The 72089-nt window shown below is 43.7% G+C and overlaps 1 protein-coding gene across 1 annotated transcript; it reads right to left on the minus strand.

Moving 5' to 3' along the window:
* Positions 1–16260: 16260 nt before the first annotated feature.
* Positions 16261–56896, minus strand: ACBD3 (acyl-CoA binding domain containing 3). Its single transcript, XM_026003267.2, has 8 exons — positions 56513–56896; positions 35199–35340; positions 34405–34545; positions 31217–31375; positions 29582–29756; positions 24996–25182; positions 22267–22551; positions 16261–18440 (listed from the first exon to the last, which is right to left on the minus strand). Exons 1-8 carry the CDS (start codon positions 56796–56798, stop codon positions 18229–18231), a joined length of 1587 nt encoding a protein of 528 aa, XP_025859052.2. The 5' UTR covers positions 56799–56896; the 3' UTR covers positions 16261–18228.
* Positions 56897–72089: the final 15193 nt, after the last annotated feature.

The following is a 72089-nucleotide window of genomic DNA, read 5'->3' on the forward strand; positions in this document are numbered from 1 at the left end:
GATGAACTCTGGGCCATGTCCCTGCAGCCCATGGGGAGCAGTGAAGGGTGCAGGGGGTTGGGGGCAGGTGGTTCCCGGTGTGGGCGAGCACAGTAACCAGGTCTACTTTAACAGTGTAGCGTCCACTAGAACCTTCTGGGGATCCACAGGGCTTCTGGCTGAGAAGGGGAGAGGGGACCTGCCTTTTGCAAAGCTCTCTGCCTGCATCACAGAGAAGGGGTCTGGGATGGAGAGGGGGCAGCCGGGTGGTGGGGTGGTGGTGGAAGACACCTGCAGGGTGGGCATCAGTGGGGCTTGGGGCTGGATGAGGAGGGATTGGGGGGAGGACAGATTTGGGGAGATTTCTGGGTCGGGGGCCAGTGGGACTCCACAGAAGAATCTAGGAGGTGCCTGGATGGCGCCAGGTACCGGAGGCATCTCTCGGCACACCGTGAGCCCGAACGGCAGCCCCCTTATGTCTCCACACCACACACCCCTCCCCCCAGCACCAGCAGACTTCCCTCCTCCTCCCTGGTGGCCCCCAGTGGAGAACCCCAGAGTACTTGTGACACGGCTCAGGGCCCCCCACACCAGGTGGAGGTCCCTTGGTGTAACTATGGCCTGGCCAGCTGCTGTCCCACCAGCAACGGCTCCAGAATTCGTCCAGAAGGCCATCTGCACGTGCACACAGCTGTTCCCCAGCTCTGCTCCCACCTCCCCACTCCGGAGGGAGCAGAGAAACCTCCTTGCCGTATGAACCAGGGGATCACGGCACTTCGTGAACACGCTCTCGCCATGCCGTCCAGATGACCATGTGCGTTCTGCATCACTGCATCATTACCGGGCAGTGTTTCCTTTCCTTGTTTACTTGGTCTGTCCCTGCCCAGGTTGTCAGTTGTCAGAGGGCAGGGCCCTTGCTGGCTCGATGCCCCAGTGTCACCAGCATCCACACTGGGAGGGGAGGGCTCAAGGCTATTCAATGAATTGTTACTGAATGCTGTGGAGCCTCTGGTCCAAAGTGCTTCCGAGCCCTAACGTTCTATTTGTGCAGCTTGGGGACATCCCTGTTCCTAAGGACAGCATCTAGTGACAGCGTTGGGCTGAGATGGTCCGGTGTCCCCCTTGGCGACAGACTGGGACACTGCACACTGCGTGCACACAGAGCCACCTCCTCCTGCACAGCCCGGGGTGTTGGCACCAGGGCCGGCCTTTCTCTGCACCAAGGTCTGCCCCATCTCTTGCTCTCGGGGGGGGGGGTGACACCCCCTGTAGGGGAACCACTGGCTCCGTGCTCCTGTTTGAGGCTGGCCTGACGGTAAGGGCAGGAGCGGGTGGCTGCTAGAGGTGGGGAGACAGGGGTCCTAAGCACAGAGCAGGCTTGGGCCGGAGCCCTTTGAGAACACAGTGAAAGCAGAGGTCAAGGCCCACCCATGTGTCCCAATCTGGTTTACAGGTTTCCAGAGGGTCCCTGGAAACAGCCTCTCCACAGGGCCCAAAGACCAACCCAGGGGCCTCCCTCCCTCAGATTCTCCAACCTGCTAACACTGCGCCACTTGCTGATTGCCAAGTGTGTTTTACACACAAACTCCATCTAAGCCTCACAGGAGCTCGCGTTTCCTGGATTACAAAAGAGGAAGCCCATAAACCAGCCTCCCCTGGCGCAAGAGGAAGGCTGCGGCCAGATCCCAGATAGAGAAACCGGAGGCCGGGATGTGGTGGAAGAGTGACCCAGTGCAGCGGCAGGGAGTCAGGACAATCCTGGAAACCAGGAGAGCAAAGATTTTTAAGAAGGAAGTAAATGAACAGGGTCCCGTGTTGTAAAGCAGCCAGGACACGGATGTATCACTAGTGTGAAGCAGGCTGCTGGGGACCTCCGCTGGGGGCAGAAGCCAGCCTCGTGCTGACACAGTGGAGTCCGGGGCCAGGACTCCCTCCGGAGCAGATGGGGCAAGAGCGTGTGGGGGCCCAGGCTCAGAAGGCAAGAACTTTTTTTCCTCTTAAGATGAACCTCAAGCCTGATAACCTGCTGACGGGGAAGGGCAGCCTGGAGGCAGGACCTGTGGACCAGGGTGGGGTGGGTCGGGACAGTGGAAAGCAAGGTCAGTGGAGATGAGGACAGATGAGGAAGTGCAGGGCGCATCTGAGCTTCCTTGGCGATTGGGGCCCAGAATGGATGATGCAAGGGAGTCAGGGTCCTGCAAGGCTGTGAGACAGGCAGCACCACCCGACAGGGAACAGGGTCTTGCCTCCAGCAATGCAAATAGGGTCCAAGCTTGAGGCTTTTGTTTTTCTCCTCAGCCTGCAAACCCTCCCTCCATGAGCCAGTAATCTTGTCCAACTTTGTCAGCTCGGCTTCTGAGAGGCAGTCTTAACGGTGAAACACAAGGTCATGGCCTGTATTTACAGGTGAAACAGTACAGTCCCACTGAAGCACAAGTACCGATGCCCCACAAAATGATTGAGAAAACCAGGGAATTTAGGAAAAGATTTCCATGTACAACAGCTAGGTAGCTCCAAATCTAGTTTGGGTTCTGCTGCAAATTACATGCTTGTAGGAGGTGTTATGCTCAAAGATGGTGGAACTGGATGCAGCAGATTGTCAGCTGAGGTTCTGAGCCCAAGGAAATTCCAAGTCTGCGACTGATGCTAAAGCATGCCCTGACCCTGGCCGTGGATGGTCCCAATGAGCATCACTGGGCGCATGGCTTCCCCCTAGCCCACCCCGTGGATTGTACCAAGTCTGGAGTGTGCTCCAGCCACTCATTCCTTCTTTAAATTTGTTTCCAGAAATTGGGGTGGTTCTTGGCCAGGACAGAGAGCTTTGTAGGAGAGGTATCAGCATGAATGGGGACTGCTCTGGGCAGCAAAGTATTGCTGTCAGGAGGATGACCAGCTGACCCAGGAGCTGGACCGCAGCACCTAGAAGCTCCTCAGCCCCTCTCCTTGGAACGTGGGTTCTGGTGGCCTTGCCCAGAAGCTGCCCGCAGGACAGCCTTGAGATAGTGATGTGGTGTAGGGACCATCATGTAGGAGGGAGGGGGTATGTGACTGGACCCCAGTGAGGCCGCTCTCTGAACCGAGATGTGGTGGGAAGGCATGGCATCCACCACCTTGCAGCCCCCAAGAGGAGCCTTGTCAGTTCCCCGAGCTCATTCAACCAATCTGGAGTGGCCTCTGTCACTCCCTATCTGTGTCTGGGAGCTGATTTCAGATCACCCCCAGATGCTGCCCACGTTGCAAAACAGCACGGAGGATGGAAGAACTGCTGTCACCAACATCTCTGAGGTCAGTCATCTGGTCAGCCATCCTCCCATTTCAGAGGTAAGAAAGCCAATCCAGCCCTGAGAAATTTCCTGTGTCGTCAGCCTCACAGTAGTGGCAGTGTGCACCCCCAGCCCGGGGAGACAGGGAGACAGGCAGCTGATTCAGACACCTGCAACTAGTCCACGAAGCCAGGAAGTATGCCAGAGACTCCGCTACACCATCTCCAGGCCAGAAGAAACACAAATCCTCACTTTTATCTTATGTAATCCCCCAGGACTGGCTGGCTGTTGTGTAATATAAAGATTTCCCCTAAGACTCTGCAGAGGTATTCAACCCCTCAGGCAGAAACAGACTCACAGAATATTAATAAGTGGGACCTAAAGTGTGTGCCACAGGACTCTTAATCCTTTAAGGGGTTTAATGATGTGAAAGAGCTAGAGGAATGTGTGCCAGGAGAGATTTTGTGCCACTCTCCCAGCCAGCTCACCAGGAAAGACTTCGGGGACAGGTCTCTGCCCCCGGAGACAACTCAAGGAGGCTTCAGGCTGCTGCTGGTTGCCTCCCAGAGAGGCTGCTGAGCTCTGAGGAGCCCCACATTCACTGAGGGGACAATACAGGAGAACACCTCGGTCTCCTCACAGACTGCTGGAACTGAGAAAAGCAGAAGCCCCCCCGCCTTTTTTTATTTATTCATGAGACACACAGGCAGAGGGAGAGGCAGGCTCCACGTGGGGAGCCCGATGTGGGACTCGATCCCCAGGACTCCAGCATCACACCCTGAGCCGGAAGGCAGACGCTTAACTGCTGAGCCACCCAGGAGTCCCAAGCAGAAGCCCCTTGAAGAGTAGTCAAATAAAGGTCTTTGAGACAACAAAGGAAATGCTTACTGAGCGCTCACCTCCAAGTATGATCAACCACTAACTGTGGCACAGCTGTTCCCACCAGACCGTGACTCGAGCTAATTCTCGATAGAACCCCGAAGTCCAAGTACAGTGGGTGGAGACAGAGCATCATCTGCTCTCCATCCTCTGCACTTATCGTTTAAAACGTTTAGCAATCCAACTTGTGCTTAGTAAAAAAAAAAAAAGCAACAGCCTTCCAAAAATTAATCCGTCCAACCCAGAGAATGGGAGAAGACATTTGCTAATCATTTATCTGTGAAAGGACTGATATCCAGAATATATAAAGAATTTCTACAACTCTACAAGACAACCCAATTTAAAAAGGTAAGGCGCCTGGGTGGCTCAATTAGTGAAGCATCTGCCTTCAGCTCAGGTCATGATCTCAGGGCCCTGGGATTGAGGCCCATGTCAAGCTCCCTGGTCAGTGGAGGGTCTTGCTTCTCCCTCTCCCTGTCTGCTGCTCCCCCTGCTTGTGCACTGTCAAGTAAATAAATAAAATTTTAAAGTAAATAAATTTAAAAAAATGGGCAAAGGATTTGAATAGACGTTTCCATAAAGAATAAAATCTAAAAGATTTCAATAGCACTTGTCATTAGGGACATGCAAATCAAAACTATCATACCACTTCACACCCACTAGAACGGCTGTTTTACATATATATTCACACAGACGTATATATATTAACAGGTGTTACAGAGAAACTGAAACTATTTTTCTTTTTAAGAGAAAGAGCGAGGGATCCCTGGGTGGCGCAGCGGTTTGGCGCCTGCCTTTGGCCCAGGGCGCGATCCTGGAGACCCGGGATCGAATCCCACATCAGGCTCCCGGTGCATGGAGCCTGCTTCTCCCTCCGCCTGTGTCTCTGCCTCTTTCTCTCTGTGACTATCATAAATAAATAAAAAATTAAAAAAAAAAAAAAAAAAGAGAAAGAGCGAGAAGGGACAGGCAGGGGGTGGGGGAGAGAATCTTAAGCAGTCTCCACACAGACACGGGGCCCAATCTCACAACCAAGGTGTCCCCAAAATGGAACCCTGTGCATTACTAGTAGGAACATAAACTGGTGCAAGCACTGGAGAAATGGTATGGCAATTTACAAAAAATTACATGATCTAGCAATCCCACTTGTAGGTATATGCCCAAAAGATTTGAAAGTAGGGTCTCAAAAGATTTGCACACCTGTGTTCACAGCATCATTATTCACAGTAGCCAAGAAGTGGTAATAACCCAAATATCCAATGGAGGAATGGACACACAAGATGTGGTATGTACACACACAACAGAGTAGCATTCGGCTTTAAACAGGAAGGAGACTGACACCTGCTACAACATGGATGGATCTTGAAGAGATGCCCTGAGCACACCTTAGGGTGCTGAGTGTGGGGGGAAAAGGCAGGTGCTGCTGGAGATAGGGAAGGTGAAATGAGGTAAAATTTTAGCGAGTTCTTAAAACAGGTCGAGTGTGAATCAGTGCATCAATTCAGACAGCAGAGGGGTCCAGGGAAGAGGAGCTCACACTCACCAGCAAGCCTTCTCCCAGGGTGGGCCCCGAGTGCACAGGGCAGGAGGCTGGAGGGCTGTCAGTGGTACAGGGGGCTGCTCTGCGGAAAAGCACGGAGACCCCTCCTGCCTCCCTGACTGAAGGCGGTGCTAAACCGCCGAGCCACCCGGGCCGCCCAAGGCCACAATTTAAAGTACAGACTTCAATACAACTCTACTGGTAATTGATAGAACAAGTAGACATAAAATCAGTTAGGATAGAGAAGACCTTAAAACCACTATCATCTAACTTGATCTGCTTGACATTTACAGAACAGCCCATCTAACAGCAGCAGACTGTGAACAGGGTACATCCACCAACAGAGGCCGTTCTGGGACGTAAAACAAGCCTCAGGGATGCCTGGGTGGCTCAGTGGTTGAGTGTCTGCCTTTGGACCAGGGCATAATCCTGGAGTCCCAGGATCGAGTCCCACATCAGGCTCCCTGCATGAAGCCTGCCTCTCTCTCTCTCTCTCTGTGTCTCTCATGAATAAATAAAATCTAAAAAAAGAAAAAAAAAAAACAAGCCTCAAATTCAAAATGAAACCATATAAAATATGTTCTTGGACCATCAAGAATTAAATTAGAAATCAACAACAGCGGGATCCCTGGGTGGCGCAGCGGTTTGGCGCCTGCCTTTGGCCCAGGGCGCGATCCTGGAGACCCGGGATCGAATCCCACATCGGGCTCCCGGTGCATGGAGCCTGCTTCTCCCTCTGCCTGTGTCTCTGCCTCTCTCTCTCTCTCTCTCTCTGTGACTATCATAAATAAATAAAAAGTAACCCCCTTTCTTTAAAAAAAAAAAAAAAAAAAAAAGAAATCAACAACAGCAAAACACTTGAGTGGGCAGCCTGGGTGGCTCAGCGGTTTAGCGCCGCCTTCAGCCCAGGGCCTGATCCTGAGGACCCAGGATCGAGTCCCTTGTCGGGCTCCCTGCATGGAGCCTGCTTCTCCCTTTGCCTGTGTCTCTGCCTCTTTCTGTGTGTCTTTCATGAATAAATAAAATCTTAAAAAAAAAAAAAGAAAAAGAAAAAAACATTTGGGAAATCCTCAAATACATGAAATAATGAACTTCTAAATAATTCATACAAAGAAGAAACCACACAAGAAATTAGAAAATATTATAAATGAAAGGCAAAAAATACCCCCAAACTTAAGAGGTGAAACTAAAACAGTTTCAAGGGGGAATTTATAGCTTTTAGTTATTAGATTAGAAAAAGAATGCTCTTTAATTAATAACCTAAGTTTCTACCTTAAGAAATTGGGGGGAAGGGAATAATTAAACCCAAAACAAACAAAAAGAATGAAGTAATAAGTAAAATCAATTCAACTTAAAAAATATAGAAATAGGAAAAAAAATCAATGAAATCAACAGGGGAAAAAAAATCAATGAAACCAAACCAACAGCTGATTTTTTAAAAAAAGATTTTATTTGCTTATTCGAGAGAAAGAACATAAGAGGAAGGGGAAGGAGGGGCAGAGGAAGAGGGAGAAGCAAATTCCTTGATGAGCAGCGAGCCTGATGTAGGGCTTGATCCCAGGACCCTGATATCATGACCTGAGCTGAAGGCAGAGGCTTCACTCACTGAGCTACCCAGGTGCCCCAAACAACTGACTGAAAATATCAATAAATTGATACTTCTCTAGTCAATCAGATCAAGAAAGAGAGGGAAGACAAAAATTACCTGTGGGAATGAAAGGAGACAACACTACAGATCCACAGACATTAATAACATGGAATATTATGATGAAATTTATGCAAATAAATGACAGTAAGATAAAATGGAAAAGTTCCTTGAAAGGAACAAACCACAAAGGTCACTCAAGAAGAAACAGACAGAGGTGCCTAGCTGGCTCAGGTTGATCTCGAGGTTGTCAGCTGAAGCCTTATGTTGGACAGGAGCCTAACTTTAAAAAAAAAAAAAGGAAGAAACAGATTCAGAGAGAAAGGGAATTCAGTTAAAAAAATTACAGGCCTAGATAGCTTCTCTGTAGATTTCTACCAATATTTAAATAAGAACTGTTTCAGCAAATAGAAGAGGTTATACTTCATTTTATGAGGCCTTCACTACTGACCCCAAACCAAACCAAGACATTATCAGAAAACAAAACTATATATCAGTATCCTTCATGAACACAAGCATAAAAATCCTCTACAAGTTATTAGCAAATTGAATCCAGGGATATTAACAAGTGGGGCTTATCCCAGAAATGCAAAATTGGTTCAACATCTGAAAAGCCATCACCGTATCAACAGGCCAAGAGAAAAATGTCACATGATCTCATTTCCACAGATGCAGAAAAAGCATTTGGCAATATTCAACATATAGCAAAAACTCTCAGCAACTAAAAGTAGATGGGACTTTCCTCAACCTGATAAAGGAAAACCTACAGCTATCATCATCCTTAATGGTTAAAGACCAAACGTCTTCCCTTTAAGATGGAATGAAGAAAGGATGTCTGCTCTTCCCACTTTTTTTTTTTTAAAGATTTTATTATTCATTCATGAGAGACACACACAGAGAGAGGCAGAGACACAGGCAGAGAGAGAAGCAGGCTCCATGCCGGGAGGCCGACGTGGGCTCGATCCCAGGTCTCCAGGATCAGGCCCTGGGCTGAAGGCTGCACTAAACCACCGGTCCACCAGGGCTGCCTCCCTCACTCTTTAAACATTGTACTGGAGGTCCTACCCAGTATAATAGGCAAGAAAAAGAAATAAAAGGCATATAGACTGGAAAGAAAGAACTATCTTTGTGAAGGACATCTTCTACAGTCTTAAATAATCTATAAAAAAAGTGACTAGAAATAAAAAATTTGGCAAATACACATTCCATATGAATTAAGTCAACTGAACAAATGGAAATTGAAATTATAGAAAACAGTACCATTTATGATATCAAAAAACATTGAATACCTAGAAATAAATCTAACAAATTGTATATAAGATTTGTACAGTGTTTTTTTATTCATGAGAGACAGAGAGAGAGAGAGAGAGAGAGAGAGAGAGAGAGAGGCAGAGACACAGGCAGAGGGAGAAACAGGCTCCATGCAGGGAGCCTGACAAGGGACTTGATCTCAGGACTCCAGGATCATGCCCTGGGTTGAAGGCAGGCACTAAACCGCTGAGCCACCCAGGCTCAAAATTTGTACAGTATAAACTACACACAGCTGACAAAGTTAGACTTAAATAAATGGATATACACCATGCTCATGAACTGGAAGACCCAATATTGTTAAGATGTCAATTCTCCCCAAATTCTCCACATATGTGATTCATCCATCCATTCATTCATTTTAAAAGTAAACTCCACTCCCAACATGGACTTAACTCATCATCTCATGGTCAAGAGTTGCATGCTCCACTGACTGAAGACAGCCAGGCATTCCTAAGATTAACCTAATTTTTGACAAAGGTGCCAAGGTAATTCGAAAGAAAAAAATTGCCTTTTTAATAATGATAGAATAAGTAGACATGCATCTCTACATAGAAAACAACAGACTTTTACTGTCACTTCACATTATATATAGAAATCTACTTAAAACTGATCATAAAGCTCAAATGTAAAACCTAAAGTATAAAATTTCTAGAAAACAAACAACAGAAAACCTCGGTTAGGGCAAGACTTCTCAGGACATAGAAACCGTAAGTCATAAAAGAAAAAATGTTAAAAAAAGAAAAAGAAAAAGAAAAATGTTGGTAACTGAATTTCATTAAGTTAAACTGTCTTCTTGGGGATCCCTGGGTGGCGCAGCGGTTTAGCGCCTGCCTTTGGCCCAGGGCGCGATCCTGGAGACCCGGGATCGAGTCCCACGTCGGGCTCCCGGTGCATGGAGCCTGCTTCTCCCTCTGCCTGTGTCTCTGCCTCTCTCTCTCACTGTGTGCCTATCATAAATCAAAAAAAAAAAAACAAAACAAAACTGTCTTCTTACCAAAAGGCAGTTAGGAAAATGAAAAGACAGGCCAAAAGAAGGGAGAAGATACTTATACTTGCAAAATACACTGCTGGTTAAGGGCTTGAATCCTGAAATGTAAGGAACTCATACCAGTTAATAGTAAGAAAACAATCCAGTCAAAAAAAGGGCAAAAGATTCACATCTTGATATGTACTCCATCAAATAATAGATGAGTGGCAAACAAGCAGGTGAACAGGTGCTTACCATGCACCTCAGTCATCAGGGAGCTGCAAATTACAATGATGAGATACCACCTATTAAATGGCTAAAATTTGAAAAACTGATATATAAAATGCTAGTGAGGATATGAAGCAACTAGAACTTGAAAATGGTGTTAGTGGGAACTTAAAAATGGCACAGCTACTTTGAAAATCAGTTTGGCCATTCATTTAAAAACAGAAAAGCTAAACATATACTTACAACTTCACCAACTCCTAGATATTAAGCCACGAGAAATAAGAACCTTTGTCCACACAGATGCATGAATGTTTACAGCAGCTTTATTCCTAATTACCCCAAACCTGAAAAACCCACATATCAACAGGTGAATGGATAAACAAAGTATCGCACATCCAGGCAATGGGCTACTTCCCAGCAATGAAATGGGACTACTGATACATCACAACACGAGTGGCTCTAAAAAAACACCATGCTAAGTGAAAACGAGCTAAGTGAAAAAGCTCCATGCTATATGATAACATTTATGTGAGGTTTGGGCAAAGGCAAATCTATAGGGTCAGAAATCAGATCAGTGGTTGCCAGGAGGCAGGGACAGGGAACAGACTCTTATGGGACAAGGCAAAAAACTCTTGTGTTGTGACTTCTAACAGCATAATAAAAAGATGCATTTTTACTGTATGTAATTTAAATCTCAATAAACCAATCTGGTATTTTATTTATTTTTTTGCAGGTTTTTTTTTTTAAATTTTTATTTATTTATGATAGTCACACACACAGAGAAAGAGAGGCAGAGACATAGGCAGAGGGAGAAGCAGGCTCCATGCACCGGGAGCCCGATGTGGGATTCGATCCCAGGTCTCCAGGATCGCGCCCTGGGCCAGAGGCAGGTACTAAACTGCTGCGCCACCCAGGGATCCCCCAATCTGGTATTTTAAAAGACAATCTTGGGCACCTGCGTGGCTCAGTGGTTGAGCATCTGCCTTCGTGATCCTGGGGTCCTGGAATCGAGTCCCACATCAGGCTCCCTGCACAGAGCCTACTTCTCCCTCTGCCTGTATCTCTGCCTGTCTCTCATGAATTTAAAAATTAAAAAAACCCTAAAAAAAAAGATAATCTGTAATAGCAATACAAGTATCAGGGGTGCCTGTTGGTTCAGCTGGTTAAATGTCTGACTCTTGGTTTTGGCTCAGGTCATGATCTCAGGGTCATCAGATCTAGCTCCAGTCAGTGTGGAGCCTGCTTGAGATTCTCTCTCTCCCTATCCATCTGCCTCTCCTCCCTTTCTCTCTCTCAAAAAATAAAAAAAATAAAAAAATAAAATAAAATAATCTATCTCCTTCCCTCCCTCCCTCCCTCCCTCAGAGATTTTTTTTTTTTTTTCCTCCCTCAGAGATTTAAAGATTCAAGTACACCGAGGTACATATGCAAAATGATTTAGGTACATGTTCATTTAGGTCAAAATTTTAATGGCAAAAAAATGGAAACAACCTAAACATCCTTCATTAGTGAAATGGTAAAACCCATTGAGAGGACAAAAATAAACTCAAATTTACGTCCTCAGCAAGGATTCCAAAACCATGCAATGGGAAGAACCATCTTCCTCAACAGTGCTGCCACAACCACAAAGCCACATGCCAGAGAATGAGCCTGGACCCCAACCCCATTCTAGACACAAATATTGACCCCAAATGGATTGATGACTTAACTATAAGACCTAAAACTAGAAAACTTATTAGAAACAAACACAAAGGTAAATCTTCATGACTTTGGATTTGGCAGTGGATTCTTACACTTGGCACCCACAGCACAAGCAATAAAAGAAAATTAAGATAAGTTGGGCTTCATATGAAAGATAAGTTTTGGTACATCAAGGGACATTATCAAAAATGTAAGAAGACAGCTTATAGAATGGGGGAAAATATTTGCAAATCACATATCTAATGTTCAATATTCAGAATATATAAAGAACACTTAAAAGTAAATAACAAAAGACAACTCAATTTAAAAATGGATCTGAACACACATTTCTCCAAAGATACAGAAATGGCCAACAAGCACACCAAGAGGTATCTGATATTGTTGCTTATAAAAGAAATACAGGGCAACCCAGGTGGCTCAGCAGTTTAGTGCTGCCTTCAGCCCAGGGTGTGATCCTGGAGACCCAGGATCAAGTCCCACATCGGGCTCCCTGCATGGAGCCTGCTTCTCCCTCTGCCTCTCTCTCTCTCCTCTCTGTGTTTCTCATGAATAAATAAATAAAATCTTAAAAAAAAAAAAAAAAGAAATACAAATCAAAGTCACAAGACCCAACCTCACATCTACAAATGCCATAAAACGAAACAAAACAGTAAACAAGTAGTGGAGGAGTTATGGAGAAACAGGAACCCTCCTCTAATGTTCTATTGGCAGGAAAGTAAAATGGTACAGCCATTATGGAAAACATAGTTCCAAACAGAATTATCATATGACCCATCAATTATCCTAGGTATATACCTGAAACAACTGAAAACAAGTAGTCAAACACATACTGTTTACGAACATTCATAACAGCACTATTCACAACAGTCAAAAGGTAGAAACAACCCAGGGTGCCTGGGTGGCTCAGTTAGTTGAGTGTCTGCCTTTGGCTCACGATCTCAGGGTCCTGGGATCAGGCCCTAAATCAGGCTCCCTGCTCAGCAGGCAATCTACTTCTCCCTCTCTCTGCAACTCCCCCTGCTTGTGCTCTGTCAAGTAAATAAATAAAATCTTTGAGGGGAAAAAAAAAGTAGAAACCACCCAAAAGTCCATCAACTGATGAATAAACAAATTGAGGCATATCCATAGAATGGATTATTATCAGTCATAAAAAGCAATGAAGTACTGATACAGGCTATAATTTGGATGAACCTTGAAAACATTATGCTTAAAGTCAAAGAAAACACAGAATGTCAAATATTGCATGATTCTTTATATATGGAATATCCAGAATATGCAAATCCATAGAGACAAACAACAGATTAGCAGTTACCAAGAAAGAGGAGAGGGAAGATGGGAGTGATTTTTAAAAATAAGTATGGGGGGATCCCTGGGTGGTGCAGCGGTTTGGCGCCTGCCTTTGGCCGAGGGCGCGATCCTGGAGACCCAGGATCGAGTCCCACATCGGGCTCCCGGTGCATGGAGCCTGCTTCTCCCTCTGCCTGTGTCTCTGCCTCTCTCTCTCTCTGTGACTATCATAAAAAAAAATAATAAAAAAATAAAAAAATAAAAATAAGTATGGGTGTTCTAGGGCGATGAAAAGCTTTGAGAGGTGGTGGGTGCACAACATTGTACACACTACATTCCACTGAACTGTATACTTTAAGATTTTATTTTTATTTATTTGAAAGATGGTACAGAGAGGGAGGGAAAGGGAGTGGGAGAAGCAGACTCCCCGCTGAACAGGGAGCCCAACGTGGGGCTCAATCCCAGGACCTTGAGATCATGACCTGAGCTGAATGCAGACACTTAAAATGACTGAGCCACCCAGGTGCCCCCAGTTTTCAAGTAAAGAAAGCTGCAGAGTATATTAGGAGGGGAGAATGTATAAATTAATACTTATTTCCTTATATTTCAATAATATTCAAAAGCATTCTGCAAAATCATATTATCTTTTTTCAGGCAACATACATTGTTATGGAATGATAAACCTCAAAATCAGGGTAACAATTATCGTTGGGAGGATGAAAGAGAATGATAATCGGGAAAGGGTACATATAGGGCTCAAGCTCTCATTCATTTTATTATTTTGACAAGATCTGAAGCATGGGAGGAAAAAAAAAAGAACAAAGGTTCAAAAATAGATAAGAAAGGGCAGCCCAGGTAGCCCAGTGGTTTGGTGCCACCTTCGGCCTGGAGTGTGATCCTGGAGACCCAGGATTGAGTCCCACATTGGGCTCCCTGCATGGAGCCTGCTTCTCTCTCTGCCTGTGTCTCTGCCTCTCTCTCTCTCTCTCTGCTGTCATGAATAAATAAAAGCCTTAAAAAAAAAAAGAAAAAGTATAAAAACACCGGGAGATTTGCCTTGTTAAAAACTATAGTAATTTACAGTATTAGCACATAAATGGTCAAATAAATAGAACAGAGTTTAGAACCAGATATACACAAACACATATGTGTGTGTGTGTGTGTATACACCGCTAAGCCACTCAGGCTGTATACACACACACACACACACACACACACACACACACACGGAAATAAAACGAATGAAACTGACAAGCTAGGTTATAACGTCTATGACCAAATATAGGCATATATAAACAGACCTAAGACCACAAATGAAATTAACATAGTAGCAATAAACTGGCACAAACTACTTATATATAATGCATTAGTATAGAAGCTATATTTCTAATACCAATAAATCAATATAAAATTATCTAATTGAAACATGGGTATAGGACACAAACAGGCAATTTATGAGAGAAAATACAACTGACCAATAGAAATAGATGCTTAATCTTACTAGTTACCAGGGAAACACACAGTAAAAGAAAATTTCATCTTTCACCATCAGATCAACCAAGACATAAGTGTGGTAATATAAAGTGTTGACAGGGCAAAAAGTGTATTCTCCCACACTATGGAGCTGTAGGAGAATCAGTTCAGCCATTCTGGAGGATAATGTGGCAGGGTGTATGAAAATCAAAAATGCACAGAATGTGTGATCCAGTAATTCCACTCTTGAAAAACTCATGCAGATGTGCAGAAAGACATATAAAAGAGTGTTTACTGACATATCACTTATAATAAAAAAATCACAAGTAACCTAAAATATTCAATTAACAGAAAAATGGCCAAAGAACCACTCTATGGGTGACGGGCACTGAGGGGGACACTTGACGGGATGAGCACTGGGTGTTATTCTGTATGTTGGTAAATTGAACACCAATAAAAATTTATTAAAAAAAAAAAAAAAAGAACCACTCTATGGAAGAAATCCAGCAGATTAAAAGAACACAGGAGGCCTATACTTAGTAAAAAGGGAAAACTTTCCATTAACACAGACCAGAATTTTTAAAGTTGCAAAATGCAGAACTTATGAGAAACATGTTTACATCTATTTTGTCACAGAAAAAAAAAAGTTATGTCACTTTCAATTGGAGACATTTAAGTTCAGGATTTTTGGCAAAGGGTAAAAACTGTTTGAACTATATAGATAGGACTTTAAAGGTGAAAAAAATCAGCACTCGTAATCACATTTGTACTTGCTCTTTCCATAGACTCACAAGTCATGAGTTCAGCACTGGGCTGAACAGAGCAATTACGCTCAAGACTTTGTTAAAACTACAAGAAAGGAGTTGACTGCTCCAATTTATACTGTTCCCCCCAGGTTTGACGGCCCAAGTCCAAACGCCAAGGTCAATTCTGGAAAAGTCGACCACTTCGTTTCCTGGTACTACATTAAGTATCCTAATCAAATCACAACTTATTAAAAGTGGCATGTCAACTAATAAAAATGGAGCTAATACCTCTTTCATTACAAAGTCAAGCAAAATAATAAGCACGTGAAATAATAACCATGTAATAAATTCAAAAGGGTATTGAAAGGACAGTAATCAACTTGATCTTAAGAAGCTCTCAAGAAAAAGTGGAAGACTTGTAGGAGAATATATGTAAGATAAAAGTCCAAGTTTGATTTATACACATTTTGAAAAATTAGTGCATAGAAATAAAGTTAAGATTTGCTCTACCCCAAGATCACATGCACACATTGTTAAGTTTCTGACGGAGGTGATGAATTGAGGCTGGGGAAAGAGTGCAAAGATGGTTTTGGTTGTAGATTATGCACTCCAAGCTAATAATCAATTATTAGCAATCACTTATTATTTTGAATAGGTTGCTTCTCCTCTTCCACAAGACAGATGGTCAAGACTCAGTCACATGGCTTCGAAGATGCACACACACATCAACAGTTCTCCTTAAGTACTTTCTGGTCTGGCTTCACAGTACCCCAGCACAGTGATAAAATCCCAGGATGACCAACTCATTCTCTCTCTCCGAATCTCAAACAAGCAAATGAAATTTGATGTCCAGGTCGATACACATTTCAGTGGGGTCATTTTTAGAATAGTTTCTGGCATTCCACATTATACTGACTGGGGCACTCCTCTAATTATTGCTTTCCAAGTGCCAGACCTCAGAAACTATTTTAAAGCAGGTGGTCCCCGTGTATGTCAAGGAATATGCTAAAAATCTGGTTGTATAGGGAAAATAATTTTATAAGTCCCTTTTAAGAAAAAGTAGTGCTTTCCTTTCCACAAAGAAGTCTGAAAACTTTAAAATCTTAACTCACTGGGGTAATTCACAGCAAAAATTAAATAATCAGTCAGAAATAGTCTGCTGTTGGTTTTCAACTTTTTAAAACAGAAAAGGTCATTTGGAATATTTCTTCTCATCCTTCCAAAATGAAGAAATACAAAACTAACACTTCAGAGAGTAACTGTATTAATGAAACATCAACGGGTTACAGATAAACATTTTAATTGATTAAATATATTATTTTCAAGATCTTTTTGAAATCGCACTTGTACTGTACTAATCAACAGCCAAAGGCAATAAAAAAGTTTAAAACCAAAAAAATGTTCTGACATGAGCACATGACAGGAACCACTGCTATGTAAAGTGACATACACTGCTCCCAAGAACAATGATATTTTTAGAAGATAATTCATCTTAACATGTGCAAGGACAAATCTGTAATCAAAGGCTGGAAGAAATATATATTAGTGCCTGCTTTTTAAAAGTTTATTTTACATTTTAAATACAGTATTTTCTCATTAAAAAAAAAAAAAAAAAAAAAAAAAAGCCAAGAAGTGCCTAACCCCATGGTTTCTATACCATATATACATGAGAGCTGATGGAGAGCCTGAAAGTGTTCTGGACAGAACAGTGTGGACATCTTTGAGCTGGAACTAGTGAATCAAAATTAAAAAACACAAATTAAGCACTGCTTAGGAGAAAATAATCCAGTTTCTGAATAACCAAAAGAGAACAGAGTTAGGTATGTACAAAACCAGGTATTAAAAAACAGACAGAAATGCAGCACACAAAAACCAACAGCCCCTTACGTAGTGAACTGTATATAACGCAGCTAATCAACAGAGACCCTCCTACAAGAAGTGATTTATGATTTGAAATTATAAAAATCTAAGTATTTCAGTAACAACATACAGTAACATTACATGTGTATTGCCGTCTTTGTCGCTTTCTAGCTATACCACCCTCCCTCTGAAAACAAGAATCTCTACACTAGTCGATCACTTATACAAATGTGAGGCAATTAATCCATATCTGTTTTCAGTAAGGAAAACAAAGATGTACCTCTTCCCATCTCTAAAGACATAATACAGATTAAAGCTCTAAAACAATTTAAGCATGGGCATATGCATTTCCAATTCTCTCTAGTAAGCAATTCCAAACTGGAATTGTGTAGGGGTTTGTACCTAAGTATTAACACATGAAAAGAAAATGGACTGTCTCTGGCAGTGATTTCCATTTAGTGCAATGTTATTCCCCACACACCGAATTATATTTAAGTGATACTGTATATTTTAATTCAGTAGGTGCCAATTTGAGTTTACAAAACCCATAACTATATGCTTGTGTAGAAAACAGTTTCAATTTGAGATGCTCGATAAAGCCCAACTGAGACAAAAAAGAATTTTGCTTTGTTACTGGTAGTGTACTAGTACCAGAGGAAGAGCAAAGGACCAAGCAGAGGCTTGCTAAGACAGATGTCTCAGGTGTTCTAGGTGTCTTCATAGTTCAACTAACAATCAGCTTTGAACATTCTTAAGATCTTGGAAAATAATTCTCTGTAATACAACTCTGAACTGAACAAGCTGCACTCAAAGCAGAAACAATCTGGGTTGTTCAAAACAAAATCAAATTGAGGCAACTTTATTCTATTATAATCTGTGAGGTCTTGAGTTTTTCAGTTTTTAAAAATGATGACCTTCCTCAAAGTCAGCTGCACCTCAGGTAGACTACTGACATGAGGATTTCCCATCAGAGGTCACTGTAACTACGGGCTCTCGTAAAACACATGGAGCAGGCAGCATGGACTCACCATCAGTCAGGTGGGGTCAACGTGGGGAGGTTTTATTTTGGAGACCTTAAAGATTTAACACGTAGCTCCTGTAACTTCAGCATCCACTAGTGACTCTGGTGGTCAGCACCCAAGGGCTAGAGGGGTCTGAGGAATCCCCTAACCCCAGAGTATTAATGGTAAAGGGTTTCAAGGGAACCCTGAGTCCCCACAAGAGTTCACCAGCCATCAGACCAAAATCAATAGGGTAAACACTGACTGCAATGCTCCACAAAGTCAAAAGAAATTCCAAACTAAACGCTGTCTTCTGCCCCACCCTAGACTCCAGACTCTGTAATATCTTTATCTAGTGTAATAGACTCTGTAGTAGACCGACTTTGACCGCCACAAAGAGTAGGAGTTGTCAAACTTGAGGAGGTAGACTCCTCTCCCTGGGTATTGGTGGCTACCGGCATACACTTCTTCGTGACAGTCCCGCCGGTACACAGGCACAATCTCATCCAGCAGAGGCTTGGTGGCATTCTTTTTGGCTTTCTCTTCATTACTGACGTTTTCTGTGAGACAGACAGGAAACACATCAGTGAACAGATCCAGGAAAAACGCATTTGCATCAAACACTGCAACCCAGTTCTATGAGAAAATTCTCATCAGAAGTTCTCTGGAGCCATTCTACAACTTACACACCTGTGAGCACTTAGTCCCTGGGTCGTTTATTTGTTTATTCCTGTGTCTGACTAGCTGCTATCTGGTGGTGGAAGCAGCCAGCATCTCTCTCTCCCTGGACTGTAACCACCACTACTACTTCTGAGCCCCACTCTTCCCCGTGCACAGCCCCATAATTCCTCATTCCTTGTAGTAACGTGGAACCTTGCTCGCCTGAGCAACACTAAGGAAAATGACACTCTCCTCTTCCTCTTCAACAATAGGAAAATTCTCTCTGTTTTAGGAAAGGGCAATCAAGCTTTGAGGAGTATCATTTTCTATATATCTGATATATAAAGAGTAAAATGAGGAAACCAAAGTAAAGAGGTAGGCATTCAGAGACACTCTGAAAATCCATTACTTTCACTACAGGTCTGTGTTAACTCAAGGATGATCCCAGTGGCAAAAAGCTCTGATTCCAGGTTTGTTCCAGTTAATAGTTTCTGCTGCAATGATATGAAATTAGGAAAAAAATACCTCTGGAAACCTACAGGAGTGAGAAAATTGCAAACCAGCTTAAAATCCCAGTTTCACGTATAAAATATAAAGAATCTCAAGCCAACAGGTAAGAGGAATATATCATACAGAAGATAAAAGACCATAACACATTCATAACACGGCAGAGTGAATTGGGGCAACATTGGTTAACTGCATGGTGATTGTCAATAGCCATTGTCAGGAATTTAGACAAGGGAAGTCAGAGAAACTCTCACAGTCTAGAGGAGCTTAAAGAGACAAAATAACTAACTATAACATAGCAACCTGGATGGGATCCTGGAACATTAGATAAAAACTAAGGAAATCTGAATACATATGGACTTTTGGTAATTATAATGTATCCATACTGGTTCATTAGTAATGATGAACCTACCACAGTACAAGACAGATGTTATTAACACCAGGAGAAACTGTGTGTGGTGGTGTATGCTAGAACTCTTTGTACTATTTTTGCAACTTTTCTATAAATCTAAAACTATTCTAAAATAAAAAAGTTATTTAGGGGATGCCTGGGTGGCTCAGTTGGTTAAGCATCTGCCTTCAGCTCAGGTCATGATCCTGGAATCCTGGGATCGAGCTCCACACTGGGCTCCCTACTCTGCGTGGAGTCTGCTTCTCCTTCTCTCCCTCTGCCTGCTGTTTCCCCTACTTATGTTTGCTCTCTCTGTATCAAATAAATAAAATCTTAAAAAAAAAAAGTTTACTTAAAAAAAAAAAAAAAGGCAAATAACACTCTGATAAATAGGCCCAAATAAGATTTGCTTCATCACAGCAATAAATGTCCTTCATTTGCAAATGAGAAATACAGAGCCATTCAAAAAGCCTATATTGCCTATAAGCGTATCCATGAAACACATTATTAGTCCAGTAATTCAAAATCCAGATTTTGTTCAAAATCTGTAAAACCAAAGGTTACTGGGACAGATGAGCAATGTACCTTTCATCAAGTTAAGCAAAGACCTGGGACCTGTAACAATAAAGACAGGTAGAATTAGAGCAGGAAGATAGGTTATGAGCCACACTTCTTCAAAGAGAACAATTTCCCGCAGCTTTCAAGACTAAATAGAGAAAAACCAAACCAACAAACAAAAAAGACTGACTGCTCGTCTATCTTAAGCCAAGCTAAAATGACTCCCATAAAATGCACTATGGGGACAAGACATGGTGGCACACAGTGGCCGTCATAAGAAGCCATGAGACACATGCAGCCTGTGAGCTACATCTTCAAAAAGGACAAGTTATGCTCACTCTTTGCAAACAACTCTTGGGGGCAGTAAGTCCTCACTATTGTTTTGGTTCATACAGGGGTATTGACAGTTTTAGATGGAAATCATTTTATGATTAGGAACAGCACAAGGACATTTCCACCTGAAGGATATCACATATTGGAGCAGAGATCAAGGGTGTGCCAATGGTTCTCACCTCCAGAGAGGCACTGGACCGTGGCCATGTTTACCGGTGCCCTGCCCAACATGAAGAGCCCCAAAATGACACTCAGGTGAGGGCTCACGCTAGGATGCAACCTCCCTTCAGAGAGTCTCCAATAGGCAAGCCAGGAGACATAGATCACCTTGACCTGCTTCTGAACCGAGAATTCTTCTACACTATTCACAAAGCTCTTTAGAAGTGTAACAATCTACACACACAAACTTCCCTTCCCAGACACTTGCAGTCTAATTTTCATGAGTTCCTGTGATACAACAGAAAGGCCAGTCTCAGGACACCTGGGTAACTCAGTGGTTGAGCATCTGCCTTTGGCTCAGGGCATGATCCCGGATTCCTAGGATCGAGTCCTGCATCAGGCTCCTTGCATGGAGCCTGCTTCTCCCTCTGCCTATGTCTCTCTCTCTGTCTGCCTCACTATCTCTCATGAATAAATAAATAAAATCTTAAAAAAAAAGAAGGAAGGAAGGAAAAGGGAAAGGGAAAGGGAAAGGGAAAAGAAAAAAGGAAGAAAGAAAGAAAGGCCAGTCTCTGGTCCTGATGTTGCTTGGTGGCACCTGACATGGGGGTAGTGACACCTGCTCAGGTCTCTCGCCTCTGCTTGCTCTTTCCTCACTCCTGTTTTCTCCTTTCTGGTTCAGTCAGCAGTATCCGTGGGCAATGTTTTACCTTGGTCCGGTACTCTGAGATAAAGGCCGCTGAAATCAAAGTGCCATGACACAAAGCAGCTCCTCAACGACACTGGCCCATACATGTGTTGCCATATGTGGTCCCAGAGGGCCCAGTATGCAGCACATGTGGTGCCTGAATCCAACTGTGCACCTTGACAGCTGAATTTCTAGCCTTCCTCCACAAACCTCCAACAACTACCTCTTTCAGGGTATCTCAATGTGATGTCTGTGAAATATTACCAATCCTCTTCAAGCACAAGCAGTCTGTGTACAAGTCATCTGAAAGGTTAGAGCTCCAAAGAACCAAGAGGCTGCTTCTCCACTCTCACAGCCAGGGCACTCTTTTTATATCAGGCTCTGCTATGCCGACACAGGAACTCAAGTGCTCACGAGGTACGTACCAAAGCCCTGAGCTCTACCTTTTCTGCAAAACAAAATTAAGGAGACCATCTTCTCCATTAATACGTATGTACTTTATAACCTACTTCCTAGACCAAGATGGAAACACTCCATTTTGTCTACTTACAGAGAAAGTAAAAAATGATACTTGTGTAAAATGGGGAAGAACAGCTGACATTTTTTATTTTTTTAAGGTATGATGTTCTGGTATGAGTTTCTGTATTTACATAAAAAAACTTTAGAGCAATGACTTAAAAAGCTAATATCAGAAATGTAAATTTAAATAAATTCCAGAGTTGGCAGAATTTCTTGCTTGCTCTTTTAAAATTTTTCAAATGATCTTGCATATTTGGCTTTCCTTTTTTTTTTTTTTTCACATTTGGCTTTCCAACACAAAATGCTGGAAGTAACACAATAGTGAGAAGCTGTAGCATAACACACTGTCAGACAGACCTGCCTAGCATTAAAGCAAGGTCACGTTCGGGCCCCAGTCCCTTCCAGGAGGCTGGCCTGTCTCTCAGCCTTTTCAGCTGAGATCCCACTTATGAAGAGATGAATACCTGTCCAAAAGTGTAAATCAGGAAGCACAAGGGTGACTGACATGCAAACCAAGCCATTTTTGCCAATACACAACCCAGAACTTGTCAGTATGGACCAAGAGCTCTACCTTCCTCCTCCTCGTCGTCATCACTGGACTCGCTGACATGCACGCTGACAGCAGTGTTCGGAGAGTCTGTCCATTCAAAGTATACCCCAAATCCAATGTCATAATTGTCTGTAGCAAATTCCCAAAAGAGGTATGATCCTTCTTCATGAGTGGGGACGCGAACAGTGACCACTTCTCCTCGGCCCACTGTAATCACCGAGTCTGCATCCTGCCGAATCTTCTCTTTAAAGTCTTTGATCTGGGGTCGTGTCCACATGGACGGAGCTGCTATTACTGGAAGAGATTCTAAAAGCAACAGGAATTACACACGCTGAAGAGGATGAGCCTTCACCCGCAGGCGGCTGACTCGCACAGGACACCTGCCTGGCTGCAGTGAGGCACCAAGTATTATCTGGTCTACCTTAAAATCAAGGACTTAGAGGAATTTACATGTTTCCCAGCAAAGTCTCCCCCTGAACTGCAACATTTACCAATGTCACTAGGTATTCAAAGGTCACACCACTTCAAGTAATAAATGCAATCCACAATCTTAGAAGTGATTTTTTCAACACTCTGATTACACATGGGGATTTAAAACTGGACCTTGGAAACCTCCTAGCTGGAGCCAGGGAAACCTAATAAAGAAGGGAGATCTGGACTTAGGAATAAATTCACTTTTGGATCTGTACAAAGAAAGCTGGGCTTTGACTTTAGTCTCTGTCAAAAAAAAAAAAAAAAAAAAAAAAAAAAAGGCGAACCTTGACCTTTAAGGATCCCAAAGTTCTAGGGCCTATTCTAAAGGAGCTCAAAGAAACAGCAAAACTTGAATAGGACTGGAACCACTAAGGACCAAATACAAAGGGGTAGTCTTGTTGCTGAGCAGCATCTATATACACCAGACCACTCAGCAGGTTTTTCAGACGTGGTCACAGAAACCTTTGACAAAAAATTCATTTGAAAATATTGGTAGACTTAGGGTTCCTGGCTGACTCAGCCAGTGGAACATATATAACTCTTCATTCTTGGGGTGATGAGTTCAAGCCCCATGACAGTTGTAGAGATTTACTTAAAAAAAAAAAAAATACTGATAAACTCTTATAGTGATAAAAGGGAAGAGGAGTTAAACCATGGGATTTCAAGGATTTATCCAAAGCTGTTTTCTGTTACTTACTCTAAAATGACAAGGCAAAAAAAAAAAAAAGACAAGGCAGATGTCTCAAATGGTCTTTATTACAAACCATACCGCTACCCAACCACCATCCTTGCCGTGCTCTTCTCTTCCTTCTTAAGTTAAAGCCTAGCCTTGCTTTGGCTCTCTCAGCTCAGTCATCTCTTCCCCAGGAAACCTCTGTTGACCTCTGCGACTCATTCAGTCCCCACACCACGTGCTCTGAACCTACACGTGTCTTTCTCCCCACCACAGTCCTTATTGCAGCTACAGTTTACACCTCATGTGTCATTCTGCCTCACATTTTCCTCCTAGCACTCAGAAAATCTTCCAGTTGTTGAATGAATGAGCGGCCCATAAAAAGCTAGACCTCTAAAAATGCTAAATTATCTTCTGGTACTTTAGTCTCAAAAAATACATTGTGGGGGCAGCCCCGGTGGCCCACTGGCTTAGCGCTGCCTTCAGCCCAGGGCGTGATCCTGGAGACCCAGGATCGAGTCCCACATCAGGCTCCTTGCATGGAGCCTGCTTCTCCTTTGCCTGTGTCTCTGCCTCTTTCTCTCTGTCTGTCTCTTATGAATAAATAAATGTTTTAAAATCTTAACAAAACAAACAAACAAAAAAACATTGTGGGGACCTGGGTGAAACAGTTAAGCAACCAACTCTTGGTTTTGGCTTAGATCATGATCTTAGAGTCGTGAGATTGAGCCCTGGGCTCCAAACTCAGTAGGAAGTCTGCTTGAGTTTCTCTCTCCCTTTCCCTCTGACCCTCCCACTTGTGCCTACAACTTTCTCTCACTCTAAAATAAATAAATACATCTTTAAACAAAAAATACATCATAGTATATGGTAGGTAGCCTCCAAGATGCCCCTGCTAACCTCGTGATCCTCATCTCTGGGTATTCACTCACTTGAAAGGTCTCTACCCACAATGCACAGGGTTGGTACATATGGCCAACAGAACACAGTGGAAGTGCCAACGTATTACTTCCAAAGTTACAGCGTAAAAGACACTGCCACTTCGGCCTTGTTCCCTTGGTTCATGTGCTCTGAGGAAGCCAGCCACTACACTGAGGACAGATAGCCTGAAGAAGAGGCTTTTTGCAAGGCAGGAAACACGGCCTCCTGCCAACAGCCAGTACCATCTTGCAACTCATGGGAGGAAACCCTCTGGAAGTAGAGCCTCTAGTGAAGTCCTGGCCGGCATCACATCTAAAACCAAATGGGACCAGAACCACCACTGTTCAGCTAAGCTGCTCCTCAATTCCAAAAACCCCAGGAATCTCAACGCTGTGTGAGACAATAAACAGTTGTTACTGTAAGCTGCTAATCTGGGTACGATTTGGTATGCAGCAATAGGTAACCAATAACACAATTCAAAGTGTTCAGAAGACATCTGGCTTGCTCTTCTATGCTATTCTAAGGGTCACCAGAAGCATCAGATTCAGACTTAAAAGGGTACAGAAGCATTCAGCTCTCACAAATATGTAACTGCTCTCCAAAGCTAGTTAGCCAGACTCCTGACTTGTTTTCCATAAATTTCAATTACGACATCTGGATAAACACATATGCCAAACCATACCTTTTGGTCCATTCTCCACAGCTTCTTCTGCAGCTTCTGGTTCAAGTTCTTTCTCTGAGCTGTCAGTGTGAGTTTTGGCCTGTCCATTAACTGACATCCTATCGCCTGGTGCCGCTGCATTCATTTTTGATGATGTAGGTAAAGAAGCCCCTGCGACTGCTACTTCTTGCTGTTTCTGTAAGGCTGCCTACAAGTGGAAAAACAGTGAAGACACACTGACCAGGATGGTTAACAGGTGGCACATTTGCCCTGGAATGCATGCTGACCCCACGTTTTTGTCCTACCAAAGCACTGTGCTTCAAGAAATTACTAGTAAACTTTACCAGTTTTATCTTATTTTGGATGATTATCAGTAGGACAATATCAAGTCAACGGCTAAATACAATAGTAGGTAGAAATAATCAACCCCCAAACAATTAAAGGCAAAAATTGAACACAGTAACATTTGTTTTTAAAAGTGACATAAGGGATGCCTGGGTGGCTCAGCAGTTGAGTGTCTACCTTAAGCTCAGGTCCTGATCTGGGGGTCCTGGGATTGAGTCCCACATCCAGCTCCTTGCAGGGAACCTGCTTCTCCCTCTGCCTATGTCTCTGGCCCCCCCACCCTCTCTGTCTCCCAAATGAATGAATGAATGAATGAGTAAATAAATAAATAAAACTGACATAAAATCTTGATAAAATTCAGATACACAAAATCTGACTCAGGAAAATAAAACTTGGTAGAAAGAAATGATCAGGGGATCCCTGGGTGGCGCAGCGGTTTGGCGCCTGCCTTTGGCCCAGGGCGCGATCCTGGAGACCCAGGATCGAATCCCACATCAGGCTCCCGGTGCATGGAGCCTGCTTCTCCCTCCGCCTGTGTCTCTGCCTCTCTCTCTCTCTCTGTGACTATCATAAATTAAAAAAAAAATAAAAAATAAAATAAAAAGAAATGATCACAGAGGAAAATTCATGAAGGTAGAAACTGTAAATTAGTAAGACCTGATCTAGGCCCCCAAAGTAATCAACAAATCAAATATAGACAATTATTCTAATATGGACAAAATTAACCAAAAATTAAATCTTCACCATAAGCTATATACAGAAAAACTCATTACAACTGAAAACTGTTACTCATGTTATAAAAAAAATACCAACCTAATTTAAAATAGGCTTGTAAAATGTAGCTTGATGTAAAAATATTTTCTCAATGAAAATTCATCACTGTTTACATAATTCTGATTAAAACGTGCATTCATAAAAATGGAATCAAAATGTCCTGAGTCAAAACAGAAGAGTAAAAACATCTTAAACACAAAGGGCAACTATGGGGACATTCCCCTCTTATATCAAGATGGATTAAAAAAAAAAAAAAAAAAAAGATGGATAGTAATATTATTAGATGTACCTAAGTGTTATTACTTAAGGAACTTTCGGTAAAACTTTGAATTATAAAGTACACAAACCATACACAAATGTACAGCCTGATCGTTTTTCATAAAACATACATACCCACATAACCAATACCAGTGAAGGCATGATCTGCATCCCAGAATCCTCCTTTCCAGATACCCACCTCCATCTGTGCTGCAGGGCTAACAACTATTCTGACTTATACTCCTACAGATTTGCTTTCCCTGATTTTCAATATAAATGGAATTGTATAATAAATGTTCTTTTTTGTGTCTGGCTTCTTTTGACATTATTTTTACAACGTTCATCCATAAGGTTTTAAGTAATTGTATTTTGTTTGCACTGCTATGATATTCCATTGTGAAGGTACAAAATTTATCCATTTTACTGTTAAACATTTGGGAATTTAAGTAACTTTAGAATAAAATCTTATAAAAAAATCAAGTGAAAAGTTAGCTAATGTTTTTAAAAGTAAAAATAAAATAATGAAACAAAGAAAATATATGAAAAAAGCCTTTGTAATCTCATGGTTTAGGATAAGGACATATTTCTGCATATCTGTACACACACTTAACATATATCTACATTCCAGTTATTTCAATGAACAATGACGCTTTTTGTGCAGCTAATGCAGATTGGTAACACAGGTAAGATTTTCAAGTACCTCTTTCCAAGGCCCAGATTCTCAGTTATTCCCATATCGATTTTCTAGAAAGAGTACCAGCCTCCAGAAAAAGTGCATACAACCAAAATAATTCAGCAGACTAAGAAAATTCACTGCACAACAGGACAGCAAGAAAAATATTTCTGTTGATGATCAGCAGGTCCAGCTCAGATGGCTGCTCTCTGGGAGGCCGTGCTTGAAATCCTCTGGCAGAGTGAACAACTCCCTTGGGGATCCCACTGCCCTCAAATCAACTTCTATTATACGCAGTAGATCATAATGGTTTACTTACGTTGCCTCTCATCTGTACTGTGGGAAGTTTTTAAAAGCACAGCAGCAAACACCCACATAACCACATCTCCAAATGAACAAGTATTAACATTTTGTCATTTTGCACAGTATTTATAAAAAAATCAATACTTATGGGGCTGAAGTTCCTTTGTTCCTTTCCCAGCACCTTTCCTTCTCCATTCCCAGAGACCACTAATCAATGTGTAAAACTGAGTTCTATCACTATAATCTAAATTATGGATTCAAGATCTTTCTAATCCTCTTCCACAGATTCTCGGCTTGCCCTATCTGACCAACTTTGCTTTCACGAAATGACAGTGACTTATCAACAGGGCAGGACATGGGAGCTATCCTATTGGACAATTATCTTGGAGCCATCACCAAAGCAAGAAGAGGCTGGTAACGCTTGAAGTAGAAACAGGCTTTCGAGGACAGAAAATAAATCCCTCAAATGCCACTTATTGTCTTGAATATACTCTGGTTTGACATTTTTTTCATCTTCTCATGAACAAGACAAAAATATACAGTGCTTTTTAACTTCTCACTAATGCTAAAGACTCAAGGGAAAAGGGATTTTAGGGGATCCCTGGGTGGCGCAGCGGTTTGGCGCCTGCCTTTGGCCCAGGGCGCGATCCTGGAGACCCGGGATCGAATCCCACATCAGGCTCCCGGTGCATGGAGCCTGCTTCTCCCTCTGCCTGTGTCTCTGCTTCTCTTTCTCTCACTGTGTGCCTATCATAAATAAATAAAATTTAAAAAAAAAAAAAAAAAGGAAAAGGGATTTTAAGAATATTAATTTTCAAAGAATTTTTAAAAGTTGGCAAAATAGCAAGATCACTTCATCTGACAAGAAATGTTGAGCAACTACGTCAGATGTTTTCTTCCCTCCATTTGACAGATCAAAACTGCTTTCTTTTTTTTCAAAACTGCTTTCTGAGCGAAAAGGAGTAAAAATTTGTTAGAGCCACACAACGAAGGCATTAATTCCTCTGCCCAGTGTGAAACATGAACACAGGATCAGTTACCTGTTATATGTACACAACATTTTTTTTTAAGACTTTATTTATTCATGAGAGACAGAGAGAAAGAGAGAAAGAGAGAAAGAGAGAAGCAGAGATACAGGCAGAGGGAGAAGCAGGCTTCTTGCAAGGAACCTGATGTGGGACTCGATCCTCAGATCCTGGGATCATGCCCTGAGCCAAAGGCAGCCATTTAATTTACTGCCTAGCCACCCAGCCGTCCCTGTATACAACATTTTCACAGAGCAACTATTTTTCTCATTTTAGTCCTCTGAGAGTTCAGTGAGGTGAACACAACAGGTACCAGGATTTTATCCCATTCCCATTGAGAGAAAGGCAGAGAAATCAGAGCAGTAGGTAACTTGATATCAAACAAGATGGGGGGCGGGGGCGCCTGGGTCGCTCAGTGGGTTAAGGGCCTGCCTTTGGCTCAGGTCATGATCTCAGGGTCCTGGGATGGAGTCCCACATCAGGCTCCCTGCTTAGCAAGGAGTCAGCTTCTCCCTCTCCCTCAGCCCCCACCCACCACCATGCTCTCTCACCATGCTTTCCTCTAATAAAGGAAATAAAATCTTTAGAAAATAAAACAACAACAACAAAAAACCCCAAGATAATGGCAAAGCCAGGACCAAATGCAAGCGTTAACTGCCCTCCTCCCCACCCATCATCCCACGCGCTCTCCTTTAACCACCTACTCCTCCTGTGTGGAAGCAAAGTACCTGGGGGTAGGGGAGCTGGAGGAAGACTACCACTGTGATGTATGGGAGCACAGTCTTGCCACAGTACCTAACGCAAACGTCAAGGTGACCAGCCTGCAAAATCAGCCGATAGCCTCAGGGGACCGGTCCTCCCACTGGCGGCTGGCAGCCACCACCTGACAGCCCACCACCTGAAGGACATTGTCGAACTAAAACCAGTTACCCCAGTCCTCACGGTGCCAGGACCACCATCAGAGTTTCAACCAGACTCACTGGAATGACACCTGGTCCACACAACCTCCAGATGCTCAATCACAACAGAGCAGTGGTCACATCACTTTTTGGTTTAATATCATCTATTTGTTTTCAAAACTGCTCTGCACCCTGAAAGTCTCCCTTCATAAAAGTCCCCTGAAATTATCCCTTTAAGGCTAAAGGAGGCAGAATTTATTAGCAACCATTACAAAGGAGCACGGGTCCCAGCGGAAGGACAGGTTGGGCGCTGGAAGGGGGTGGGCACACCTGCTGCTGGGCAAGCTGGACCTGGTAGAGCTGCTGCATGTACTGCTGGTAGTGCTGCTCCTGCAGCTGGCGGATGAGGAGCTGCTGCTGCTCGAAGTTGCCAGGGTACTGCTGCGCTGCGTACTGCTGGAACTGCACAGCGGTCTGTGAGTTCAAAGCTGCCATGATCTGCTGCCTAAAAATCAGAAAATACACACTAGTCTGACCGTGGGAGATGGCTCATGGCAAAAGAAAATGTCCCTGTTATTTACTTTTATAATTTGTCACTCTGTGAAATGACTAACCCAGTAATGGCTACCGGTCAGCATGTGTCCCAGGGTACTAAGCCACTACTGCTCTCACGACCACGACAGAGGTGAGGTTTCAGAGAGGAGAAGGCACAGGCGTTCGGGAACTTGCCCAAGATCACACTGCCAGCAGCAGCCAGAGCTTGAATGCAAGTCTAGGCAGTCGGGGGTCAGCCTGGACTTTCACCAGGATGCTGTAAGAGGCTGTGCTGCTATCTATGGCAAAGCTGAGACACTCAATTGCTGGCCACGGCTTCTCCACCTGGACACTCAGAGAGCAGTAAGAACGTCTTGCAAGTGGCCCTGGTAAGTGTCAAAAAAGCCAGGAAACTCTGAGGGTCTCTCACATTTAATTTAAAGCCTTCCTTAAAGATCAACACTGAAAATAGTAACTGGGCATGTTTGGTTGAGAGACAGTACTCTCTATTGTTATAAATCTCATTTTCTCTCCTACACACATCACACAATTCCTACCTCAGTCAGGTGACCAACTGAAAAAAGACCTGAAAGCCAGCTCTCAATAAATAAGTAGATAGATGAGACTAAGCAAAATCTCACAAACTCCTGAACAGAACATGACACTGGGCTTGGCCACCCAGGGCGCCACCCTCTCCTAAAGGTAGCATTCCTAGTCTCTCCCCAAAGTGGAATGAGGCTCCTCTGAGGAGCTGCTGAGAGATGACGAGACACCAAGGGACCATCATGTTCTCTGGTTTCCTCTAGATGCCAGGTCACCCCCACACCTCAGATCTTCCCACACACATGGTTGTCCATAGATTTGTCCCTGTACCCACAACTCCCTCCTGAAGGACCACCCCCTGACACAGCTGCTCTCACGGTCCTAAGGAGAAATGGTTTCATGTTCCAAATTCTGTATGAGGAACAGATGCCTGACAGAGGCCACACCAAGCAGACCCTCTGTCCCAGGACTAACTGGATCTCTCTCTGATTCTGGCCAATCTGTCAGATGCATGAAAACTCAGACCACACAAATCCACACTGGGCCAGCCTTGTGTACACCAAGGCAGAGAACAGAAGGGGTGAGACAGACACACAAGCTGGGGAAGCAAGACGAGATTCTGTGGACCTGGGGACAGAGCCAGCAAGCAACCTCAGCTCCTGCTCTAGTCCCTGGATCTGGCGGCTGACCCCATCCCTTTCCTTTTTGCAACCCACTGAAGCTGAAGATAAGGCCGTCTTGGGAACACGACAATCACTGGCACAAATGCCAGGAGTTGGCACGGCTGCACCTCCCAGCACACATCATACCACTCTCCCACAAGCGTGGCACATGGAGGCCATGGAGGGCCAGCTCTCAAGCTTCAAGCCCAGCCACTGACCCACTTACTTCTGCTGCTCCAGCCGAAGCCTCTCCTCTTCTATTCGCCTCCTCTCCTCTTCCTCCCGCCTCAGCCTCTCCTCCTCCTCTCTCCTGCGCTTCTCCTCCTCCTTCTGCAGACGCTCTCTTTCTTCCTCTTCGCGCCGCCTTCGCTCCTCCTCCTCCTTCCTACAAGCCAAGGACAGACACAGTGAGCCCTGTATAAAGAATCCTGCTTTAAAATAACTTAAGACTTTATTTCCCAGTGAAAACACAACTCTGAGAGAACAACATGGTCATATTATCGAAATTTGAAATGTACCCACTTTGCTAGTAGAAATTTATCCTGTGGGGTAGATCTCACAATCCACAAGAACAAGGCAGAAATAATTACAGCTGCGCAGCAAGAGAGAACGGTGTCCATCAGTAAGAGACCACTGAAATGATGTGCCCACACCCTGAAGGTCTCCCTAACATACACTCAGAGTGTCACAGGCTTTCCCTTCCCACTGTTTATTGTGGTTGTAACTAAATTTGTGTGAGAAATTCGGTAATATATTTGCCCTACCATTAAACTCGGTGGTTTGTGAGGGCAAAGGCTGCCTATCTCCCAGCGCTTCATTCTCAGAGTTGAGCACAGTGCTAGAAAGAACAAGCATGTGTCTAGAAATGCATAAAGTACGCTGAAATGCCATGTAGCCAAAAAAACGACTATGTGGCCTAGTATGCAAAGACATTTAATATGTTTGTTTAATGAAAAGAGTAGGGAAATGCATAGGAAAAGGTCTGCAAAGAAACATCTGACCTGGGGGTACCTGGGGGGCTCAGTCGGTTAAGCATCCCAACTCTTGGTTTCGGCTCAGGTCATGATGTCAGGGTCCTGGCATCAAGCCCCTCCATCAGGCTCCACACTCAGCAGAAATAAACTTTTTCTCTCTCTGCCCCTCCCCCACATGCACTCGCACTCTCCCTCAAATAAATAAATCTTAAAAAAAAAAATACACCTTAAATGTGTCCTTTATCATCTATCAAGAGAAGAGAACAATTAAAAGCAATGTGGGAGGGATGGTTTTTGGTTTGTGCTTCACATACTGCCATAGATGAAACATACTTATATTACACATATCTGTATGTTGCTTCCGACATTTAAAAAAATGTCAAAGGGCTGCATTTAAAATAGAAAAAGAAGAGTTGGTAATGCAGGTACAGTCCCTACCCAGCTCTTGCCTGCTCTCTGCCTCTCTCCTGGGGGAACACAGACCCCACTGCATGAGGAGTGAGTGCCTCGCTGAGCATGGTATGGAGGGCCGGATGGCTGAGGAGCAGATGCAAGAGGTCTCTGAGGATCTAAGGGGATACCACTTCTTAGTCCTATCACAAGCACTGCTCGGCTTACCCCGCTTTCTCCCCAAACTCCTAGAAATGATTAACAGCACATCTGAGCCACAACCAGGGCTCAACACATAGCAGTAATATGACCTACTTTTAACCTGTCACAGTTGGTGGATGTTCCACAACCAGAGCTAGGCCTGTACGACAGAAGGAGTCTAATCTTAAATGCTTTCAGAGTACTAGGTGGATTTCATCTCATGACAAAAGATTTTTAAAAGGAAAAATGTAATTTTACATGTTAAGAAGACTAATAACTTAAATACTCAATTTGCCATTAAGAATCAAAACTTCTGGGAACCCTGGGTGGCGCAGCAGTTTAGTGCCTGTCTTTGGCCCAGGGCGCGATCCTGGAGACCCGGGATCGAATCCCATGTCAGGCTCCTTGCATGGAGCCTGCTTCTCTCTCCGCCTGTGTCTCTGCCTCTTTCTCTCTACTCTCTGTGCATTCTCATGAATAAATAAATAAAATCTTTAAAATAAATCAAAACTTCTCCTCTGGATGAAAACAATCTTCCTTTGGATAAACATAATTTTTTTTTAAGATTTTATTTATTTATTCATGAGAGAGAGAGAGAGGCAGAGACACAGGCAGAGAGAGAAGCAGGCTTCATGTCAGAGGCCTGCTATAGTTTTATAATTCTTGTGTTGATTTTTTATAGTTTCTGTCTTCTTCCTGTCAGGCTGTTTTTGCTATTTCCAATTCAGGTCAAGAAAGGAAATCAGAGAACCAATGGTTCCTAAGTAAATGTAATATAATCTGAGAAAACTGGTTTTATACTGCCATTTTCATTACTCAAAAACTTCAGATAATCAAAGTTATTGAAAATACAACCTCTAGATAAATAAGGTGTAAACCAGGGGTGCCTGGGTGGCTTCAGCAGTTAAGCGTCCACCTGCTGGTTTTGGCTCAGGTCATGATCTCAAGGTTGTGGGATCAAGCCCCTCAGGTTCTGCACACTCAGCAAGGAGTCTGCTGGATTATTCTCTCTCCCTCTCTCTCTGCCCCCTCCTGCCCATACATACTTACTCTCTCAAATAAATAAATCTTAAAAAGAAAACAAAGGTGTTAACTGTAATGCTGTGGATTTCACAGTCATGATGAAAAATCCCATCAACATAAACAGTCTATTCAGCAGCATACGTGCCTCCCCCCTGGAAATAATTAATAAGCCATGTGGGAGCCAGAGCCAATATGAATAATCACATAGTACAGGTGATAGCCATGATATGGAGCATAACATTCTAGAAGCTTGAGGGAAACAAAGGCAAAGGGTGTGTCTCCAGCTCTGAAGGTTGGGGAGGGGGCCTGAGTTAATGGTGGAGCTTGCTCAAAACCTCAGTATAACCAGGACAAGAGGAATGTTGCCATGGTGGAAAGGCGGTTCCTTTCAAAGGGATAGCCACCCGAGAGCAGTAGGCCCCTGCCCCTCAAACTCCAAGTACAAATACCTGCTCACACCAGCAGGTTTGAACAACTGCCGTAATAAAGGGGGATCCAGGGGTGCCTTGGTAGCACAGTCGGTTAAGCATCCAATTCTTGATTTTGGCTCAGACTGTGATCTCAGGGTCATGAGACTGAGTCATACATTAGGCTCTGTGCTCAGTCTGCTTGAAATTCTCTCTCCTGCCCCTCCCCCTGTTCAACCGTGAGATCTTCCTCTAAAATTAAATAAAATCTTAAAAAAAAAAAAAAAAAAAAGCATTAAAAAAAAGAAGTGGGGATCCAAGGGCAGTGGGGTTACGTGATCTAGAATATACTCCATAAGGCAAAGGCATCAGGACTGGGGCTCCACAGGAAAAAAGTGTGCCATGCCATCAAACTTCACCTTTTCTTTTCTTGCTCTTCCTTCTCTATTTTGTGGGATGCAACATATGTTGAAAAGAGATGGCAACACCTATTTAGAAGCTTGACAAATTCTACCATGGCATCCTCTTTAGACATGTTTCCCAGGGCCGCCCATTCTCTCCTGGAAGAAATAACAAGAAAAGTTATTACCGCCTCTTCCTAAGTGACTACGAATGTGATTTAATTTAAACCTAAACATGAACAATTCTCAATTACAACTAAAACAAAGGATGATTCTACCATAAGCAAAAGGCTCAAAACTCAAGTTTCAACAAGTATGTATCACTGATTTCCTAAATTAGATGTGCCACATACAATCCAAACATGCTGCTGTGAACTACAGATTAGCTGCACTGCTGATAATTTCCATACAAGCAAGAGCACCGAAGTCTGACTTTCCGTCACCATATTTTAGTCTTAACCAAATACAGCTCCCAGTGCATTCTTTCCTGTCATAATTCTGTCCCAGTAAGGAAATCAATGACTGTATGTTGTAAATGGCTGCTATTAATGTTATTTAGGAAGAATCAAATGAAGTTGTACTTGTCTTATGTTCATAATCAGATGAGAAAACTTCTTCCACATTATTTATCCATAAACATCTCCAAGCCAAAAAGAGATACACATCTGAAGACTCCAGAAGCTGTAAGCAAAAATGTCTGTTTCAGTCTCACTCTAAAGCTAAGGAACCAGCTGATTCCATCTTAACCAATTCGCTTTGCACTCTTCTCAACATCACTTGGTAAAATTCATTATACAACAAAACACGGTTACCTCCTGTCATTCCCCAACACATCAAAGAATCCAACCTCAGGACAAGTGTCTGGATTATATGGACCCATAAGAACCTGCTTATGCAGTGCCACAAGCTTCAATTTTTCTTCATAAGTTGGATGAAAGGCTTTGCCATCTTTTTCTGTAAGATAAAGAAACATGAAAACAATTAGAATTTGAAAAAAAAAAAAGTATTTTCAGTGTCCTATGCTTCCACTGCGAGGTATGTCACACACTCCCTGTGACAGATACAAATCTTATGGTGACATTTTTATTTCAAAAACTAGATTTTAATAGTCAGAGCCTAAGATAGAAACTTTTTATGCAGAGATTTTTTTTTCATGAAGCCAAGTATCGATACTTATGTTCAAACTTCTACAGAGAAACCCATCTGTCAAGTTAACAGACACAAACTGTTCCACTTCATATCTTCTACACTTATCAAAAACTGCAGGAGGATCGTTTTTTTAAAAACATTTTCTAAAAAATAATTTTGGGGACGCACAGGTGGCTCACCAGTTGAGTGTCTGCTCTTGGCTCAGGGTGTGATCCCAGAGTTCCAGGATCGGGTCCTGCATCAGGCTTCCTGCATGGAGCCTGCTTCTCCCTCCGCCTGTGTCTCTGCCTCTCTCTCTCTCATGAATAAATAAAATCTTTAAAAAAAATAATTTTTTATCAGTCACTTTTAGTATAATCATGTATAAGAGATTATGCGTACCTTGAAATGCTATAAATGCATCCATCCCACTGAGATGTGCAATGTGGTGAAGGGGCTCTGATAGGAGAGGTGTGAATCTCCTCTGAGACCTTTCCTAGATGTGAGACCACTGAACCTCTCAGTCTATTCATCAAGTAGGGAGTCCACTGCTACTTCAGAAGAAACGGGATAGTATCAATGATGGCTATCAGATCCTTTTCCCTGCTTCATACCATGGTTGGCTCTGGCAGGTTTCCAATGGGCAATGCAGAGTGAAGCCAGTTTTCGCCTGTAAACACTTCACTACCACCAACATTCAAAGCAATATGAAAGTGGGTGCTGGTAAAATGGGAAATCCTTAGAGAATAGTTCTGCTTCTTTGATACATTTAATTATTGGCTGGTTCTAACAAAAGAGACTACCACCTAAAAAAATAGAAAATAGTATATACTACCTACATATTTTATCCATGCACACAGTAGTCACTAAAATAAAATTACCGATGAGAGAAGAATATGGATTAAAGGTTATGAACAGTAAACTCAGAGGAGAATGAAACAGGTTGCTAATGAGCAACCCAAGATCCCCGACCTCACTAATCAAGGAAATGCATATGGTTTCCATTAGATACAAAGCCTCTGCCACCACATAGGTCAAACAAAGTCAGGTAACATCAAGACTTGGTAAGAATGGGACAAAGAGGTACTGACTCTCCTATACTAATGTTGAAGTATACAGTTAGATATTTTGGAAGACAATTCAGCAACTTGTTTCAAAACTAAAAACGTGCATGCCCCATGACTCAGTAATTCCAATTCTTGTGATCCACTTGTGATACTATCCTAAATATACAGACGTGGGGGGATACAGCTATTTTCTTGTTATGGTAAAACAATTTACAAGTTCCTCAATAAAGAAACTGCTAAACAGGGGATCCCTGGGTGGCGCAGCGGTTTGGCGCCTGCCTTTGGCCCAGGGCGCGATCCTGGAGACCCGGGATCGAGTCCCACGTCCCGCTCCCAGTGCATGGAGCCTGCTTCTCCCTCTGCCTGTGTCTCTGCCTCTGTGTGTGTGTGTGTGTGTGTGACTATCATAAATAAATAAAAATTTAAAAATATTAAAAAAAAACTGCTAAACAGTATGATCTATTCAGACTATGGTATAAATGAAGCAACTATAGGAAATACTAAGTGACAAAGCAAGTTGCAGAAAACAATACAGAATCACAGCACATCACTTATTTCATCCATTCAGGCATTCCCTCAACCACATGCTTCAACTTCTCTAAAATCATATTCTGTTTTACAATCCAGTATTTTACAGTTACAAGAGCAGTTTTTCTTTCTTAATAGCACGTAAGATAATAGTGAGTCTTAGAATTGACAAAACACAGCACGTAAACACACTCCCGAAGCATATTCTCCAGGACCATTATGTGAAGGTAGACACAAATAGAAAAATCTAGGAGTCACACTAAAGGGGACCAGGAGTCTCTTCTCAAAATTTAAGCTTTACTGTCGACATTTGAACCTTTCCAAGGAAAAGGTGTGGAAGAACAAACTGAACAGTTAAGAGGGATTGCCTCTAGGGAAACAACTGGCAAAACCAGTGGATGGGGACTGAAGGAGTTTCCCAGTTATATAGTTTTTTTTTTTTTTTCCTGCAAGAACAAACTCCTGCAATACTTGGAAAAAAATAGTTTTGTTTTTTTTTTTTTTTAAGATTTTATTTATTTACTCATAAGAGACACACAGGGAGAGAAGCAGGCTCCCTGCAGGGAGCCTGATGTGGGACTCAATCCCAGGACTGCAGGATCATGCCCTGGGTTGAAGGCAGGTGCTAAACCACTGAGCCACCCAGGTGTCCCAGAAAAAATAAGTGTTAGGACAAAACTGTGTCACTGACCTTATTTAACAAAAATTGAAACAATTCAGCAACCTGTGGACCTGCCATATGCCTCTGCTACTGAGCAAACAGTATCACTAGACAATTAGCACCAAGAGCAGGGACTCCTCTAAAGCTTTTCGAACATGATTATCATAGCTCAAAAAAAAAAAAAAAAAAAGGATTATCATAGCTCTGTATTTACTAACGAAAAGGCAGCTCCCACTTTATTTTTTTTTTTTAAGATTTTATTTATTTATTCATGAGAGACACGGAGAGAGAGAGAAAGAGAGAGACAGAGACACAGGCAGAGGGAGAAGCAGGCTCCATGCAGGGAGCCTGATGTGGGACTCGATCCCAGGATCCCAGGATTCCAGGATCACACCCTGGGCGCTAAACCATTGAGCCACCCAGGGATCCCCCTGCAGCTCGCACTTTAAAATCCAACTCTTGGGATGCCTGGGTGACTCAGTGGTTGAGCATCTGCCTTTGTCTCAGGTCATGATCCTGGGGTCCTGGGATTGAGTCCTGCATCGGGCTCCCAGTGGGGAGCCTGCTTCTCCCTCTGGCTATGTCTCTGCCTCTCTCTCTGGGTCTCTAATGAGTAAATAAAATCTAAAAAACCCCTCAAAATTCAACTATTAGAATGCTATTTCGATCAATGATGCACATTACAGAAAATATTTTTATGTTCATACCTTCAACTTAATATACATTTATTGAGCCTGAGTGTAAATTCATTGTCGTCATGTAACTTGCAAATTATTGAGGTACAATTAAAAATTTATAACACGGCAATACAGTAAAGAGCATATCCAGATGTGTAGTTCAGGTGTATACTTACTACAAACTAAGTATCGCAGTTACATTGGGATAAAGAAAATATCTTATTTTTTTAAGTTTTTATTTATTTATTTGAGAGAGCACATGTGCTCAACCATTGGACTCGATCCCAGGACCCTGGGATCATGACCTGAGCCCAAGGCAGATGCTAAACAGACTGAATGAACCACCCAGGTGCCTCAAGAAAAGATTATTTTAGAGTTTACTCCTGACTTACAAGAAAACAGATCAAAAGGTAAAAGTAAACTCATTTCAACTCCTGAGGCTGGGTCAGTAGTTGAGTTAAATTCCATCACAGTATATAATCAAGCTAAAGCAAAACAGACTGGAGTTTACAAAACCAAAATATACCTTTGCATTGTCTTTCATGGAAAAACTAACAAGCTCAAAATAGTTATTTCCCAATGAAATCTCTCTGAAATGCAACCTTGAAAAATTATCTTGGCAAGAAAAATGGTGTTATACTTATCTACTGTTATTTAAATTTTTTAAAAATTGGGCAGCCTGGGTGGTTCAGTGGTTTAGTGCCGCCTTTACCCCGAGGCCTGATTCTGGAGATGGCAGGATCGGGTCCCTGCATGGAGCCTGCTTCTCCCTCTGCCTGTGTCTCTGCCTCTTTGTCTCTCATGGATAAATAAATAAAATCTTAAAAACAAAACAAAACAAAAACAAAAAAAGTCTATTCTCAGAAGTTAGGTGGTTAAAATGGGTAAAACAATTAGTGGCTACTTTGGGCAACCATTTACCAAAAAGCCTTTCTTTAATTTTGAAAATGCCCATAACCATCCTTGACCAATTTGTTTTGTACAAATTAATCACCAAAAGTTTTCTTATACTATGTCACAGGTAATTATTTAGAAACATAGGCCAGCAACACCTGGCTGGTTCAGTGGGTGGAGCACGAGACTCTACCTCAGACAGGGAGTTTGAGTCCCACGTTGGGTGTGGAGATTACTTTAGAAAGTAAAAATCAAGGGGATCCCTGGGTGGCCCAGCGGTTTGGTGCCTGCCTTTGGCCCAGGGTGCGATCCTGGAGTCCCAGGATCGAGTCCCACGTCGGGCTCCTGGCATGGAACCTGCTTAATCCCTCTGCCTGTCTCTCTGCCTCTCTCTCTCTCTATGTCTATCATAAATAAATTAAAAAAAAAAAATCTTAAAAAAAAAAGTAAAAATCAAAAGCTAAAAAAAAAGAAAAAACAATCCAGAAGAATGTTCTCACTTTCACCAACCTATGATTTGAAGAACAATTCTAACTTATCTATTAGCTGAAATTTAAAAAAAAAGATTTTATTTACTTATTCACGAGAGACACAGAGGAGGCAGAGACACAGGCTGAGGGAGAAGAAGCAGGCTCCATGCAGAGAGACCGATATTACAGGACTCAATTCCAGGACTCTGGGATCACGCCCTGAGCCAAAGGCAGACATCTAACCACTGAGCCACTGAAGCATCCCTATTAGTTGAAATATTAAGAAGGTTTTTTTTTTTTTAAGATTTTTATTTGAGAGAGAGGGAGAGAATCTCAAGCAGACTCCCCACTGAGCAGAGCTGGTACAGGGCTTGATCCCAGGACCCTGAGATCATGATCTGAGCCGAACCCAAGGGCTGGACACTCAGTTGAGCCATCCAAGTGCCCCAGAAAATGTTTGTTTTTTAAAACCAAAAAGATGGACAGCCCGGGTGGCTCAATGGTTTGGCACCAACTTCAGCCCAGGGTGTGATCCTGGAGATCCAGGATCAAGTCGTACATCGGGGTCCCTGCATGGAACCTGCTTCTCCCTCTGCCTATGTCTCTGCCTCTCTCTCTTTGTGTGTCTCTCATGAATAACTAAATCTTTAAAAACAAAAAAACAAACAAACAAAAACCAAAAGAAACTACTCTAACTACATCATTTTATCTTGAGCCTTATCAAAAGAAATTATGTGTGGGTGATTCAAGAAAAAAAAACGCAGTGAGCCTGAGAAATAGCAGGGGTAGAGTACGCGGCACAAATTTCTTGCTTTGTTCAGTCAGTATTCCTGGGATTTTTATTTTTCCTTCAGGAAAAAAAAAAAAAAACTAAACTAAACTAAAAGAAAGTTTGAACTCTAGGAAAGCAGTTCCTTTTTCCTAAGTAAATGTAAATAAAGATAAAATCTGATGGAAATTTCATTCACTGGAAGACCAAACACTTTTCCGGTAAGTCATGTCATATAGGAATTTTCAAACCCACACACAAATTCCTACCTGCTGCAGGAAGAGGTTTGGAACTCACAGGCCAGTGGACATGAAAAATAATCTAGCCTACGACTGCTACCAAAAGTGTAGCAGTAGTTTTAAAAGAGGGAGGGCCTATTTCTTGTGGGATAATGAATTTACTTCATTTCAGTACTCAGTAGTACAAACGCAGAGCAGGGGAAGAAGGGAGAGGAAAGGAAACAAGGAAACCATTCTCACTGATCAGCAAGGTGTGAGTCTGACCTTCACCCCTAAAAAGTGACTCATCAACAGGCAGGGTGAGTTTCAGGATTTCTGGACGTTATTTTAACATCTGCCCTTTAAAAAAAAAGATTTTATTAATTTATTCATGAGAGATAGAAAGAGAGGCAGACATAGGCAGAGGCTGAAGCAGGCTCCATGCAGGGAGCCCGATGTGGATGTGGGACTTGATCCCAGATCCCAGATTCCAGGATCACACCCTTAGCCAAAGGCAGACACTTAACTGCTGAGCCACCCAGGCGGCCCAAGATCTGCCCTTTTTACACCTGAGAGAATTAAGAATATACTGCCAATCCATAAAGGATTTTTCAAAAGGGGAATATGTTTTAGGGTGCCTGGCTGGCTCAGTCAGTAAAGCACATGACTCTTGATCTCAGGGTTGTGAGATGGAGCACCACATTGGGTGTAGAGATGACTTAAAAATAAAATCTTAGGGACGCCTAGGTGGCTCAGCGGTTAAGTGCCTGCCTTTGGCTAAGGGCGTGATCCCAGATTCCTGGGTTCAAGTCTCACACTGGGCTCCTTGCATGGAGCCTGCTTCTCCTCCCTCTGCCTGTGTCTCTGCCTCTCTCTCTTTGTCTCTCATGAATAAATAAATAAAATCTTTTAAAAAAAATCTTAAAAAGACAAAAAAAAAAAAAAAAGAGAGAGAGAGAAATAGGTTTGTTTTTTTTTAATGATTTAAGGGTTAGTTCTGGTCAAGCAGTCAAATCTGTTCACCACCATGAACCCCAGTGCTAAACACCATGCCTGGTTCACAGGTTCCACCAAAACCATGCCCAACAAATCTCACTGAAGAAAAACTTAACTTTATAGGTCAATTTCTGTGAGAATTAGCAAAACAGTATATCCATTCTTATGAATTGTACTGGCATTTCCATAGAATTGTTTACACACTTGTTAGTTTGAAGAACTGTTCTATAATCTTTCCCTTAAATTCTATTACTAGATCTTCAAATTAATCATCATTATTCAGGTGGGGGACAAAATCTGTCTAAAACAAAATTTAAAAAAAAAACAATAAAACAAAGAAAAGGAAACACACCAATATGTTAATAATAATTTCTACAGAATTAGATTGCAGATTTTTATTCATTTTTTATTTTCCCAAATTTTCTTCAAGCACATATGTACTTTCATATTAAATACATACACATTTCTTTTTTTTTTCTTTTTCATTTCTTTCTTTTTTAACAAACTTTTAAAAAAAAGTCACAACTTATCTTTCAGCCTTTGGGACAAAGGTTAACAAATCAATTATTCTCCCCTGAAGAATATACAAGACACAGGAGGATGTGTAAATAACCCCAACCATCCTACACAGGAGAGCCCACACTGTGCTTTTCTCAATTTAAAATACAGAAAATGAAAACCCTACACAATCTACACCTCTAGGCAGACTATTAGCATTATTAAAAAAAAAAAAAAGGTTACTTCTCTTATTCTTCAGGTGGTTCTAGTCCACACATCCCAGATGTTTTGTTTTTTAAGACTTTAAGAGAGAGAGATAGCCAGTAAGGAGAGGGAGAAGCAGACTCTCCACTGAGCAGGAAGCTCAACTAGGGACTCCATCCCAGGACCCTGAGATCATGACCTGAGCCGAAGGTATACTTTAACTGACAGTGTCGCCCAGGTGCCCCATGTTTTGTTCAGCTTTCTGAGTTGGATGAAAATCATTTTCTTCTAAATTGTTTTTGGATCTATGGACATTAAATATGTTTAATAAGAAGGTTCTTTTTTTAAGGATTTTATTTATTCATGAGAGACACAGTGGGGGTGGGGGGTGTAGGGGGAGAGGCAGAGACACAGGCAGAGGGAGAAGCAGGCTCCATGCAGGAGCTCCTGATGCGGAACTGGATCCCGGGACCCCAGGATCACTCCTCGAAGGCAGATGCCCAATCGCTGAGCCACCCAGGCATCCTGCTTAACAATAAAGTTAAAACTATATTAATTATACAGAAAAACCCATGCTGAAACTCAAAAATCTTTAACCTGGACCCCATTCCCACAGGAAAGTTCCATTTCAGTCCTGCCAGAAAAGGATACAGACAGGTATCATTCCAGATTCCTGGACTCACAGTTTATTTTATTTTATTTTTAAGATTTTATTTATTTATACATGAGAGACACAGAGAGAGAGAGAGAGACAGAGAGACAGAGAGACAGAGACACAGGCAGAGGGAGAAGCAGGCTCCATGCAGGGAGCCCGATGTGGGACTCGATTCCGGGCCTCCAGGACCACGCCCTGGACTGAAGGCAGGCACTAAACCTCTGAGCCACCCAAGGATCTCCGACAATTTAATTATTTTATTTTATTTTATTTTTTAATTTTTTTTATTTATGATAGTCATATATATAGAGAGAGGCAGAGACAAGGCAGAGAGAGAAGCAGGCTCCATGCACCGGGAGCCCGACATGGGATTCGATCCCAGGTCTCCAGGATCGCGCCCTGGGCCAAAGGCAGGCGCCAAACCGCTGCGCCACCCAGGGATCCCAATTTAATTATTTTATTTTATTATTTTTTTTTCCAATTTAATTATTTTAAAGTTATATTCAATTTTGGAATTCTACTTTCCACAGCAACCAAAAAGACAGACATATTATAATTAGAAAGAAGCTGCAAAGCTATTTCTCAGGCATACAGGTGTACAGACACAGCAACAAGAAGCAGTGAGCACTTCTACAACCTAAGGGAAGCATTGATGGCAAACTGAGTTCTCGTTTAATGGACTGAATAGGATCACTTGTTGGCATTGGTCCAGCAACAATTTTTTTTAAAGATTTTAATTATTTATTCATCACACATACACACACACACAGAGGCAGAGACACAGAGGAGAAGCAAGGCTCCATGCAGGGAGTCCAATGAGGGACTTGATCATGGGACTCCAGGATTACATCCTGGGCTGAAGGCGGTGCTACACCACTGAGCCACCCAGGCTGCCCCTATTTTTCAAATATTTTATTTTTATCTTGGGGGGAGGGCAGGGGGAGAAGAAGAGAGAATTTTAAGCAGGCTCCACACTAGTGTGGATCCTAACATGGAGCTCTATCTCACAAGACTGAGATCATGACCTGAGCCAAAATCAAGAGTTGCTCAGACACCTGAACCACCCAGGTATCTCTAAGGATTTTTTTTAAAGTAATCTCTACATCCAATGTGGGGCTTGAACTGACAACCCCAAGATCAAGAGCTGTATGTTCCACTGACTGAACCAGCCAGGCATTCTTGACTTTGTTTTCTAAGGGTCGTAAAACAACAACAAAAAGCAAAACAAACAAAAAACAAGGAATATGAACACAGACTATATGTGGCTATTGAAGCCCAAAACACGATCAGGCCCTTTTAGGAAAAGTTTCTGACTCTTAACTAGAGAAAGTAATAAATCAAAAGCCAGATGATTTCCAGATATTTTAAAAAATCAAGTCATCATTAAAAGGTCAGAAAACGGGATCCCTGGGTGGCTCAGCAGTTTAGCACCTGCCTTTGGCCCAGGGCGTGACCCCGGGGTCCCGGGATCGAGTCCCACATCGGGCTCCCTGCATGGAGCCTGCTTCTCCCTCTGCCTGTGTCTCTGCCTCTCTCTCTCTCTCTCTCTCTCTCTGTGTCTCTCATGAATAAATAAATAGAATCTTTAAAAAAAATAAAATAATAAAAGGTCAGAAAACATAAACTTTCAGCTAGACATGGTGGATTACATACACATGGTTAGCTCTGATTCTGAACGAGACCTCGATGAAAAGAAATAGGGAAGGAAATTTAGAGAACTCTGGGAAGGTTCAGGAAGTAAAGGTTCCAAGTTCTTTAAAAGCTGGAGTCTAGGGATGCCTGGGTGGCTCAGTGGTTGGGCGTTTGTCTTCAGCTCAAGGCACGATCCTGGAGTGCCGGGATTAAGTCCCACATCAGGCTTCCTGTATGGGACCTGCTTCTCCCTCTGTCTGTGTCTCTGCCTCTCTCTCTCATGAATAAATAAAATTTAAAAAAAAAAAAAAAAAGCTGGAGTCTAGATAGAAACAAGAATGCTGAAACTCTAAGCTGGTACTCCTCCTCCCTCCTGTTGTTTGGCAACCCCAAGTACACGGATGGCTACCTCGCCCCGACTTCAGCAAAGGGCTGATGTTTACTAGAGATCCTGAATCACATATGCTCCAGATGGGAGGACAGCAGGCTGGGAGTGAACTGTAGGACTAAACACAGAGAAACAAGTTTTCCTAGTAAATGGTAAACAACTCCCTGCCACCCTCCCTTCTCCCACCTGGTTCCTGAATGCTGACAACTAAGTTCATATATCCCCCAAAGGAGACAGGAGTATTTGCAGGAGAAACTGGCCCCATAGAAAAAATATACAGTTACTGATTTGAAAGATATTGATATTTGAGGGTTCCCCTATGAAACATCTACCTCTTCACCCTACAGTAAAGGTTTCTGCTCAAGGTCACAATTAGCTGCTCAGTGCCTTATCCTTCTATGGGAATGAATATCCAAGTGTCACCTGACATATGAGAAAGCTTCCAACATGGAAAAAATGTTTATGAGAAAAATTTAAAGACTGTATTTACTTATTTGAGAGGGTGAGAGTGCACACATGCAAGAGTGGGAGACGCAGAGGGAGAAGGAGAATCTCAAGCAGATTCCATGTTGAATACAGAGGCTGATGTGGGGCTGGATCCTAGGACCCTACAATCATGACCTGAACCAAAACCAAGAGTCAGAAGCCCAACCAACTGAGCCACCCAGGTGCCCCTAAAATAAAAATTTATTTTATTTTTTTAAAGAAAAATTTAAGGGCAGCCCGGGTGGCTCAGCGGTTTAGCGCTGCCTTCAGCCCAGGGTGTGATCCTAGAAACCCAGGATCGAGTCCCACATCAGGCTTCCTGCATGGAGCCTGTTTCTTCCTCTGCCTGTGTCTTTGCCTCTCTCTCTCTCTCTCTCTCTCTCTCTCTGTGTGTGTGTCTCTAATGAATAAATAAATAAAATCTTTAAAAAATTTTTTCTAAATGAAACAAAAATCTACTTTTTTTTTTTTTTGAGATTTTATTCATTTATTCTTGAGAGACAGAGAGAGACAGAGACATAGGCAGAGGGAGAAGCAGGCTCCCTGCAAGGAGCCTGATGTGGGACTCAATCCCAGGACCCTGGGAACACGCCCTGAGCCAAAGGCAGAAGCTCAACCACTGAGCCACCCAGATGCCCCTACGTTTGTTTTAATATCCTCAGAGACAGAAGTTGATGAATCCACCAAGTAAAACAAGTAGCAGGAAGAAAGGTAATTTAGAGAATAAAAACTCTTGGAAATGAAAAACGTGAAAACCAATTTTTAAAAAATCTTTCATAGGTTGGAAAATGGAATTGAGACTATCTCCTAAAAGACAGAGCAAAGAGACAACGATGAAAAGTAACAGAATTAGAAGTTCAACCCAGAAGATCCAATACCTAATATTAACAGTATCAGGGAATGAACAGAGGAAAAAAAAAAGAGGGGAAATTATCATGAAATACAAGAAAATTTCCCAGAAATGAGGGATGAAGGTTTAGAGCCTAGAAGGACTCTCAAACGTTGAACACAATCATTCAAAAAATGAAATAAACAGGGGCAGCCCGGGTGGCTCGGCGGTTTAGTGCCGTCTTCAGTCCAGGGCCTGATCCTGGAGACCTGGGATCGAGTTCCACATCGGGCTCCCTGAGTGGAGCCTGCTTCTCCCTCTGCCTGTGTCTCTTATGAATAAATAAAATAAAATCTTAAAAAAAAAAAAAAAAAAAAGGCAATAACAGATATTCTCAAACACTGGAGATAGAGGATATTCTAAAAACTTCTAGGAAGAACAGCAGGTGACATACACAGGACCAGAACATCTTAAGAGTATGAATACTGAATGCCAGAAAAAAATGGACCTTTAATACCTTTAAATTCCGGGGGGGGGGGGGGGGGGGGAGATTCTGGAGGAAAGGGACTCATTCAGAACTTTTGACCTCAGGAACTGTGAGACAGTATGTGCTGGTTTAAGCCACTAAATTTGTGGTGATTTGTTACAGCTGTAGTAGGAAACTAATGCAATACATAAAACACATTTTCCCAAGCAACTAAAAATAGAAATGGCTTCTAAATTATGTTCTTATTAAAATCATAAGTACTTAACTTTACAGTTCTAATAAGGCAGCATAATTTGATAATAGTATTATAATCACAGTTACCAAGCCCAAAGCTCTGAAAGATTAAGTCCCTTCCACCTGAAATTAATTATACAAAAGGTTATTAGTCTTACATCTCAATTGCTAGAATAAGTTTACACAGAAATCCTGTTTTTCTCTCCTCTCTGGAGATAAAGGTAGATGATGTAACAAATTATTTCAATGTCTCTTGTAGCCTGTGTCTAATGAAATGAAACCATACAATCTATGAGCTGGAAAGAATATTCACCATTATTGACTAACCTGCACAACCAAAGGTCAAATCCCCTCTGCATATCCACTGGCTTACAACAATCTGTTACTGGATATACAGTATAAAAAAGATGTAAATGACAACATCACTAACCTAAAGTGGAGAGAGGAAAAAGCACAGAGTTTCTGGATGCCCTGGAAATTACCAGCTTAAACTAACAGAACTATGAACTATTCTACATAAGCCTCACAGTAACCACAAAGAAAAAACCTGCAGCATATACAAAAAAAAAAAAAAAAAAAAGATTAAAGAAGAATGGAAGCCTACCCACCTAGCAGCTGCTAATTTATGCTTGAGCAGGTCCAGGTGATGGGAATTCACCATCCCAGAGCATTCTATTCTATATCTGCATGGATGTAATTTTTAGTTCTTTATTCTGACTTCACCTCTTGAATTTCCATCCACAGGGTCTACTTCTGGTCCTCAGCATTAAGTAAAATACATTTAACAGATAAGACTTCAAAAACCACAAATACCCATCACATTTGCCCTGAGTTCTCTACTCTCTGGGCTAAACATCTGGAGCTCATTCCCTCACACCTTCTGAAGATGTACGTTTATATCCCCGCTTTGCTAAGAACATAGAAGGGACAACTTATTTAACCTTTCCAAGCCTCTGTTTTGCTACTGATGAAATGGAGGTACTTCTTAGGGTTCTTGTGAGGGTTAGAAAAAATGTGTTCCAAAATCTTAGTGAGTGCCCGCACAGAGCCGGAAGCAGTCACTGGCTGAGGAGCAGCCGTCCTGGTAACACCAGGGCTCCAAGTGCCCACACCCATACAAGTTGCTCTGTTCCGGACAAGCTCCATTTGTCTTTAACCCTGAGGGATGATGTCTCAAACTAAAAGTGTGATCCAGGGACTGTCTAATCTGTACAGAGGAGAGCAGGACCCTCTCTCTCTTCCTAGATAGTGGATTTCCACCAAACAGGCCTAAAATCAAATCTGTTTGCTTTCATGGCCCTAGCACACTGCTGCCTCCCAAAGAATATAGAGTAAAGCCCATATTTTAGAAATATTAAAATTAAAACCACATATCCTTCATGTTGTAAAACCTGATAGATAAATGTTTATATTACTTGTAGGGAAGTGTAACAATGCAGTATTTCTGAGTCAATGAATAATATAAAACACCCTGGCAACTGCCTTGCATGTACTAAGTGCTTATTAAAGCTGACTCCTCCTTCCAATTAATTCAACACACCCCACAATAAATTCTTGGTAATCTTTCCTCTTTAACAACATAAGCAATCACAGAATACCAACTGTCAGGCACTCCGGCAAGAATTTATATATACTTTCCTATAACTCTCACAACAACCCTTGAGCAAAGGCATGGAATTTAAGAAACTCAGTGGCAGAATTAGACAAAGTACCCTAGACAGCCTTGACTCCAGAGCTCAGCTTCCTAAATACTGAGCCACAGTAGCTCTCATTTAGTGAACAGATGCAAGTACAGCAACAGTAATCTTCCCTATCTGTGGGAGATACATTCCAAAACCCTCTGTGAATTCCTGAAACTGTGGATAGTACCAAGCCCTACGGTAACAGGGCTTCTTCTTATAAGTATGTATCTATGACAAATCTTACTTTATAAAATTAGGCACAGTAAAACAATAACAAAATAATTATAACAATATGCTATAATAAAAGTTATGTGAATGTCATCTCAAGATATCTTACTGTCCTGTCCTCACTCTTATGATATGAGATGATAAAATGTCCACATGAAAAATGAGATGACAGGCAGCCCGGCCGGGTGGCTCAGCGGTTTAGTGCCGCCTTCAGCCCAGGGTGTGACCCCGGAGACCCGGGATCGGGTCCTGCATCAGGCTCCCTGTGTGGAGCCTGCTTCTCCCTCTGCCTGTGTCTCTGCCTCCTCCCTCTCTCTGTGCCTCCCATGAATAAATAAATAAAATCTTCAGGAAAAAAAGAAAAAGAAAAAAGATGATGCGAGATGAAGGATGCCAGAGGTGTGACGCAGCACTAGGCTACCAGTGACCTTCTGACGCTGTGTCAGGAGGAGGATCACCTGCTTCCTGACTGCAGTTGACCACCAGGCAGAGTGAAACCACGATAAGGGGGAAACTGCTATAAACATTATTTCCTTCTGGGTGTTGGTTAACAGAATATGTACACTTTGTCAAAGTTCACTGTGCTATCCACTCATGATGTGTACTTTTCTGAATGTGTATTAAATAAGTGGGAGGCCTCAGGCAAATGTTTAAAATCACTTACATTAAACACATGCACATATATACACACATACATATAAACATATGCTTGAATCCAATCTTCATATGAAAACTTCAGGGACGCCTGGGTGGATCAGTGGTTGAGTGTCTGCCTTAGGCTTAGGTCGTGATCCCGGGGTCCTGGGATTGAGCCCCACATCGGGCTCCCCGTGGGGAAACTGCTTCTCCCTCTGCCTATGTCTCTGCCTCTCTGTCTCTCATGAATAAGTAAATAAAATCTTTAAAAAAAAGGAAAAAAGAAAAATTCAGTTCAGCTCAAATTTAATATCAACTAGCAAAATAAAAAATCAGATGCTTGAGAGGTATTATTATACTTTTATTTTTTTAATCCCCCTCCCTCCCTGAGGTATTACTATTCTCAGTGGCTATAATTTTTCTTTTTGGTGTTTGGTTTTTTAAGATTTTATTTCTTTATTTTAGGGAGAGTGAGAGAGCAAGCATGCAAGCATAAGGAGAGAGAAGGACAAATAAGACTCCATGCTGGATGCAGAGACCAATGTGGGGCTCAATCTCATGATGCTGAGATCATGACCTGAGCTGAAATCAAGAGTGTGATGCTTAACCAGTTGAGCCACCTAGGTGTCCCTTGTGTTACAATTTCTTTCTTATAATTGTCTCTTGGGTCTTTACATCCTCCTATAGTATTAGACACTTATGCCTAACAGTACAATTATTTTTTTAATTTATTTATTTATGATAGTCACAGAGAGAGAGAGAGAGAGAGAGAGAGAGAGAGAGAGAGGCAGAGACACAGGCAGAGGGAGAAGCAGGCTCCATGCACTGGGAGCCCGATGTGGGATTCGATCCTGGGTCTCCAGGATCACGCCCTGGGCCAAAGGCAGGCGCCAAACCGCTGCGCCACCCAGGGATCCCCCAGTACAGACAAATTAAAAGGAAAAATAAGCTCAAAATTTAAAAGATGTTCGATAGTAATAATTTTAATCACGAAATTATCTGAAGCTAGACCCCTGAAGTCCAGGAGGCACACACTAATTATACTTAAGTTACCAAAGAATAAATTACAGCTGTACATGTTTTTATTTTTTTTATTTTAAGATTTTATTTATTTACTCATGAGAATACACAGAGAGAGAGAGAGGCAGAGACACAGGCAGAGGGAGAAACAGGCAGGGAGCCCAGGATCACACCCTGGGCTGAAGGCGGCGCTAAACTGCTGAGCCACCCAGGCTGCCCTGTACATGTTTTTAAAACATTAATGGGACCATTCATACATGTTGCTGTAAATGGATATGTCTAAAGGTGACAAAAGAAAACGGAACCATTTCAGCCCATCCACATGATGGCCTCTCTGCAATCAGTAACACAGCTGAGTGTACTACTTGAATAGGCACCAGGACTGCTAATGTAAACACATTAACAAGACTAGAAAGATTCTGGGGCACCTGAGTGGCTTAATCAGTTAAGTGTCTGCCTTTGGCTCAGGTCGTAATCCCAGGGTCCTGGGATTGAGCCCCATGTCAGGCTCCCTGCTCAACAAGGAGTCTGCGTTTTTCTCTCCCTCCTGCTCGTTCTCTCTCTTTCTAATAAATAAATAACTTAAAAAAAAAAAAAAAGACTAGAAAGATTCTGAATTCATTACTTAAGTTCCTCCAAATTCAACTACAGCTTTTACATACCACACTCAAAAATACAGCACACACACCCCACTCCCTCCAATTGTCTGCTGAAAAGGCCTAGAAATAATGACCAATCCAGTAGCAATGAGCACCCCGTCTTTTTTTTTTTATTTTTTTTTTAAATTTTTATTTATTTATGATAGTCACAGAGAGAGAGAGAGAGAGAGAGGCAGAGACATAGGCAGAGGGAGAAGCAGGCTCCATGCACCGGGAGCCTGATGTGGGATTCGATCCCGGGTCTCCAGGATCGCGCCCTGGGCCAAAGGCAAGCGCCAAACCACTGCGCCACCCAGGGATCCCGAGCACCCCGTCTTATCACCCAGATTATGTCTCTTCAAATGCTGTTTCCCACTAACAGGAACCATGTTCCCTTGGACAAACGGCTGATGATTCCTGCTGAAGCAGGAAATGTATAAGAATAACCTGGAATATCTCATCATACCAGATACTAAGGAAGCTACGAAAAATTACTAGTCATGTCAAAGGAAGGAACTGAAGAGCCAATTTGACTTACTAAAGACAGTACTGAGTATTGCTAAGAGTTTAAAAAAATCAGATACTTTTAAAAGTATGAGTACATAATGATGATAAAAAAAACCTGTCACCTGTTAAGGTTGCTAAAGAAACAACTCATTATTTTGAAAACTAATAAAGGGTAAGATACATTTTTCCTTTCCTATTTTAATTTATACTCCACACCAAATAGTATATGAAGTATTCCAATAAAAGAAAAAAAATTAGAGTACCACCATTTTTCAGTCCCTAATGAATTAACACATCCATTTTCAATTTTTAAGAGTTAAAAAAAAATCATTACACTAGCTAAATTCAGGCTTCCCAAAAGACCTAGTATTGTATTAGCAGCAATGGGATTTTGTATGTCAATATTTTGATGAACACACTTATTTCAGTCCTTTGGAGGCAATTTCTGCCCCATTATGTTTAAAATTTCAAACCTGATAGCAATATTATTTTGGAATTCAGAGTAGATGGTTTTCTCACACTTCACTCCTCCAGATATCTAAAGAGATTCAATAAAGTGATCATGTGCAGAAAAACAGTATGAATCTATTAGCTCTTTTCTTTCTTTAAAAGATTTTATTTATTTATTTATTCATGAGAGACACAGAAAGAGAGGCAGAAGCAGGCACCATGCAGAGAGCCGGACGTGGACTCCACGTCTTCAGGATCAGGCCCTGGGCTGAAGGCGGCGCTAAACCGCTAGGCCACGGGGGCTGCCCTCTATTAGCTCTTAATATTTCCAAACACATATACTCAAAAAGTTCCAAAATGTGATAAGGCAACAGGGTAGGTAATTCTAAGTATTTCCCTCAAATGCCATCAGAAAAAAGCAGGGTTTCCATTCACTTTGCCTCTCCTATACTGGGAAGACCTCTTTGGAATCAGAGTGAGATCCAACCCTGCCTCTTACGAGTAACTGAGAGACCCAGATCAAGTTCTTTGACTAAGAAACCAGAACACCCCCACTGGAAGGTCTGTGGGGGATTACACAAAATTATGTGTATATACAGCTCTCAAAGCAGTACCTGACATATAGTGAACATCAGCTAAACAACCAAAGCGGGGGTAATTATTACTTTGGAATTTTAAATTAATGCAACCATCTAACAGCTTCATGTAAAGAGGCAATAAAGTGTTAGAGAAGGAAACACTCACCCCCCAAAACTCTAAAAACCAAAATACAACTCCTCAGGTTAGCTCCCTCCAAGAAGTATAAAGGGTACAATAAAGTCAACCAATGCAGTCCTTACCCAAAGAGCTGAAAATACCAGCTGAATCTTGCTGAGCTAGAATCGGGCAACTTGGCTCTGCCCTGTAAAAAACGTTAAATGGTTCTTCACTGTCTACTAACAAAAAGGCTATTTACGATGACATTCAAGTCCTTCCTCAGATCTGACACCAACGCACCTCTCCAGCCCTCCACATGGCCTCCTTTAAGCCACTTCCTGACACCCACCTTGTCCTTTAACGACTCTTGGCCTCTCCTCCCCAACCCTGGAATGATATCTGCTCCTTCCATCCTTCACACAGTATCTTTGGGTCTTTAACTCTTTGGACCTTAAATTCCTTACCACCAAAAAGGAACATACTATTCACTTACAGCAGTAATCTAACAGAAAACTTTATCCGTAGTAAGGATTCAACAAAGTCTGAAGTTTACTTATTTATAGCTCATTTAAGTAATTTCTACACCCAATGTGGGGCTCCACTCACAACCCTAAGATCAAGAGCCACATGCTCTACCGAGTCAACCAAGCACCCCAACAATGTCTGAAGTTTGGATGGTAAGATCCTAACTTACATTTACCCATACTTCCATCTTATCTTTATTTTTACTGGCATAAAGTTAAGAATAGATAGTTGACATAATGGATTCGGTCACTGGCCTGTGACCACTGTGACAGGGATGGAATGAGAAACAGGCTTCGTGATTCCCTATCTAAGTTCTTTTCAATGGATAGCCATGCTTTCAAGATTCATATTTATTCCACACTGGAAGATAAAATGTAATGTCAATTTTGATTCTTGCTGAAATTCTGGTACAAATACCACAAGATAGTGACCTATTAGAAATCCTTACAAAACTACTAAAAATACCAAGTACTGAACTGGGAAAACTTACACATTAAAACAAAGGCAGCAACACTTGACTCACCCCACTTTCCATAATTATTCTTCTGACTGCTTTTAGATTCCTCTCCCCCTCCCTTAGGCATCTCTTATCCTAATAGCCTGCCTAATCATTGCCAACTATGTAATGATCCATGCAGAAAGATAGCTTTAATTGTTACACTATTTGTCCTTTTAAGTATTTGAATATGGTTCTGAAAGCTTAACTTAGGAAGTGAATGAACCATACCTATCAATGCAGCTTTTTTCTCTAAAGTAACTGATTAACTATCCCCCCCCCCCCCACTATATTGGTTCTCCAAGGACTCTTACTACTCAGCAAACATGTTAAAATGTTGGCTTTAGATCAAATCTTAAAACTGAGGGATGCCTGAGTGGCTCAGCGGTTGAGGTTGAGCGTCTGCCTTTGGCTGGGGGTGTGATCCCAGGGTCCCAGGATCGAGTCCCACATTGAGCTTCCTACATGGAGCCTGCTTCTCCCTCTGCCTGTGTCTCTGCCTCCCTCTCTGTATCTCTCATGAATAAATAAATAAAATCTTTTAAAAAATCTTAAATCTGAGGCACCAAATTTCATCTAATCCAGCTGCTACACACACACACACACACACACCCCTGGAAATGAAGTTTGGAAGAGAAAAGTTAACTGTCCAGGAGTTTACACAGTATAGAAAATCCAGGGCTTCCTGACTCCCAAAGCAGTGCTAAATTTACCACACATTATACAGTGTTTTTAATATTTCAAAGAAAATATTACCATTTTCAAATAGACATCAGAAGATATAATGACCTTTATATTTTTGTCAGTCATGTGGCAAAAGCTAGGATTAAAAGTTGGTCCTTTATTCTTAGAGACCTTTTTCCTTCTATATAATCTTACTGAACAGTGGAAAAGTTCCAAAAATAAAAGTTTGAAGTAAAATATAGTTACACAAATTATATAGAAAACATCAGATTTTTAAATAAGTGGTAATGTATCACCACCACAGGAAACACTAAATTCAAGTCAGTGACCTAAGGGTCAAGTGATCCAAAACCCATTAGCCATTACCAATTCCCCAAGCTGGCCAGTGCACAGAGAGTTGAATTCCCTATCCAATGACGATATTTCAAGGGTAAGTAAACTTTTTTTTTTATTTTTTAAGAATTTATTTATTTATTCATGAGAGACACAGGCAGAGACACAGGCAGAGGGAGAACCAGGCTCCATGCAGGGAGCCCGATGTGGGACTCGATTCCGGGTCTCCAGGGTCACACCCTGGCTGAAGGCGGCGCTAAACCGCTGAGCCACCCAGGCTGCCCAAGGGAAAACTTTTTAATTAAAAAATGCAATGAATGTGGAACAACCAAATGTTTGGAAAATCTGTAAGAGATTTTCATTAGTTTGCACAGTTATTTTGGGGAGACAACAAATAACTCTTGCACGTATCACTACCATGAACCACACAACTTCAGTTACCCAAGTATGTACTGTACTCCAAAAGGAACTCCCTCTGGGAAAAGTGTCATAAATATGCTGTTCGTATACGAAAACGTATACGAAACCTAGCAACCACTTTTAAAGTTTCATTCCGCCAAAGATCCGCCCTACAAGATCTAAATATCTCTAAGAATCAAACTAACGGGCTTCTCCATCAGTCTTTCCCACTTAAAGATCATGTGACTGGTATCACCACCAGTGAATCACCCAATTAAAAAAAAAAAAAAGCCCACACATCACAATCGTGCTCGAAGAGACATCTTACAATTAATGCTGTAAGAAACAGGGTACTTTTAGGCCTTAACTGAGAATTTACTCTTGCACGTTGTTTCCAAGGTACAATTTTAACCATCGAGAAGTTACTAGAACATCGCGGGCATCCCTTCCCTTTAGAGGTTGACTAGCTAGAGGGGACCTCTGCCACATCAAAACTGCCAGGTGACGGCCCCCCAGAACGACTGCAAAGGAAGCGTACGGAACCTATGGAAAGATTCCCTCCTGCCCGGAGGAGTCGGCTGTACCAAGGAAACAAGATAAGGAATGCGACAGTTTAAAACAGAAAGGGGAAAAAAAAAAAAAAAAAAGCAACCCCATACAAAAAGCCATCCCAGAACGGGATCCTCTGGGAGAGAAAGGGCTCATTCTTCCTCCCCGGCGCCGGAAACCCGAGAAGCGAATTTGGGGAAAACGTCCCCGGTAACCTCGGAGAGGCAAGACTCGGACTGCTCCGCGGAGGTTCCCGGCCCTGCAGGGGTGTGACCCAGCGGCCCAGCGGGTGCTGACAAACTTCGGGGACACCCGCCTCCCCCGCTCCAAGGACGGAGCCTGCTCCGGTGACCGCGGCCCGGACGGGCGAGGCAGCGCGGGCCGCTCACGCTCCGGCCACGGCCCTGGCGGACTCGCCCAGGCGGCTACGGCGGGGGCGGGGGCGGGGCCGGGCCGGCTCACCTTTGAAGAAGCGCAGCGCCAGGCCGTACAGCTCCTCCAGGCCGAAGCCCCAGCGCTGCTCCAGCCGCCGCGCCTCCTCCGCCGCGCCCCCGGCCGCCGCCTCCCCGGGCGCCGGCTGCTCCCCCGCGGCGCCTGGCCCTCGGCCCGCTCCGGGCGGCGAGGGCGGCGGCAGCGGCGGCGGCAGCAGCGGGGCGCCCTCCGCGCCGGGCCGCTCCTCTGGGTCGGGGCTCAGCGTGAGGCCGTCGACGGAGACCTCAAGTCGCTCGGCGTTCAGCACCGCCGCCATCTCCGGCTTCTGCGCCTCCTCGGCGGGGACAGGCGGCGGCCACGTATCGACTTCCTGCTGACCTCTGACCCCCACTTACCGACGCCGGAACTTCCGCCGCTGAAGAGGATCTCCGGCTTCGAGAGAGGGGCTGAGGCCCGCGCCCCGCCCCTCCGCGACCCCTAGCCCCGCGGGCCCCGCCCCGCCCGGCCCTGGCCCCGCCCCTCCGGCCCGCGTCCGCCCGCGAGCGCCGTCCCCCTCTCTACCCTTCCCCCGTGACCCGCCAGCGGCGGTCAGGGCGGGGCGCACGGGGCTGGGGGAGGGTCGCGGAGGGGCGGGGCGCGCGGGGCTCGGAGAAGGTCGCGGAGGGGCGGGGCACGCGGGGCTCGGGGGAGGGTCGCGGAGGGGTGGGGCGCGCGGGGCTCGGGGGAGGGTCGCGGAGGGGCGGGGCGCGCAGGGCTCGGGGGAGGGTCGCGGAGGGGCGGGGCGCGCGGGGCTCGGGGAGGGTCGCGGAGGGGCGGGGCGCGCGGGGGTGGGGAGGGTCGCGGAGGGGCGGGGCGTGCGGGGCTCGGGGAGGGTCGCGGAGGGGCGGGGCGCGCGGGGCTCGGAGAAGGTCGCGGAGGGGCGGGGCACGCGGGGCTCGGGGGAGGGTCGCGGAGGGGCGGGGCGTGCGGGGCTCGGGGAGGGTCGCGGAGGGGCGGGGCGCGCGGGGCTCGGAGAAGGTCGCGGAGGGGCGGGGCACGCGGGGCTCGGGGGAGGGTCGCGGAGGGGCGGGGCGCGCGGGGGTGGGGAGGGTCGCGGAGGGGGCGGGATCCGCGGGGCGGGGGGGAGGGTCGCGGAGGGCGGGACCCGCGGGGCGGCGGGAGGGTCGCGGAGGGGTGGGGCGCGCGGAGCTCGGAGAAGGTCGCGGAGGGGTGGGGCGCGCGGGGCTGGGGAGGGTCGCGGAGGGCGGGACCCGCGGGGCGGCGGGAGGGTCGCGGAGGGCGGGGCGCGCGGGGCTCGGGGAGGGCCGCGGAGGGGGCGGGATCCGAGGGGCGGGGGGAGGGTCGCGGAGGGGTGGGGCGCGCGGGGCGGGGGGAGAGTCGCGGCGGGCGGAGCCCGCGGGGCTCGGGGAGGGTCGCGGAGGGCGGGGCCCGCAGGGCGGTGGGAGGGTCGCGGAGGGCGGGACGCGCGGGACTCGGGGGAGGGTCGCGGAGGGCGGGATCCGCGGGACTGGGGGAGGGTCGCGGAGGGGCGGGACCCGCGGGGCTCGGGGAGGGTCGCGGAGGGGCGGCCGAGGTGACGCTGCAGGCCGAGACTCTTCCCGTGCGTGGGGTCGCGGACTTGCCTTGGTCTTCGCTGCAAGGCTGAGGAAGTGCTGGGCCAATGACTTTTTTCAAGAGGAAGCTGAGGCTGTTTTAAATCGGCAGACTCTGGTTTGGGGGAACCATACAATTTGTGGGACCCCCATTAAGATAACCCCCCCAAGGGCACCTGGGTGGCTTAGACTTGACTCCTGACTCTTAGCTCGGGTCTTGGTCTCAAGGTCCCAAGTTCAAGCCCCGCGTTGAAGCTTACTTAGAAAAAGACCCCAAATTACGTGCGTAAATATACGTAGAATGAGAAATCGCAAATGACGCTTTGAAAAGTTAAAAAAAAAAACGTTTAAAAAAGCCACAAGCATCACACACACAACCATAAAGCATTTATTAACTTCCTGACACTCCTACAGGGTGCCCCAAAGTCCAGAGACAATTATCCTATTTTTTTAGAAGATTGAAAATGCCCTTGACAGCATTACATATATTTTACCTGTCTAGGTAAATGGGCACCATTTATGATCATTTTTCCACGCTTTTTGGCTGCATACTTTTTTTTTTTTTTTTTTTTTTAGATTTTATTTATTCATGAGAGACACAGGGAGAGAGGCATAGACACAGGCAGAGGGAGAAGCAGGCTCCCTGCAAGGAACCGGATGCAGGACCCTATCCCGGACTGGGGAATCACACCCTGAGCCAAAGGCAGACCAACCGCTGAGCCACCCAGGCGTCCTGGCTGCATACTTCTTCTTTTTTTTTTTTTTAATTTTATTTATTTATTCATAGACACAGAGAGAGAGGCGGAGACACAGGCAGAGGGAGAAGCAGGCTCCATGCAGGGAGCCCGACGTGGGACTCGATCCCAGGTCTCCAGGATCACACCCTGGGCTGCAGGCGGCGCTAAACCGCTGAGCTACCAGGGGGCTGCCCTGGCTGCATACTTCTAATCACCTTTTCCTAGGACATTTTGTAATATTCTATAAAGAAAATAGGTCAATCTTTTCAGCATGGTGCTCAAAGATTTTTTTATTGTTTATGCTTCAGCTTCATAACTCTTGAATGTTCTTAGTGTATATCTTTTAAAGAGTATTGTCAAATTTGGGAAAATCTTTATCAGGTTGCTTTCAAATCTGAGCTATAGTATTTTAGGGCTGTTTTGCTGCTTCAGTGGCAATTTCATGTAGTTTTTAGTGGATCCCAGGGTTTTTCAGAACAATTTGCTCCGGTAAGACAGGTTCTGATCCATTAAGATCAATAATAAAATATGTGACTTCACCTACAGTCCGACTCACTGAAGTACAAGTTTGTGTCCCATAAACGCAAGAATTCTAATGTGTTCCATTTTGCGTGATTTGCATACAGTCATAAGCATAGTGCATTTACAATTGCATATATGACATTACTTAGTGGATTCCTGATGAATGAGAACCTCCATTTTAGGTTAGGCATTTTAGAGTAGGCATTGAGAGACTTGATTCTTCCCTTAAAAGTTTTTACTCTCGAGCTGATTTAATGTCGGAAGGATTTTCTATGGACTAGTTTATCTTCTTTCACATCTTGTTTCCCCTTCATTACCCCCATGTTTGCTCTGCTGGGCATCACAGAGCTCCTTTGCCCTCTGGCCCTGTGCCTTTGTGATATAGTGCTGGCTGAGCTGGTATAATGGGCAGTAGGTGTATTTCAGAAAGCCATTCCTACCCCTACAGAGAGCAATGATTTAACAATACTCGGAAATGACTGCAAATCACATAAATACACACCACTAAACCCCAATTAAATGTATCCCTTACTCGGGGTACCTGGGTATCATAGTTGGTTAAGCATCCCATTCTTGGTTTGGGCTTACATCATGATCTCAGAGTTGTGGGATGCCTGTGTCAGGCTCTGCAAGACGCTCTCTTTTTCTCTCTCTCTCTCTCCCTCTGCTCCTCCCCCCCCTCTGTGCTCTTTCCTTCTCTTTCTCTCCAGAATAAAAAAGAAATCTTCAAAAAAAAAAAAAAGTATCTCTTACTCCATCATTGTCCCAGATCCCAAAAAAGCCCCTGGCCATGGGCAGCCCCAGTGGCGCAGCGGCTTAGCGCCGCCTGCAGCCCAGGGCGTGATCCTGGAGACCAATGGAGTCCCACAAAGGGCTCCCTGCATGGAGCCTGCTTCTCCCTCTGCCTGTGTCTCTATGAATAAATAAATAAATTCTTTAAAAAAAAAATTAAAAAATTTTAAAAAAGAAATTAAAAAAAAGAAACCCTAAAAAAGAAATAAAGCCCCTGGCCATTCCCGAAGCATCAAACACAAAGGAGTGACAGAAGGAAGTCAGAAAGTAGAGAGACAGTGGTCTTGAATACCTTACTTTAGAAACTTCTACAGAAACTTTGGACCAGGTGAATATACTATTGGAGATCCTCCAAAGGCCTTAGAAGGGCGTGTATGTAAGAGCTCTAAAACAGGGATGCCTGGGTGGCTCAGCAGTTGAGTGTCTGCCTTTGGCCCAGGGTGAGATCCCAGGATTCTGGATCAAGTCCCACATCAGGCTCCCCGCATGGAGCCTGCTTCTCCCTCAGCCTGTGTCTCTGTGTCTCTTGTGAATAAAAAATAAAATCTTAAAAAAAAACCCACAAACTTTCTTAAGCCCACTATTAGTTGTAGGAGACTGTAATTCTGCTATGCTATGCCCACTGATTTCTTTCTGCTTAGCCTGGGTCTTTAGACTTAGTTTTAATTGCTTTAAAAATATGCATATTGGAAAATAAAAATAAAAATAAAAATATGCATATTGGGGGATCCCTGGGTGGCACAGCGCTTTAGAGCCTGCCTTTGGCCCAGGGCGCGATCCTGGAGATCCGGGATCGAATCCCACGTCAGGCTCCCAGTGCATGGAGCCTGCTTCTCCCTCTGCCTATGTCTCTGCCTCTTTCTTTCTTTGTGTGTGACTATCATAAATAAATAAAGAAAAAAATATGCATATTGGGCAGCTGGTGGGGGGGGGCAGCAGTTTACCGCTGCCTTCAGCCCCGGGGGCATGATCCTGGAGATGCAGCATCAAGTCCCACATCTGGCTCCCTGCATGGAGCCTGCTTCTCCCTCTGCCTGTGTCTCTGCCTCTCTCTCTCTCTCTCTCTCTCTCTCATGAATAAAGAATAAATAAATCTTAAAAAAAATAAATAAAAATATGCATATTACATGGCTTAACCTCCAAGAAGTCATAACTTTATTTCCTTGATATGTTTACTCCCGCATTCCACCTTAGAATTTGATAACTTTTGAGGGCAATAATGTGATCAGTAAATATAACTCTCCTTCATGGAATTATAGATTCTAAGTTTTCTACAATAAGCATTTCTTTTGTAATCTGAAAACATATATTTTTGAAAAACAGTATAAATATTATACCTATAGAATATACCTAGGAAAATGGGCAGGTAAAATCTAATAAATTAGTCATTGACTTTTTTCACTGTTTTGGTATTTAACATATTGGGTATTCTTGGAAAATAGGCACATCCTTTAGATCAAACATTTAAACCTCTTCCTATGAGAGCTATCAAGAATTTCTTGCGAGTAGTTGCTTTTAGTGGGCTAAAAAAGATTAGAAAATATAACTTCCATTTAACTACTCAGTATGGGAAGTGAATTCCAGATACTCACTATGACAAAACGTCAAACTTTACTGTGCATGCAAATTACCCAAGTGGCTTATTAAACTGAAGATTCGGAGGGTGCCTGGTTGTTCAGTTGGTTGAGCATCTGCCTTTGGTTTGGGTCATGATCCCGAGGTCCTGGGATTAAGCCCCACATCAGGCTGTCTGGTCAGCAGGGAGCCTGCTTCTCCCTCTGCCTCTGTCTGCTGCTCCCCCCACTTGTGTGCTCTCCCTCCCAAGTAAATAAAATCTTTGAAAAAAAAAAATAAACCTCAGATTCGGTCTCAGAAAGGAGTCAGAAGGGAGGTATTTTTAATAAGCCTCCTGGGCTGCTGCTATCTGTTGACATTTTGGCATAGCCAGAGTCTAGGACATTTTTTGCACAGTTTTTTTTTTTAAGATTTTTAAATTTATTCAGGAGAGACACACACACAGAGAGGCAGAGACACAGGCAGAGGGAGAAGCAGGCTCCATACAGGGAACCCGACATGCGACTCGATCCCGGGTTTCCAGGATCAGGCCCTGAGCTGAAGGCAGCGCTAAACCGTTGAGCCACCCAGGCTGCCCTGCACAGTCTTATTACTATATAATTGATGTGCGATAAACTGCAAATACTCAAAGCTTACAGTGTGATGAGTTTCAACATACACATCTACCTGTAAAACCATTAATCATGATCAAGATAGCATATCTGTTACTCTTTCTAGACTTTTCTTTTTTTTTTTTTTAATTTTTATTTATTTATGATAGTCACACAGAGAGAGAGAGAGAGAGAGAGAGAGGCAGAGACATAGGCAGAGGGAGAAACAGGCTCCATGCACCGGGAGCCCGACGTGGGATTCAATCCCGGGTCTCCAGGATCACACCCTGGGCCAAAGGCAGGTGCTAAACCGCTGCACCACCCAGGGATCCCTCTTTCTAGACTTTTCAATAGACATTTGTTCTAATATCCTTGTCACAATAGAATCTGACTTCCATAAAACAGTTCAGAGAAACCACCTGTACTTCCATATTTCTTTTATATGTGGAGGCACATAGAGTTAGCAAAGTTTATATCTTCCAAAACCTTTGAAATATCTTCCCCAAGTCTGTTCCTATACAAACGAGGGTACTTTTCTCCTTTTTTAAATGATTAAAAAAAAGATTTTATTTTTTTAAAGATTTTATTTATTCATGAGAGACAGAGACACAGGCAGAGGGAGAAGCAGGCTCCATGCAGGGAGCCTGACGTGGGACTCGATCCTGGGTCTCCAGGATCACGCCCTGGGCTGAAGGCCACGCTAAACTACTGAGCCACCGGGCTGCCCAAAAGATTTTATTTTTAAGTAATCTCTACACCCGTTGTGGGGCTTTAACCCCCAACCCCGAGATCCAGAGCCACAAGCTCTGCCCACTGAGCCAGCCCAGTATCCTGAGGGCACCTTTCAAACCAACCAATTTTGCTGTGTGAATTTCACTTCAGCTCCATTCATTCAAACACTTGCCAGGTAAGTATTACCATTTCTGAAATGGAATTTCTGATTTCTTCCCTAAGATGAGTACTTCCCTCTGTTCCCTCCACATTGTGTTCATAGGCTCTGTAAAATATCGTTAGATCTCCAGACAAAGACTGAGTTCAATTTCCTGCTTTCTCTGGCGATAAACAGTACTCAAGAAATGTTGTTAGCCTTAGTAATGCAGAACGCTTTAGAGTGGTGATGATTATTTTGTGCTCCTTGACTCCAAGCATCTGGAAGTCAAGGCTACGCCTCTGAACTCCCTCAGCCCCTAAAACAGGATGGGAAGAGGGGTAGGCACTTAGAATGTTTTACTGAGTGAATGGATTAAGGTCTAATTACATCTGTTACATACAATACCAATTCAGCTCAATGTACCTTTAGGGAGTGACTCCTACACCACAAGCTGGGAGAAAAGTAAAGGGTGAGGGGTTGTGGTGTGTAAACCCAAGGAGTTGTGGTCCAATTGGCAGGATCAAGGAGGAGCACTCTGTTAGGGCCGGGCTGCTGGGCTGCCGGGCATGGAATCCAAATTGGTGACCTCGGGCATGTGACTTCACTTCTGTTGCCTCCCCTGTAAATTGGGGATAATCATGGCACCCACCTCCTAGGCTGCTGAGAAGACTGGATGTAGGAATATATGTAAAGCACTAAGAGAAGGACCCGTCTGGCATGCAGTAAGCTTTTTAATAAATGTGGGCCGCTGCTGTCTACAGTATTCCATTAAAACGTAGAGGACAGTGGCACGCGGGAGGCTTGCAGGAGAAAACCTGTCAACTTAATGTCTTTTCCTTGGCTTGCAAGAGGGGGCAGCTACAGGGGCGCCTGGGTGGCTCAGCAGGGAGTCTGCTTCTCCCTCTCCCTCTGCTGCTCCCCCTACTTGTGAGTGCACGTGCTCTCTCTCTCTCTCTAATAAATAAATAAACCCTTGGGGCACCTGGGTGGCTCAGTGGTTGAGCGTCCTTTGGCTCAGGTCGTGATCCTGGGTCCTGAGATCAAGTCCCACATTGGGCTCCCCTCAAGGAGCCTACTCCTTCCTCTGCCTGTGTCTCTACCTCTCTCTGTGTGTTTCTCATGAATAGATAAATAAAATCTTTAAAAATTAATTAATTAATTTTAAAAATCTTAAAAAAAAAAAAAAAAAGAGTGGGCACCTACAGTGCTTTACATTTGAATTGGTTGTTAGCATTTCAAGATCTGGGCCTGGCATTGGTGCCAGACGATGAAGTAGAGGCTTCATCCTTGAGGAGGGAGGTGTGGTCTCAAGTTTGCAACAATGCTCCCAGCCCATTGTGCTGGACACTGTCCTTGCTATTTATTGTGAGCCGGCACATGGTGCTAAGGATCATTTTACACTAACTCCATCTATTTATAGTGATACCTGCCTGGCCACTGTAGGCATTTTTTTTTTTTTCACTGTAGGCATTTGTGTTTGTAACTCCCTAATATAGGAGAAAACAGTATCCTGCCTGGAGGGCTGGAGGAGATCATTCTACTGATCACCATGCATGTTTTTTTTAATTTATTTTTTTTAATATCTTATTTATTTATTCATGAGACACACACAGAGGCAGAGACACTGGCAGAGGGAGAAGCAGGCTCCATGCAGGGAACCCGACATGGTACTCGATCTGCGGTCTCCAGGATCACGCCCTGGGCCAAAGGCGGCACCAAACGACTAAGCCACTGGGGCTGCCCTTTAAAATATTTTTAAAGATTTTATTTATTTGAATGAGAGAGTGAGCGAGAAAGAGAGCACAAGCAGAGGAAGAGGGAGAAGCTGACTTCCTGCTGAGCAGGAAGCCCAACTCAGGGCTCAATCCCAGGATCCCAGGATCATGACCTGAGCCAAAGGCAGACACTTCACCCACTGAGTCACCCAGGTGACCCCACTGTGCATGTTTATATTTGAAGAACATAGAAATTACATTCTAGGGAGAAGGAGTACTGTTTGCTAACACCCTGTGGGGCACGATAACCTGGCACTCTTGCTTAGCCTTGGCCTAAGCAGAAACTGCAAAGGAAGGAGTGGCTGGGGGTGAGCCCGAAAATGAAGGCAGTGGACCAATGTGCAAGGCAGGCCTAAAAGGACAGGCAGGAGATTGTCCTAGAGGCGATGGGAAGCCATTGAAGGATTGCATGTACAGGAGTCTCATGATTTATTCGGGCTACATACGGGCAGTGGTAGAGGGATGATCCAGATGGGAGATGGCAACAGGGAGCTCAGGATGGCAGCTGCTGTCAGCCCAGGTCCAGAAGACGAGACCCTGAGAAGGGGCAGTGTAGGGTCATGAAAAGGAAGAAATGGATTCCAAAAAGATGTACCCCAGACCCAGCAGAGCCAGCCAGGGTCAGGGAAGGGAGGGGGGCCGAATCTGTCACCTTGTGACCTTAGGCCCACTTTCTAGACCTCTGTCTTCCTATCTGTAAAAAGCAGACATTTTTTCTGCCTTGGTTTCATCACATGTTGATATATGAACAGGCCTAGATTAATTATATTCGTGAAAGTGCTTTAAATACTTGGACAGATAAGATATGATTCATGTAACTGCCATTAAACCACTCCTTTCTGACCTTGACATTCCAAACACTCTTAAAGGTGTGGGGTGTTTTATGGGGGGTTTTTGAGAAAAGGGAGGAGAGGAGACAGAGAACCTCGAGCAGACTCCTCACTGAGTGTGGAGCCAAACCCCGGGCTCAAGCTCACAACCCTGAGACTATGATTCCGTGGAAATCAAGAGTCAGAGGCTCAACCGACTGAGCCACCTAGGTGCCCCCACATCCAAAACACTCTTAAGAGCCATTGTCCATTATAAAATTATATACATTTGTTTAGGAGCAAAAGTAAAAATGAGTCTAATCAAAGACTTGTAAAAATAACCTCCCATAATCCCATTACTGAGATGTAACCAACATTAGCAACAGCAGGTACAGTCTTCCATTCTCCTATTTGCCAATGCTAATATGGCAATACCGATAATTATGATTAAGTAGTATCCTCCGCTGACAGTAGCAAGAGGTGAACTGCTTAGAAAGAATAGGCCCTTGGGGCACCTGGATGGCTCAGTGGTTGAGTGTCTGTCTTTGGCTCAGGGCATGATCCTGGGGTCTTGGATCAAGTCCTGCATCAGACTCCCCACAGGCAGCCTGCTTCTCCCTCTTGCCTGTGTCTCTGCCTCTCTCTGTGTTTCGAATGAATGAATGAATGAATGGTCAGGCCCCTGATTCCAAGGATCTGTTCAGAAGATGTGGACACCAATGCTTAAGCTTCAGGGCCCCTTGGCCCCACCTTCTGGCCAGAGGTGGTAACGCACCTGCAGACGGACTCTGGAGGCCGGCTGCCGGGGCTGCCCTGTGGCCACCTCCTAGATGTGGCAGGGAGTTGGGGCAATCGATGGGGAGAACCGCCGCTGTGGCCTCGCCTGAGACCTGAAGAGCCAGAACAAAGTATGGAGCTCTGGGCGAGTCTGCCCCAGGCAAGACAGTGAGCATCATGACACTTCTCTAAATGATGGATACAAAAACCCAAATTCAATCAGCCATGCTAGAGGAAAAACAATTATCTTCCCACCCCTTCAATAGAAAATTAAATTTTGAAGTTGTTATCGTGTGGAGAACAAGGGATATGCAGCCGAAAAAAATGTAGGAAGAAAAATAAACATAGAGATGTATCAGGAAGTCAAGTAATATGAATAATAGTGGTTATTATTGCTGTGTCATTCTTTAAAAAGAGTTTATTATTTTTTTAGAGAGAGGGAGAGAGTAGGAGCAGGGGGAGGAGCAAAGAGAGAGGATCTCCAGCAGACTTCCTGCTGAGCACAGAGCCCCAAGTGGAGCTGTCTCAGGACACTGAGATCATGACCTGAGCTGAATCCAAGAGTTGGGTGCTCAACTGACTGAACCACCCAAGGGTCCCTATTATTATGTTATTTGAATTTTGTCATACTCATCAGCTTTCATAACATGATTCATTTGGGTTTCATTTCTCATTCTGAATAAGCATCCATTTCTGTACCTAATTTTCTATTCTTTCTCTTAAAGAACTCCCCTTCCTCCCATAACTGAATAAGCTTCAAGCCCCATGAATTCTGGATGTGTTCACAGACCTGGCCTGATCCTGGCACACAGAAGATGCCCAATATATGTTTGCTGAATGACGGAAAGAGCACGCATGTTTCATAGGAATGCAAGGAAATTTGTGGAGACCAACTTTAATTCACTAAGAGGAAAAACTTTCTAAAATGGAATCGATCATTGAAGACAGCCAGTAGTAGCTACTGAGCAAAGAATTTGCCCAACCCCTTTATGTACATTGTCTTACTTAAGCCTCAGAATAGCTGTTTGAGATAAGTATCATTGTCCCTATTTAAAAATGAGGAAACCAAATCACAGAGCTGAGGCACCTGGCACACTCTTGCCCAGAGCCAGTGGAGAAGCCTCCAGTGCAGCCAGGACCATCTGACTCCTCACCCCACAGGTCTGGCATTGCCTGGTCTGTCTGTACCTCCAAATCTTGCTAACTCTCTGAAGCCCTGGGGTTTCAGACACAGAATATGCACAGCATCTCGAGGGCATGCTGCCAGATAAGGCCAGCCTGCGTTGCCAATGTGCAGTTTGGAGATGACAAACACAGCTTCTCTGTGCTCTGGATATGTCTGCTCCAGAGCCAAAGCCACTGTGAGCCATCACTCCCCTCCACTGAGCAGATCAAGAGTGTCCTTGTAAGAACAGGTCCACAGACAATTCACCTCTGGATCCCCATCCTGGTAAACAGCCCCCCTCACGATATTAATGATTGTCCATTAATTTATTTCACAATATCATGCCCTAAACACTTCCCATGCTTTATATCATTCATTTCTCAAAATCTCATAAAATAGATATCATGAACCCATTTTACAGAAGAGCAAACAGGGTCAGGGAGATCTGTAATAATAGAACATTATTTAACAGAAAGGGAAGGGAATATAGTACTAAGTACACAAAACTCTAGAGCCAGTCTGCACAATTTGGAGCCTGTCCTCCCACCATCCTAGCTGTGTGATCTTGAGCATGTTACACAACCATTCCATGCCTCAGTTTCTACAGCTGCAAAAAGATAATAGTATCTTACCAACATATGTGACCACCCATAATCACACTTAGAATAGTAACTAGCACAATACATCCTCCATAAATATCAGCTCTTTTATTATCACTGTTTTTAAATAAATAATGACTTTATTTATATATATATTTTAAAGATTTTATTTATTTATTCATGAGAGACACACACACAGAGAGAGGCAGAGACACAGGCAGAGGGAGAAGCAGGCTCCATGCAGGAAGCCTGACGTAGGTCTCGATCCTGGCCCCCAGGATCACTCCCTGGAGCCAAAAGCAGAAGCTCAATCGCTGAACCACCCAGGCATCCCTATTATCACTGTTTTTAAAGACGCCTCCCAGAATCCTGAGTCAAGAAGGGTAAGAAAGATCCTGTCACCACACCTTCCAAAACATAGTGAGAAGCTCCAGCTCCCACCCCACATCCGGGCTGCTGCAGGCAAAACCGTTTCAAGGAACCCTCCACAAGAAGGAAAGGCACCCAACCTCCCTCTAGGATGTGCCATAAAATTATTTAAGATAAAGTCTAGGTAAAATAAATAAATAAAAATAAATAAATAAATAAATAAATAAAGTCTAGATTGATTTTTTTTCCTAACTGTAAAAGTATATGTTTGTTGTAGAAAAGTTTGTCAGTACAGAATAATGTAAAGACGAACAATCACACAGAATTCTGCTTCCCAGGGACCCGTACTGACACAGGGCCTATTAGTAGCATCCACATTGCTTTCTGACCGTGCGCGTTCCTGGCCAAGCCCAGCAGAGGCTGCTGTTGGAGAGACAAAGTCTCCCTCCCATTCCCCTAGCTTTGCCTGGGACTGGCCAGGCGAGGACATTTGATTCCTGTCTCTTGGCGCAGAGTGCAGACAGTCCCTCAAGAGGGTGCTAAGATATAAGCACAGGAATATTTATTACAACAGTGGTTTAATAGAAAAAAGAAATTAGTAGCAACCAAGCAACCAAAGTGCCTGGCAATAAGGGACAAGCAGCATACATAATGGTACGTCCACGCAGTGGAGTTCTAGTAGCTGCTAAAAAAGATGCCCCAGTATGGGGGCACCTGGCTAGCTCATTCGGTAGAGCATGCAACTTTTGATCTTGGGGTGATGAGTTCAAGCCCCATGTTCGGTGTAGAGATCACTTAAAAATAAGTGTCTTTTAGGGATCCCCGGGTGGCGCAGCGGTTTGGCGCCTGCCTTTGGCCCAGGGCATGATCCTGGAAACCCAGGATCGAATCCCACGTCGGGCTCCTGGTGCATGGAGCCTGCTTCTCCCTCTGCCTGTGTCTCTGCCTCTCTCTCTCTCTCTGTATGACTATCACAAATAAATAAAAAATATTAAAAAAAAAAAAAGTGTCTTTAAAAAAAAAAAAAAAAAAAAAAAGCTCTTGGGACGCCAGGGTGGCTCAGTGGTTGAGCATCTGCCTTCAGCCCAGGGCGTGATCCCAGGACCCTGGGATCAAGTACCGTGTCGGGCTCCCTGCATGGAGCTTGCTTCTCCCTCTGCCTGTCTCTGCCTGCCTCTCTTTCTCTGTGTCTCTCATGAATAAATAAATAAATAAAATCTTAAAAAAAAAAAAGCCCCAATATGGAAAAAGCTAAAAAATGTGACTGTTTCAAAGGCAAGGTGCAGAGCCCTGTCCATAATATGGTTCTTCTGGGTTAGCATATCTACATAGCTACAGAAATTGATATATATGGGATATAGGAAGGAGAATTTAACCCTTCATTTTCTTTTTTTCTTTTTTTAAAATTTTTATTATTTATTCATGAGAGATAGAAAGAGAGAGAGGCAGAGACACAGGCAGAGGGAGAAGCAGGCTCCATGCAGGGAGCCCGACCTGGGACTCCATCCTGGGACTCCAGGATCACGCCCTGGGCTGAAGGTGGCGCTAAACCACTGAGCCACCCAGACTGCCCTTAAAAATAAAATCAAGAAAATAATCCTTTATTGTTGTATTCTAAAATAACCTTCTCTTCTTATATTTAAAAAAATAATAATCTTGTTTTCAAAGCCTGTTGTAGGAGTTTTTGAGGTGCCAGCTGCTATTGGTACTGTGACTAGCACCCCTGCTAGTGCCCAGTACATGATAGATACTGAGTAAACATTTATGCTGTGAATGAACATGTTGGAAACATTTCTTTCTGATCTCTATTTCCCTTCAGTGGACATTTCCTGAATTAAATTCATTGTAGCAATAGGTCTCAGCCTCTAAAACCCTCCCACAATCTCTGAAGAGCAGGTGAAGTGACAAGATTATCTTTTTTTTTTTTTTTAAGATTTTGTTTATTTATTTGAGAGAGAGGAAAACAGAGGAAGCATGAATGGGGGTGGGTAGGGAGAAGCAGGCTCTCCACAGAGCAGGGAATTAGACGTGGGGCTTAATCCTAGGACCCCTAGATCATGACCTGAGTCGAAGGCAGACACTTAACCACCTGCGCCACCCAGGCCCCCTGACAAGGCTTGTAACTTGTACAGCCATCCACTTCTCCCCAAAACTCAACAATTTTCACACGTTCATTTGAGAAACATTTATTGGTCACTGACTACATGCCCAGGACAGAACAAGGAGCTGGTGTCAGCTTCCCTGGATTATTTTTATAGTTATTCATTCAGCAAATATTTATTGAGCACCTACCATATATTCCAGATGTGGAAGCTGATGGAGTGTGCAAAACAGATGTGGTCCTGTTCTATGGGCATGGAAGTCCTAGTGCCATCACTCTCAACCCCATCAGACCCAAAGCCTCTTCATAAATCGGATCATGTTTAGTATCTCCTTTGCCATCTGAAAGAAATCCACAGATAAAAGAGCATATCTACACAATCATTTTTTGTAATGTTTTAAATGCAATATAAAGCAAAAATGCAGGTGAGGTCAGTGATAACAAAAGTGTATATGCTTGAGCATGACTTCCAGGATAATAGTGAAGTGCTCCGATGCTTCACCTGTACCTGGGGCCACCTTGAAATCATCTGCTACAAATGCAGATGGATAATGGGGTTGCTGTGGGTGATATCACTTTTGAAATTGTGACCAACTCCAAAAAATTACTTTATGCATAGACACTTCGCTGGAAATTTTGGTGCGTGTTAAAACTGTGCAAAAATTCACCGTGTTTCTTTGTAAAAGTCACGTTCTTTGCTCAGATCATGACAGACTGGCTCTTTGTCTCCATGACTGTCCAGCAGAAAGTGGGAGGTTGGGTGAACGATAGGAGCCTAGCAGGATTAGCCATCTAGTGTCTCCTGGCCCACCCACAGATTAACCACTTACTCCAGCTCCTTGTCCCCAAGGCTGAGAAAAACAGAACTGCCTGGAAGGAAGGCATTGCCTGGCAAGAACTCTAGGTCCAGGGTGGCTGGTGGCCATGGGAGGCTTCAGGAGCAGGACCTCTGAAGAGTCAGGACAGCCCGGTCACACTGCATATCTTCAAACAGCAGGAAGTCCTGACACCCAGGAAAAAATGTGGTGGGGGTCTGGGGACTGGGGGGTTGGCTTTCCAGGTGCCAGACAGCAGGATTCCAGCTGAAGCAGACATAAAGGTGATAATCAAATAAAATCTCTGTTACAAAGGACCTTAAAACCTATAAAAATACCAAGAGTGTGCCAGCTCTGGCTCCCCCCTGGCACAGGGCTGTGTGCCAGACTATATCTATTTATTTTTTAAAATATACATATTTTAAGCTGCCTGGGAAGTGAGGCTATGGCAGCTCTTGTATCAGGGTGTAGATCAGGGCAGGAGCACCAGGGAACATAACCAGTCAAACCCAGGCGGT

This window comes from Vulpes vulpes, chromosome 13 (genome assembly GCF_048418805.1).
Source record: "Vulpes vulpes isolate BD-2025 chromosome 13, VulVul3, whole genome shotgun sequence".
NCBI classification, from domain to species: Eukaryota; Metazoa; Chordata; class Mammalia; order Carnivora; family Canidae; genus Vulpes; species Vulpes vulpes.

Coding starts and splice junctions, on each gene's coding strand:
- ACBD3 (XM_026003267.2), bottom strand. CDS start 56,798: ATGGCGGCGGTGCTGAACGCCGAGCGACTTGAGGTCTCCGTCGACGGC. Junction 34,546..35,198: donor GTGTTGGGGAATGACAGGAG/GTAACCGTGTTT, acceptor TATTTCTTCCAG/GAGAGAATGGGCGGCCCTGG. Junction 25,183..29,581: donor TCCAGCTTGCCCAGCAGCAG/GTGTGCCCACCC, acceptor TTCCACTTGTAG/GCAGCCTTACAGAAACAGCA.